At 43.2% G+C, this 72,089-nt stretch overlaps 1 long non-coding RNA gene across 1 annotated transcript; it reads left to right on the forward strand.

Moving 5' to 3' along the window:
* The first annotated feature begins 31,448 nt into the window (after nt 1–31,448).
* Nucleotides 31,449–55,762, forward strand: LOC122706644. Its single transcript, XR_006344431.1, has 3 exons — nt 31,449–31,602; nt 31,708–31,758; nt 55,690–55,762. It is a non-coding gene; the product is annotated as an uncharacterized LOC122706644 (long non-coding RNA).
* Nucleotides 55,763–72,089: the final 16,327 nt, after the last annotated feature.

Here is a 72,089-nt window from a genome sequence, read left to right on the forward strand (position 1 = left end):
TATTATTATTGCTTCTACTGTTGTTTTAGTTGCTAAGTCATGTCTGACTTCTCTGCGAATCCATGGTCTGTAGCCTGCGGGCTCCTCTGTCCATGCGATTTCCCAGGCAAGAATATTTGAGTGGGTTGCCATTTCCTTCTCCAGGGATCATTCTGACCCAGAGACTGATCCCATGTCTCCTACATTGGCAGGCAGATTCTTTACCACTAAGCCACCTGGGAAGCCCAGTTTTTAGTAATTACTAATATTGAATATAGGATATAATTTGCTTATTATATTTTGAAATATCTTCTCCGCTAGAGCATGAACTTCAGGATAACAGAGAATGTTCTCTGTTTTATGTACTACGACACCCTGTAGGCTTTACTAGTGACAGTGCGAGGGGCTCTAGAGGGCCAAAGGGGAGTTCGCTGTGCCGAGAAAGTTGTCCTGAGAGCCACGAGAGCTCAGGGTGATGCACGTCACAGGACAGTGGCAGGGGAGGTGGGCGCCCATCTGTCTGGGATACTGAGGAGGCTTTCTAAAGGAAGGGGCATCTGAGCCAACATTTCAAGGACTGATAAGAAGGTAGGAGGTGGTATTACTGGCTGAGGTTCGGGTATGTGCAAAAATTCAGGGTTTGAAAGGAGGTAGAGTTTAAAGAGGAGGCTGGAAGGATGGCAAGAGTCAAGGAAAAGGGTTCTGTGCATGGGCGGAAATCACAGCATAAAAGTCCTATACTACATGTTAGAATTTGGATTCTGTCTTATTTGTAAGATTTCCATGCAATAGAGTGATGGACCCAGGTATCATACATCCAGGTTCAAAGAGAGTCCAACTCACGGCCTTTCCAGCCTATATAGTTAGGTCTGCCCAAGTCACATCAGAGGGATTTGGACCACCAAAGTTTTCAGTAGGGAGTAGATTTTGATGTCTGTTCTCCCTGTATCTTCAGTTAATTACTCACATGCTAAGGTGTAATGAAAAATGATAATTTATTTGGTCTTAATCCTTAGTTTCTGGTGTTCTCAGCTCAGCTCCTGAAACAACTGGAATGTCCTAAGTGCTAGGGCACTATCTATCCTTCTGTCATTAGCAAGAAACCCTTCTTATCAGATTTGAACTTATGCTAATGACGTGACTGAGATTGGGGTTCCCTAGATGGTCTTTAGGGAAAGGTATTTTTTTCTTTTGACAAAAGGGACAAATGTGGCTACTCCCAGTTAGTTTTCCTTCTTTCCACTTTGAATACAGATGTGATGACTGGTTCTAAGAAAGTAGTCTTATTACCAAACTGCGGTAGTTGAAATACCTGTAATGGAATAGCAGAAAGATACAACGAATCTGAGTGTTAAGTGGTATCGTGAAGCTGCTACTATTCCAGCCTTTCACTGCTTACATCTAGAAATTTAAGGGGAAAATAGCAACTTCCTAATTGCTTCATTGAATAATTATTGGATTTTCATAATCTACAGAATCCTTTTCTGATAAAGCTTGATCACTCTTTTTGGTATATGCCTGAGGGATTTAAAATTCCCTGAATGGTTTATAGCCCCTAACACTTTTTAAAATTGTTTTGGGGCTTCCCCAGTGGTCCAGTGGTTAAGATTTCACCTTCCAATGCATGGGGTGTTCATTCAATCCCTGGTCAGAGAACTAAGATCCCGCATATCTCATGGCCAAAAAACCAAACACATAAAACAGAAGCAATATTGTAACAAATTCAGTGAAGACTTTAAAAATGTCCACATTAAAAAAAAAAAATCTTGAAAAAAATTTTAAAATGGGCAATATATTAATTGATTTGTCTATCCAACAAATATTGACTGCCTCAGTCCAATGTTTTCAGTGTTTGGGGCTTATCAGGAAACGAACTGGACCAAGATCCTTCTCCTTGTGAGGATTAAGGCCCACCTATCCCTTCCCCTCTATGTACTTGAGAGATCCTCACTGGAGCGCATCTAGCACATGAGCATTCTTCCCCACATTTCTCAGTGTCCGTGAGCCAAGATCACCGTCCATTTCCTCCAGCAGAGCCTGACCCCGGGAGTGCCACTGACACGTCATCAATCACAATTTAAAAACCACACAAGACGTACAAAGCACAAATGTTTTGCACATTCAATCACTGACGTGGCTATCTTGATATCATCCTGAAAACAGAAAAAAAACGTGGACTCACATGACCAGCTTTCCCTTCTGCATCCCCTTCTGCTCTGGACCCAAGAAGGCAAAGGTCTGTTATCACAGAGGAAGGCTAAGAAAACATCAGGTTTCATCTTCACCGCTGTGGCATTTCAACAAATTCTTTTTGGCCTTTACACATGATGTTGGGAATTCTCCTACATCTTGCCTCCTTGTCTTTCTTGGATGACAGCGTCTCCTTATTCCACTGTATTATTTTTTGTTCATTTTCTAGCAGCCTGCTGTGGATCTTAAAATATTTTTAGGATTGCGGGGAGATGCTCAAAGTTTGGATGTGTGTGAGGCAGACAGTCATATTTATTGGTGCCTTTTCTGACTTGGAAAGGAAAAAAAAAAGGTCTACATCTAAATTTAGTGAGGAGAAAATATCCTAAGTTGGGGCCTTTCCTGAAAGAGAGAGAGAGAAAAAAAAATTCTCATCTTTTAATATTATAAATATGTCTTCTCAGATGAGAATTGTTAGTGTCATTTCAAAGTAGTAAGATTCAAAGTTGCAGTAAAAGCAAAACTTTGGTAATAAGGGGGAAAAAAAAAGAGTAGAATCTATAAATGGTTTCATTCAAAGGGCTGTTTTTAATGTTGCTGTGGTAACAGATTAAGGAGGAGAAACTTGAACCAGACCTTTGACCAGTTGTGGGGTCAGGGGTTGCTTCGGTCTGTGTTCGGGCTCCTCTGACAACTTCCTGTATAATTTGACTATTATTTGCGTGTCTGGGCACTGTCTGACCCTGGAGTCTGGAAAAATGAGAAAGGCAGCCTGCATCTCCATGCCATATGGACTGCAGCGAGGGAGGGCGCGTTTAATCAGATTTGGGTGGGAAACATCGTTTGATCCCAGGTTAGAGGAAGAAGCGTGCATGGGCTTTCCAACAGACTGGGGGAGGAAGGGTCGGATGACAGACGTGGCCGTGATTTAGGGCACATGGCCCCCGCCAGACGCTGGTGTGGCTGCAACTACATTTTAAATTTGGAAGCAGATCAATTATGAGAGAAGGGAAGAGAGGTGCTGGTGGCATTTCAAACTGTAAGTGGACTTCTGCCATGAAAGTCCAGAAAAACTAAATTTTCAAAATCCAAATAAATGCGTTTCTAACACAGACTTAAATAACAAGAAAATGGGCCCTTTGGGCAGAAATAAAGAACTTTAAAAAAAAATGTAGGTATGTATATGGGCTTTCCTGGTGTCTCAGATGGTAGAGAATCTGCCTGCAACAGGAGATGTGGGTTTGATCCCTGGGTGGGAAATATCCCCTAGAGAAGGATATGGAAACCCACTCCAGTATACTTGCCTAAAGAATCCCATGGACAGAGGAGGCTGGTGGGCTACAGTGTGACTCTTTGGGTCGCAAAGTGTAGGATATGACTGAGCAACTAACATATATATATGCATATATGTATATATATATATATGCATATATGTATATATATGCATATAGTTTACTTACTAAAAATATAATAAATGCATTTCTCTACTTGGGGGACTTAATACAAGAAAACTGTATAATAGTACATCCAAGTTTCTGAGCAACATGAAATAGTTTACATGGCCATACAAAGTTCTTAAAATGTTAGCAAAGGTAAAGTCTTAACTTTCTAACCTGTAAGATTTTGTCATGTTAAACTATGTACTCATAGATTTGAGTAGCCCTGGGTTTTATTAAGAAAATTCAAAGAAAAAAAAAAAAAAGAAAATTCCCAGGACCAGTGACCTCACTTGTTATAAAGGATCAAGGGCCCTCATCTTCTTGACACCCATCACAGCCTCCTGAGATGGATGGTAATGGTGGAGAGTCCAGGGCGGGTCTCAGATGACACTCATTCATCTTTGGATCCACATAGACTCTGAACAGCAATCAGTAGCCATATCTGGGCGTTGGAGCCAAGAACTTGGGCATCGCTTCAACAAACAGAGTGAAGGTAAGATGAGTGAAGTCCCATTGGCCTTAAAAGTCTGTAAGGGTGTAGGGAGCAAGGCAGGACATAGTCCTGCTCAGGGCTCAGGGCATAGTCAAGAGGCAAAGGTCTTTTTGGAGAGTGGTTTGTAAGTACCTGAGCTGAGCCTGGAAGGATGGGAAGATTTAGGGAAGAGAGAAGAAGGGAAGATGAAGAGGAGCAAAAGGACCACGAGGTTCAGAACTAGGTCAGACTTCTCAGATATCACCACACTCGACTCTTTCCACTTTATAGACCAGGAAACAGTGGGGCTTCCCAACTGCTACTGGTGGTGAAGAATTCACCTCCCAGTGCAGAAGACTTGAGATGAGGGTTGGATCCCTGGGTCAGGAAGATCCCCTAGAGAAGGGAGTGGCATCCCACTCCAGTATTCTTGCCTTGGAAATCCCATGATCAGAGGAGCCTAGTGGGCTCCCCCAGTCCCTGGGGCCTCAAAGAGTTGGACACAACTGAGTGACTGAGCGCCTAAAACTGGGTGGTGACAAAGTTCAGTAAGTTTGCCCTAAGTTACTAATATCTGGTTAGGTAAAAGCAGACCTGCGTTCAGTCCCAAGTGATGTGACACCTGAAGTGTCAGACCCAAGGTCACCCTGAAAGCAAGGACCCCAAGTCCCATGCTTTTTCTGTTTCAAGCGCAGAAGGAGAAAACATCTAATTTCTACATGTTAAAAGATCCTCAGGCTTTAGATATATGAGTAAGTTTTAGGTTTTAGTGAGTTCATAAGAAGATAAATGAGTCACAAGAGTTGACTCATTGGAAAAGACCCTGATGCTGGGAAGGATTGGGGGCAGGAGGCAAAGGGGATGACAGAGGATGAGATGGCTGGATGGCATCACCGACTCAATGGACATGGGTTTGGGTAGACTCTGGGAGTTGGTGATGGACAGGGAGACCTGGTGTGCTGTGATTCACGGGGTCGCAGAGAGTTGGACACGACAGAGTGACTGAGCTGAACTGAAGAAGATAAAAGATCATAATCAGGGAGGTTTTGGTCTTAAGTTCCCTCTGACAAAAACTAGGATCTTAGCAAAAAAGACTTCTTTTCCTCTTCTAAGAAACATACTGCAAAACACTTCAGTTAATAGATTGGAGCTATTCTATTAAAATATATCTTCTGGCTACTGATTTTTTTCTTTTAGGCATGCATGTTCAGTCACTTCAGTCCTGCCTGACTCTTTGTGACTCTATAGACTGTGACCTGCTAGTACCCTCTGTCCCTGGGATTTCCCAGGCAAGAATACTGGAGTGGGCTGCTGTGCCCTCCTCCAGTGGATGTTCCTGACCCAGGAATGGAACCCATGTCTCCTGTGTCTCCTGCATTGCAGGCGGATTCTTTACCACTGAGCCACCTGGGAAGACCCTAGGGAGGACATTTATTATGAAACGTATGTCATAGAAACAGACACCACTTATGGAGCATCTACTGTATATTAGAGGGTGTTCAATAGTTCATAAACTCGTTTAATCACAAGACCAAAGCTGAAGATGCATATTCATCACCTTGCTTTAGAGCAGAAGAAACTGAGGCTCCCAGAATGACGAGCCAGGTGGCTGCAAGCTGCAGCCCCCACCCAGGCCTGCCTTCCTGCAAGTTCCTCCCACTGCACCCTGCTGGGCCCCTCATGGCACCCACTCCTGGAACGGCCTTTGAAGAAAGTGGTCTTATTTCCTACATGAGGGTTGCTGCACTTTGCATTTTTTTAAGTTGCTAATTTTTTAAAATTCAATATTCTAGTGTTAGTAACTCAGTCTGTAAAGAATCTGCCTGCAGTGGAGGAGACCCAGGTTCAATCCCCAGGTCGGGAAGATCCCCTGGAGAAGGAAACGACAACCCACTCCAGTATTCTTGCCTGGAAAATCCCATGGACAGAGGAGCCTGGTAAGCTACAGTCCATGAGGTCTCAGGAGTCGGCACGCCTGAGCGACTAAACCACCACCTCCAGTGTCAAAAATAGGAATTAAAGAGAGGTAGACATAGGAAAGGTCCTCGGGTCCAGGTCGAGGACAATGTCATGATCCTCTCGATCCTCTCTGGACCCGGGCCATGTCAGTTCTTCCTTCTGGATCTCAACGACTTCATCCCAAAGGGATACAAAATGTGCTGGGGACCAGGTCCTCTCTAAGGATTCTTCCACTGTAGAGAGAGAGTCTGTCTTCCCCTTTGTTTCTTGCTGGTGTCGCCAAGAGCATCAGACCCTTGCAGAGTGGGGGAGGCCGAGGACACCCTTGCTCCCTTTTCCAGAGACCTGAGCCACTCTGTCTCTCTCTGTCATGTTTAGGGACAGGGAAGCTAGGGTTCATGCCCTGGGGTGCTTTGTCATCGTGGAGGTTCTGGTGTCTGGCTTGGTTTTAAGACTCGCCTTTCCCCTCAGGCCCTGTGTCCCCTTTCATGGCATGCCGTGGGGAATGTCGAGCCCTTATTAAATATCAGGAGCCCTCCATCTGCCTCTGTCTTTCCTCTGAGACGGCCGCCAGACAGCCGAGGTCAAGGCCACATGTGCCCCGCTGATCCCATGGCAGGAGGGGTGGGGGTCGGGGGGGCTGGAGGCTGCCTGTCTGCACAGGGCAAGACACAAAAGCGCTGCTATTTAGAAGATTGGTCTGTACCGTGGGAGGATCAGGAGCTGAACACCCACAGCATACACTCCCAAAGCCACGTTTTTGTGTTGTTTTTTTTCCCCTTCACTTCATTAGGCTGTCACATTCAACTGAGACGTGAGGACTCACTTTGGAGTCAGAAGAGGCAGGTGAGGGGGACAGTTTTCCCCCTTGCTGACATCTGTATCTGATGGAGTCAAGGGATGCTCAGTTCAGCTTTTAAGCCTTACTTGAGATCTGGTGTTCAGTTTATTTGAACCAAATGCTGACTGATCCAAAGACAGAGGTGTGTGTTTGACTTCAGATAAAATTATTTCTCTAAAGAAGATGATAATGAAGCATTCGGGCAGAAGGAAAAGTTTCCCCAGCCCTGGCTTTTCACCTCCTAGCTAATGGGTCTGGATAAGTTACATCACCTCTCTCTGCTGTGAGCAATAATAAAACCTACTGCTTTGGATTTTGGTGAAGATTGAATGAATCAGTATGCAAGAGCAGGGTGTGGCCAGTGATAAATGCACCATAAATGCTGATTGCCATTCTCATTGTCAGTTTTATCACTGTCATTGTTTGGGGACTGTATCGTTGCTTAGCCTCGGTGTCCCAAATTGTAAAATCTGAATGGAAAAAAAAATAATAATAATTTCGACTTTTCTTGCAGGTCAGAGCTCCTGGTTTTGGGTTCACAAAGGAGTTCTACAACAGTACTGCAGCTGTTTGAGAAAGGAAGCCTTGATTCTCAAACTGATTCATTTCTTAGATGCCATCCCATAATCAAAGTTGGGCAAACTCCAGGAGATAGTGAGGGACAGGGAGGTCTGGCATGCTTCAGTTCATGGGATTGCAAAGAGTTGGACATGACTCAATGACCAAACAGCAACAACAAGAAAAAAAAAAAAAAAGGCAGAAATTAGAAGGCCACAAATAAGAAGGCTTACCTTGCTTTTTGTCACTTGAAGGTCCTCATTTCCAGAATTCTCCCTTGGTCCCCAGAGTTCTTGTGTCATTATCTCCTGTTGAAAGGATTCAGATGACATCATTTGCATGGAAACTCGCATACCAAAGATGCCATCTATGCCAAAAGCCTGCCTTACAATGAAGGGAAAGATGATTGTGTCATGTGGACTTGACGTTCCTAATGCCTTCAAATCAAATCAGTGCTAGCAGTTCTTAACTGCTCAAGTCTGCTGAAAATACATCACTTCTGCTATGGAAGGACTATTTTAGGGTGCTAACCTGCTTATCAAATTGTACTGACCTGTAGTGTCCCCGTTATCATTTAACCACTAAGCTGTATCCGAATCTTTGCAACCCCATGGACTGAAGACCGTCAGGCTCCTCTGTCCATGGGATTTCCCAGGCTAGAATACTGGAGTGGGTTGTCATTACCTTCTCTAGGAGATCTTCACAAGCCAGGGATCAAATCCTACATTGACGGGTGGATTCCTTACTGCTGAGCTCCTGGGGAAGCTCATAGCAGGCCAGGCAAAGATCGCTCAACTGAGGTGGGTGTAGGAGCTTTGAGTCAACGAGGCAAGCTAGGTTAACAAACTACAACCTTTCCCCAACCAACACCATCATGACTTGATGATGGTGTTTCTAATATCTTTTCAAAGAAGTTTCACTTGGAAATGTCTGCAGAAAAAAAAAAAATAGGAATGACTCTGTTGATTGCAAGAAGGTGGCAAAGATGGATGGGGAGGGTCAGCAGACCCCAGATGGCCTTCTATTGGATGGAAACAGCCCTGAAGTCTGGTCTCGAAGACAAAATATTCTCTCTCTGTGTAAACAAAATTCACAGGGTGGCCCAGGAAAAGAGCATTTAGGGCATGTGAAACAGGACAGAAGAGCCATGAGAGGTAGGAGAGCATGTCCTTATCAGAGAGTGGGAGAAAACACGTTTATCTGGAGACCCAGCGGCACAGTTAGGATTAGAGATGCCAATGGCAGGAAAAGGGAGCAAATAAGAGAGGTGTCTTCACCCTGTGAGATAAGACAGGGGAACAGAGGCCATAGACTCGTCCCGTCTTCTCTTGTGGGCTGATGCTGGGGGCGAGTCATTCTAAACCCTACAGTCCAGCAGGCAGGCTGGGCACATGAGAGTCAGCCAGCAAAGAAAAAGGGAGCTCTATGGTGAGGAAATGATCCAGAACTGTACAGCAGGAAAAGCTAAGAAAGACCTGGCTGTAACTTCAGCAGTAACAACTACAACAGCACCGATGAGAATGATAGTGATCATAACCACGCAAGCAGAGGTGATGCTATGGATACTCCCCCCTCTTCCACCTCACACTTCGCTTTCTGGCTCCTGGAATGCTTCCCTCGGACCTTCACCTTTGGAATCTCACCTCCACCTCCTGGACCTTGTGAACTGAATGCGTTAAACCTGGCCTCTCCGGCAAAGGTGAAGAAAGGCAGCCATCTCTCTGCCCGGGGCAGCCTTCACCTGCCGGAGCCTAACCCCTAGCTGTCCGCAGGAGACACAGCCCTGAAACCACACCTCTCACCTTTGGCTGATGTGACAACAGTATCCATGAGGTTTTGCTCATCCTAACTAGGGGATTGGAGAACGTGTGGTCCCAGCATGCTTAACGTGTCCCTCTAAGATAGCAACCATCACCCACTTATCTGGATGCGGGGATGTCTGTCCACACCACTGGACCCAGAGCATCCTCAGTGAATGAATGAGTCCCATCTCATCCCCACTGTGCTCACCCCGAGATCTTACATCATCATCAGGATGAGAGTAGCTGCCTGTGTGGGGCTTCACTGTGAGCCTGGCCCTGAGATCGCTGCTAATCTTATCCCTATTTTATAGCCAAGGAAGTGGAGGTATCAAAACACACCCAGCAAAGTGCCCCAAATCCCTATGAAGACAAAGCAAGGCTGGGACTGGAAGAGTCTAGCCCTGAGTCATGCTCTAACCATCACACTTACTGCCTCTCTTAGAAGGCAATCGCCAGCTGGCTTTTTAATTGAATGAAGCATGTATGATCCTGTCTTTCAGAGAAGAGTGACAAAGAAACCACAAAAGCGATTATCCCTTTGGGCAGGATATGTTTACCTGGTCTCCAGTGAACTTAAAAATTCTCATTTTCTGGCAAGCCAACTCCTCAACCTTTTGCAAACAGCACATTCAGTGACACTGTGTCATAGGAAGGTGCAAAAATCAAATGTTATAATTAAATTTTTTCTCAAGGCAGGGGGTAGTTTCCAGCCAAAGATAAGTGTCCATGATGATCAAGAGACAAAGCATTAAAGAAGGGGGTCGTTGAAAGCTCCCTTTAGCTCTTCTTTTTTAATATTATTGCTACCACTGAAATATAATTGAAACATCCTTCAAAGCAAGCTACGCCAGCCACCCTTCAGCTTTGATACCGCTTTTTAATCACGAGATATTGTTGTGGCCTCACAATGAATATGGAAAGCATTTAAACTATTTTGTGGATGGAGTGCATCGCTTCTGACCTCAGTCAAAAGACCACATTAAAAGGAGCGAAAAAGAATTCACTCTGAGTCCTCTGGGCTCCAAAACCCTGAGGGCATGTGGAACACAGTGAGGGCCGGATTCATCCAGAAGAGAGGATTCAGCACTGTGTCAATTGGAACAGGAGAGGTCAGCTTTGCCTCCAGAGGTAAAGTGTGATGTGTCAGGGCACCAGGGATGCTAAAAAGATCCTGGGCTTTGCCTTTGAGCAGTGGGCATACTTGCTTTCTTCTGGGCATGCCTTAGCTCAGGGTTTCTTAAGATGTAGCCAGTGGACTGTTGGTCCAGAAGATACTTCTCCTTCACCTGATGCTGCTCCGTCACCCGAGTCTGGGGGACGTCCCACACTGCTTCTCTTGCTGATTAACCACAAACACAAATGGATCCGAGGCTCTGGAAAGTCACCCAGAAAAGAATTCTCTGTAAGGCTTTAAAAACTTAAAAAAGAATTCTTCGGGGCCTTTGCTGTCTGTAGGACATAGTTTAGGACAAGTCACCTGACTCAGAAAGGGAAAGAGCATAATTGGTCAGGAGCAGTCTGGAGTGGCACCCTGGTTAGTCCTTGAACTTGTCTGCCACCTCCAAATCCTATTTCCCCCACGCTCACCCGATTACACGAGTGACCAGGAATAAGTCAGATGTAATTAGTTGAGGTTTTTTTTTTTTTTTTAATAACAAGACATAGTTGATCTGATCTTATTAAAACGGGAGTTGGGAGAGTATAAGACATAGAAATAAATAAGTGTAACACAAAGGGGAATGACGTCGATACCCGAGTGGGGGAAAGCCTCTCCAGATGGAGGAACTAGGGGAGGCGGAAGGGGTCTCCCCGGAGAAGGGTCCTGGGGGCAGGGTGGGAGGCAAAGTACACCTTGAAGCAGGAATACAAGGTGTGCGTGCTTCCTATTAATGAGAAAGAGTCAATAATACTCTTCTCCAGTTAAACAAAGAAAAGCATCTCATTGTAAAAAGAATTATAAAGAAGAAATGTGTCATCCATCACTCTAGCAATGAAAGATAACTGTGAGGATGTTCTTTCATATTCCTGTCAATTCTCTATAAAATACACAACTGTCTTTGCAAGACAGCTTATATATATAATATTTAGTATATATGTGTGGGCTTCCCAGGTAGCTCAATGGTAAAGAACACTCCTACCAATACAGGAGATGCAAGTTCAATCTCTGGTCTGGAAGATCCCCTGGAGGGGGAAATGGCACACCACTCCAGTATTCTTGCCTAGAGAACCCCATGGACGGAGGAGTGTGGTGGGCTACAGTCCATAGGGTTGCAAAGAATCTGACACGCTGAGCACACAACCACGTAGTATAAAGATATATATATAATATAATATGCATATTATATATAATACAATATCTGTGACTTTGTAGCATCTTTTTCTTTTTTAAAAAGATTTCTTACAATGGCAAAAGAAGCCTATATTTCTTCCAATCATTCTTTCTGATCAGTTTCTAACATTTTTCAATTTGACAAATCATTATTTGACTAAGTGATAATCTCATATCAAATAATTTTCCCCCTAATTTTTATATTTTTTAATATTTTCCATAACAGCTAAAAACATTTTTGTGCACACAAATTTTACCATATATCAAGTTTTGCTCTTAAGATAAGTGCCTTAATGATTTCATTAGTCTTTTAGGGTAGAGAGATACCTATCAATATGGCATTGATTGGGTGTATTGACATGCAAAGTGTTCATCACCCTCATGGACATATTCTTTGAATTTTCAACTTTGTTCCACAAAGAACTTCATCCAAATCCAGACAGACAGATATAAGTCACCTACCGTCTGGGGGTGGGGGCTGAGGAAGGGGGTCAGATTCAACTCCAAAATCTAATTCAAAGCTATGAAATTTTAACTTCTCATTTGAAAAAATTACTCTTCAAATGTGAGACTGAAAGTTTGGAAAAGGGATACAGATGGAAAAAGTGTCCCCTCTTCCTTGTCAAACTTCTGAAGTCCTTGGAACCAAAGGGGAAGACAGAGAAAAAGAGAGACAGCGTGTGAGTGAGGGTTTGTTGGAGGCAGGACTCTGTACCCTGCCTTCTGGGCCCCCAGCCTCCATTCCAGAAGAAGATCACAGACACCCTACTTTGAATCTGGAAGATCTAAGAGTTAGGAGGAACCACCCACATGATCCATCTCTTCTGGAATTTTCGTTGACAGCAGACCTATCATTGCTATCCCAACACAAGGGGTGAGGATGGCAGGGAAAAGGAGGACAAGGCACCCGTGAGCCGGAGAAAGTCAGCGCAGAACAGAAGAGTCATTCAGAGCCCATGACAGCGGCGCAGAGGGTTGAGGAGAGAACCAAGGTCTGAATTGATCTAGTGATTGAGTAGATGGTGCAGGGTGAATTGTGTGTATGTGGAGGTGGTGGTGGGGGGTGATCTGAAGCCTCCTCTGAGTAAGCTGACAGCCAGGGCAAGGTGGGAGGTTGGAGTGTGAGCAAGAGGCTAACATCCCTGCCCACAGCTGTTCTGACCATATAATAAGCCCCTGAGAGTTTCAGACCTACACCAAGAAGGTAAAATCCTTGAACAAACAGAGTAATTGCCTGTAGAATGTACGTGCACAAAGTTAGTTCTAATAGGGATTTCAGATTTGTCTGAACCCTCTCATTTCATCCATAAGGAGCCTACAGCTCAGTAATTAGCCAATACCTACTTGACAGTGGGAGGAAGGTCAAGAAACCAAATCTTTAAGCAACTCCTGCTGTCTCACTGGGGAAATCCCCAGCAATTGATTGACCAGAGCAGAGTTAAATCATAGCAGCATCTTCCGTGACTCGTGACCAACTGTAGGAGAATAAGGATGGAAGACAAGAGAGGTGATGACAACACCTGTGTTCAGGTATGGGTGACCCAGTGTGGTCCACGGGAAGGGGCTGGTACTCCTAGCTCATCCTAATCACAAGAGGCCACATCAAAGGGACTAGCCAGAGGAGGACACTGTGAAGCTCCCAGAAGCATAGAGCAGTGGACATAAAAACTCCTGGCATATCTGGGCTTGTTTTCACTTATCACAAACCAATTGCACTCACTTCTTTTCCCAGGGTTTTTGATAGTTGAATTTCAGGATGAGGCAGAGACATATTAAGGATTTACTATGTATCAGACCTGAGTTTAATTCCTGCCTTTTCTACTCCATAAAGACATAAACCACTCAAGGCACTTATCCTCTGTTGGTTTAGTTTCCTCATCTGTAAAAGTGGGGACGACGGCGCCTCCTCTAAACTTAGTGACGTATGTGAAACAGCATGCACAGTAGGAACTCAATTCAGGATCAGGGGCTGACACTTTTCACATGCCATGTCTCACGAGTTCTCCTGTGACAGTGGTTATCCATTTTATAGACCAGGGAGTGAAAGTTCACTAAGTTGGATAATTTACAACAGACTGGGGAATGAGTGTCTTGGCCACTGTGTATGTATGTCCCCTGTTAGGACAAACGAAGATCAAAATTCCCCAGCCCTTAGGCCACAACGACGGGTTCAAAGGATGGTCATGGTACCCAAGTCTGACACATCACTGGTCCTTCTGATTTAAAACATAAAGAAAGGTCTTCACTCTCCTGATTGTCCACCTGGCATTATCCATGGCCAGGCCTGGGCCACACAGAATGACTGGTCTGAGAGTCTGAAGGTGACATGGAGGGGAATCAAGACACAGTAAGAAGGAAGGTCCAGATCACAGACTCATTTATCCCTGAGGCCAACTCCACCCTCTCCATCTTGTGCTTTGATTTATGACTAATAACTTCCCTCTTTCAGCTTTAGCTAATTCCAGTGGGGCTTCCATCACCTTAAATCAAGAGTCCTGGTGAATATAGGATATGGACCCATCCACCTAAATCCAGAGCATCTCTGTGTTCACTCTACTCCCCTAGAAGGAAGAAAGGAAAGAGGTAGGCAAAGGAAGAAGAAACACTTTCTCCTTAACTCCCCAATCAACAAAACGGAGCTTCCCAGGGTCTCTCAAGAGATGGCCTAGGTGAGCTCGAAATGCATGCTTGCATTTTTTAAAGAGCGCCCTTTCTAAATCACCTTATTTTGATGTAACTGCAAAAGGCAGTACTATTTTGGGTTCTTGCTATGATAAAACTGAAGCTGTAAGCTAGGGACTTTCATGAGAGATTGCACCGAAATGTCAACAGATGGCTTGCTAATCATGTTAAAAAATACTCATTTCTTTTCAAAAATGGCATCCCCCTCCCAGTAAGTAGATCAGAAAGCAGTGTTTATGATATAAAACATATTAGTCACAACGCCATTTAATTATCCTACTTAATCATCAAGGTCATAATGATAATTGTTTCTAAAAATTAACACCTCTTCCCTCAGCAAGGAAGCTTATCCAGAATTTATGGTCAGAAACACAGAACTGATACATTTAGATAGGATGTGAGCATTAAGCGGAGACGAGAGGAATAAGTATGGAGATTGTGCGAGAGGATTCACGAAGCCTTTTGCCTTTGCAGTTAAAGGAATACCAAAGGATGTGTTGATTCACTTTTGCCCAGTGGTCCAATTCTTCCCCAGCAAAGAGGAGGCAATGGAGACTTAAAATCATTCAATCATGATTCATCACGGGCACCACCATATTTTCATCTAAAAACAAGTGGGTATCTTCATAAACTGTAGGACCTACTCAAACACTAAAGACCACACCACATCAAGGTGGATTCTCTTTTCTGACTTGCAACAACCTCTCTACATTGGCTCTTGGACTCTCCTCCTTGATTTTATTGTTGATCCTTTTCTAGCTTATTTTATATGGCCTCCATTACTCCAATTTTATTCTTTTTTAAGCTTTTTAACATTTAATTTTCATTTTATATCAGAGTGTACTTCATTTGCAATATTGTGTTAGATTCAAGTGTTCAGCAAAGGGATTCAGTTATACAAATACATGTATCTATTCTTTTTCAACTTGCTTTACCATAGGGCTCATGACAGAATATTGGGCAGAGCTCCCTGTGCTATACAGTAAGTCTTTATCAGTTATCTATTTAATATATGATAGTGTGTGTTAACCCAATTCTGTCATTAAATGTCACACTTTCTGGGCTGTCTCACTACTCCTTTCCAAGAGTAGGATCTCCCCTTTCTGTCTCCTCCCTTCAGGACGCAAATCCTGGATATAGTCTTTTTGGTCAGCATCCTCTAGCAGGTTGCATCCTCCACACTTCCGACACTCTTGAAGAATGCTTCAAATAACTGTGTCACCCCAGTCACTTGGAGTTTTACCCATCAAGCTGGTTTACGTACCAATGACTGAAGCTTATCTTTCTAAGAATCTTAAACAACTTGTAGCTCTTCAGCCCTAAAGTCCTTCTAAAATGAGTTTCTTGGGCAGGAAAAGAAATAAGCTTCACATTAGTTCTTCTTAATGACTACAGGTTGTTATTTGGGATTTTGATGACTCTAGGTGGCTCAGTAGTAAAGAATCTGCCCTACAATGCAGGAGACAGCACAGGAAATGCAAATTAAATCTCTGGGTTGGGAATGTCCTCTGGAGAAGGAAATGACAACCCACTCCAATGTTCTTGCCTGGGAAATCCCATGGACAGAGTAGCCTGGTGGGCTACAGTCCATGGGGTTGCAAAGATTTGGACATGACTTAGTGACTGAATATGGATGCATGTTCTATTGGGGTGATCCCATCAGAGCTACCAAGAGGAAATAGAATCATTTGATCCTACATAAAAGGACTTGGGTTTTTGAGCTTTTGAATTCTTGTGACATGCCATTAATTCTCTGCCCCTTGATCTCAGGCTGCCATCTGTTACTTCTGACCACAGCTCTTTCCTCGCAGGGTCAGACTTCTCGTCTGCAATAGCCTCAGGCATGGAGTGCCCACCTGCTTTGACTTGGTGTCTGACAGAAGCTGGAGGGGTTTTGCTGGGCTTTGTTGTAGAGCTGCCTCCTCCAGGAAGCCTCCTCTGCTCACCTTTCTTCCCTCTGAATGGTATAGGGGTTGGGAACACTCAGAATGCCCAACTTCAAATTCCTGCCTTGTCACTTATCAGCCAAGTGACCTTGGGTAACTTGCTAATTTGTTTTTTATGCCTCAGTTTCCTCTTCTGTAAAGTAGAAATGATTATTGTTTCTAATGCATGGGGTTGTTCTGGAGATTAAATCAATGAATATTTGTAAAGCACTGAAAGTGCTTTTTGGCGCTGCTGTATATTTATTAAATAAGTGGGGTTAACTCTTTTTTAGTCTCTCATTACATCATCCATACACATGAAAATAATACTTAATTTGTTCTCAAGTTTATTTTATCAGTAAAGGAAGCAAAAGACATCACATGTGGCTTATCTAATGTTTTGGGGGCACAGCTGTGCATCTTCCCTTTTTTGATTTTCTCACCACTCTTTTAGGTAAATAGCAGTCCCCTAGTCCTCCACCACATCCTGTAGCAGGGGCTCTGTACCCCTGACCACTCTGTCACAGATTATGAAATGGACTGTGATCATCTGAGTCAAGGTCAGCCCACATCTAGCTTTTCCTCTGAGGCCTGAGCACATGCTATTTGAGGATCCTCTTTATGAAAAAAAAGTATAAAGTTTGTTTATGACATCAAATATATATTTAGAATGAGAAAATACATTTCAACAGATTTTAAAAAATTAATGGATATTCAGAAGAACAAAATAGCTTGTATTCATTTACCGCCTGAAACATCTCAATAATTCTTTACCCCTGCATTTTTGGCTGCTTGTACATATAACTAAATTTTAAAATACCATTTTCTCCAGAGAGAGAAAAAAAGATAATTCATAGGTGATTTTTAAAAATTATTGTCTGAAGAAGTGCTTTGATTTACAACTCATTACTGTTCACAACTCATTATCGTTCACAGCTCATTATGGATTTTTTTTAAACAATTTTTATACAATTTTTAGGGCTTCCCTTATAGCTCAGCTGGTAAAGAATACATCTGCAATGCAGGAGACCCCAGAATCAAACTCCTGGGACGGGAAGATCCACTGGAGAAGGGATAGGCTACCCACTCCAGTATTCTTGGGCTTCCCTTGTGACTCAGCTGGTAAAGACTCTGCCTGCAATGTGGGGACCTGGGTTTAATCCCTGGGCTGGGAAAATCCCCTTAAGAAAGAAAAGGCTACCCACTCCAGTATTCTGGCCTGGAGAATTCCATGGACTATACAGTCCATGGGGTTGCAAAGAGTCAGACACAACTGAGAGACTTTCACTTCACTTCATGCAATTTTTAAAGGTTACTTTCCATTTACAGTCATCACAGAATATTGGCTAGTCATGTTGACTTTTAACATGTGACCAAGTACAAAAAATATTATTAAATTTCTTGTATAGATGTGCTGTTTCAAAACAGAGACACAGACATAGAGACTGGATGGATGGATACCAAAGGAGGAAGAGGGTGGGATGAACTGAGAGATTAGGATTGAACACTATGTATAAAACAGATAACTAATTAGAGCCTACTGGATAGCACAGAGATATTCACTCAGTGCTCTATGGTGACCTCAATGGGAAGGAATCCAAAAGAGAGTGGATATATGTATACAAATAACTGATTCACTTCACTGTCAGCAGAAACCAATACAATATTATAAAGCAACCCTACTCCAAAAAAATTTAATAAAAATAGATCTTGATATCCCACTATATATACATATATATATATATGTATGTATATATATATATATCTGCTGTTTTAACTCTAATAGGGGCTTTTGTTCTACAAACCCAATTTCACTTTTAAAAAGAACTGTGTGTTTATACCTGAATATGTTGCATAGTCTAGTACATTTGTGATAGGACAGAACTTCCATTTTTACCAAGTGTTACTGAAAACCCAATGTTCTCCTACAGTACTACACATCTGCTAAGTGGAAGAACTTTCCACAAATAGCTTCTGTCTCTGTTATGTCTCCTTCTTTACTCATCTACCTCCAAGCCCTAGCACTGAGAACACATTCACATCCCAACGCCACCTCCAGCCACACTCCTTCCTGTTATCGGGGCAGGCGACTTAGTAACACAGATAGTAAATGGTTTCCAGAAGCCAGGTTATTTACATAAGGAGAGCAACCAGAATTTAGCTTTTCTTAAAAGTACATCACTTTGTTGACAAATGTCTGTCTAGCCAAAGCTGTGGTTTTTTCCACTAGTCATGTGTGAATGTGAAAGTTGGACCATGAAGAAGCTGAGTGCTGAAGAACTGATGGTTTCAAACTACGGTGCTGGAAAAGATTCTTGAGAGTCCTTTGGATGGACATTGTGATCAAACCAGTCAATCCTGAAATAAATCAACCCTGAATATTGGAAAAGACCCTGATGCTGGGAAAGAGTGAAGGCAGGGGGAGAAGGGGATGACAGAGGATGAGATAGTTGGATGGCATCACTGACTCAATGGTCATGAGTTTGAGCAAGTTCCAGGAGTTGGTGATAGACAGGGAAGTCTGGCATGCTGTAGTCCATGGGGTTGCAAAGGGTCAGACATGAATGAGCAATTGAACTGACTGAACTGAACATTCATTGGAAGGACTGACACTGAGCCTGGCTCCAATACTTTGGCCACCTGATGCAAAGAGCCAACTCAGTGGAAAAGACCCTGATGCTGGGAAAGATTGAGGGCAGGAGGAGAAGGAGGCGACCGAGGATGAGATGGTTGGGTGGTATCATTGACTCAATCGACATGAGTTTAAGCAAACTCCGAGAGATAGTGAAGGGCAGGGAAGCCTGGAGTCCTGCATTCCATGGGGTCACAAAGATTTGCACGTGACTTAGTGACTGAACAACAACAAGAAGTAACTGTGAGTGTACAAACCCCAAACTAAATGTCTCCCCACTTTCCCCTTCTCTGGATGCCCAAAAATGTTTTGGCTGCCCCAAGATCGCCTGGGAGGAGAGAAAGAGTAGAGACAGCTGTCTTTGCTAACGTGGATAAACTTTCTTACTAGGGCAGAAGTTCCAAAGACATAAGGCTGAAGGAACACATTTCTAGGGTTCTTCTTCAAGGGACCCAAGCTAGTAAAGATATAAATCTTAAGCTTCATTAGCTTCAAGGTACGTGTGCTTTAGCCAGAGACCACAAGTCTCCTAGGATTAGTGGGAAAGATGAGATGATTCAAGGAGATCTCTTGCCAAGGGTTATAGAAGTGGAATTCTGAGCCTATTGCCAAAAAGCTATAGGGATCTGAGCTAAAAGTCCTGGGTACACACTGCCTGGGGAAACTCTCAGGGTATTATCTGAAACAAAAGAGAAAGATGCTGATCAAGAAGGAGTGAGGGGAAAAAAAAAATTAGACATGCTGCTAAAATAATGACTGGGACCTTGAGCGAGAGGTCCAGGAAATGCATAGACTTCCAAGAACTGCTAACATTATAACCTTTTCTGAGATGTCTTGTTTGTTTTTTTCTGAATCCCCAAGCCACCGCTCAGGCTTCCGTGGTGGCTCAGACAGTAAATAACTTGCTTACAATGCAGGAGACCTGGGTTTGATTCCTAGGTCAGGAAAATCCCCTGGAGAAGGGAATGGATACTCACTCCAGTATTCTTGCCTGGAGAATTTCATGGAGAGAGGAACCTGGTGGGCTACAGTCTATAGGGTCACAAAGAGTTGGACACGACAGCAACAAACACACACACACTATCACTTTGTATCTGCAGAGAAAGCCCCATTAGTTTAGCCGGTCCGAAGAGTTGCTTTATCCCTTCAACTGAAAAGTTGCGCAATATCTGCTACTTTTGCAGGACTTTTGCTAAAAACAAGGAAACCACTAGAATGAGTCCACAGCCATGAGGGCCTCAGGTATCGATTTAAGTTGCTCAGTATGGTTGTTTGTCCCTCTGTTGCCACGGGATTGTTCTGGGTAGCTGAATTGATGAATGAGAAGTTATTCTTATGTGAAGCAAGAGTGTGGACAGTGGGGTGTAATTTTAAAGGAAGATTGAAAGTTGTTTCATGTCTACCCCAAGTCTTGGGATGCTCCCAAAAGAAGTTCGTTCTTGAAAATCACAAGCACTGATACACATCTCCAGAAAGAAAGGAAAACTCTTATCTCTCAAATGCCATATTCTTTCTGATGTTTTCCTACATCTTTTTGTTAGTGAGTGTTTAGCTCAAGCTTAGGATGTATCTTGGACTGTTCTAGTCACTTTAGAAGATATAAAACCTTGGAGTCTTGTTTTAATTCCTTGATATCCTAGTAATTACTTTAGTTAGTTAGTTGTAGTTGCTCAATCGTGTCCAACTCTTTGCAACCCCGTGAACTATACCCTGCCAGGCTCCTCTGTCCTTGAAACTCTCCAGGCAAGGATACTGGAGTAGGTTGCCATTCCCTTCTCCAGGGGATCTTCCTGACCCAGGGACTGGACCCCGGATCCCCTGCATTTCAAGTGGATTCTTTCCCATCTGAGCCACCAGGGAAGCCCAGTAATTACCTTATATCCTTTCAAAACCATTTCCTATCTGCCATCATTATGAAGTTCACAAAGACATTTTCAGAAATTAACTGCACTAAACGAAACCACAAAGCCTCTCTCCTTTGAAAAGTACCATCATCTTATCATTTTGTTCTTTTGAATGAAGACTCCTTGAGAAACAGACTTATTTTTATAACCCTGCAAGAATTTTTCATGAATAAACATGCACATCAAAATATATATCTTTCTCTTGGGACCGTATACATTTCAACTTAGATTTAGAAAATATGATCACTTATTTGACAGCTAATTAGTTATTTGGTAACACTGTTAGTTTCCATTCCTTGTATTTTTGCCCTAAGTTCTCAGTTGGACTAGAGTCTCCTACAATAAACATTATGTTTAAAATACTATGGTGTTTCACTCTTGTTCTTTCTACATGTTCTACAGATGGAGGTGAATTATTTTAAAATGTTTGGATTATGGGATTTCTTCTTTGTGGGATTACACCCTTTATAATGATTTAATTATTACTTTTTGATTTTCTAATCTGGTCTATAACCTATATTTGATTTCTGAAAAATCTCTCTGTAGAATAAGAACATTTTATTACTAAGACACACGAGGAGCCTTCGCCTTAGAGAAGTTTCAGAATCTTTCAGCCGTGAATGAGGATGATGTTACGGAGAGTTTTCCTGCCACTGACTCTGTCCTCTTTCAGCTAGATCATAGTATCTCTCAGAAAGTCAATTCCCTGATAGCTGACGGTCACCAGGCACAGAAATGGAGGCCATGGACTGAGTGGATAAATGAAAGAACTAGAGATGAACCGTGTTCTAGTAACCATTGCTTGCCCACTTTCTGCACCAGATCATGTGTGGGTGTCTAACTCTTCTCCTAAGCCACCTCTGTGCTGTGCTATGCTAAGTCACTTTACTTGTGTCTGACTCTTGGAGACCCCATGGACTGTAGCCCACCAGACTCCTCTGTCCATGGGATTCTCCAGGCAGGCATACTGGAGGGGGTTGCCATGCCGTCCTCCATCAAGGTAACATGCTATGGGATCTGATTCCAGGGGTTTTGGACTATTGGGGAATTAAATGAACTGTATCCTTTCATCAATAGACTCCTAGCTTTTCCAACAACACTGTGGGGTCGAGAGAGGTCCATGCTTCCAGATGCTCTGCCTGGAGTTACGCTCAGCCTACTGTACTAATTGTCATTTACTGGACTAGCTGGGCTCCTCTGCATCAGCTGTCAAAGTTTTGGTCACTGACAACAGCCCAAAAACCTAGAGAGAAGGGAAAAGACGTGTGTTCTCAGTGTCCCCAGATGGTGACCGTAAGTCAAAACCCCACTAAAAGTTGAGTTTTTATGTTGGTGTTCTGGTAGCATGCAGGTATATGCACTAGATCTTCTGTCTTCTGTTATTTGTTTCTGGAATATTCTGAGGATTGCCAGAATCCCCAAACCCATCAGCTACAACTTGGTTGCCCAAACAGTTTGCTGTCATGTGTGACTGTCACATTGCCAAACTAACATGAGCCTGGTGTGACTGTAGGTGGGTTTTGGAGCTTTCCCCATGCCTCAGAAATGTAACAGCCAAGTGACGATAGAGACAATGAATTCAACGCGTGCTCTCTCTCTCTCTTTTTTTTTTCTTTCTGATATTGCTTTGATTTTTAAGTTAATGAAATAAACATACTTTAAAAAAAAAAAACAAACTAAGCATTGCATGCGAGAGCCTCAAACTGTCAGCTTAAACCAATCTGAAAGTTATGCCTTTTAATGCAGACATTGGACATGAAAAAGACCTCACGGGTCATAAAGCTCACCCCCTGCCAATATCAGAGGAGCCCCAGGCTGGTTTGGGGGGTGTGAGTGTCTCGAATTCCCTTCCATCCAAATCAAGGGAGGGTTGGGCTGAATCCTGACTCTTGTTAGTCACGCCCTGTGGGGTGAGCTGGAGCTCACAGCCGCCCTCCCTGGCCTAGACTCCACTCTCAGCCTCCTCTGATCAAAATACATGGGACCATTATTCCCATTACTACCTGACCTTGGACTCTGGCCAAAACCCTGGACATAGACTTTGAGTCTTAAGGATGGTCCATGGGTTGTGCAAACATCTCTAAGGGATCCCAGTCCAGGTTCCCCACTTAGTCACCAGATAGGGAGAATCACCCCATCTCTATTGCTTAATCACATTTACCCCGGTGAGGGTTTAGTTGGGGCACAGCCATCCAAGCATTTATCTCAGCTCTGACCCTACCTCCCTCCTGCCTCCTCTTTGTGTCCAGGGTGAGACAAACCCAGCGGTTGCCTTCAAGATCACTGGCCTGCATTCCAGCCAGTTCTCATTTTTCGCTTGTGTTGAGAAAAGCGTGGGAAATTTCATCCTGATTTTAAAGCAGTGTCTTCTCCTTGGAAGATACTACTCAGTGTCTATGTCCAGTGAATTACTGCAGTTTGACACACTCGGAGAAATATTTTTGTCATAACCCACCGCTTGCTGCACTGTCGATCCAATTATTTGGAACAAGCAATCTGTCATTCTATTGTTCCTTTCCAATAGTTTGACTTTGGTGGCAGTTGTAGAAAAGAAACAAGTATTTATGCTTTCAATTTAAAAAGAGAGGTGAGGGGAGCAACCCAAAAGAACATCTTAAATATGTATTTCTGTGGTTACTGGGGACCAAAGGTCCGAAGATCTGATCACATCAAAGGACAAAGAGTGGTCCTCCTGGACAAATGTCCAGGAATAAGTAAACTCAGTCACATGTTTTGGCCACTTTAGGAATAACACACTACCTCCTAAACTCTCTGCCAATGAACATAGCCTCCTGCTACTAAAAGCCACCAGCTTTCTGGAGCTGTGAATATGGGACGATCTGATTAATTCTATTAATTAAAGAGTTTCTATTTTCTCTAGCCTTGCTGGAAATCACTAGTTGCCACGTTGCAAGCATTGTAAGGTATGAAATTCTGTATTGATTTATTTGTGTGTGCTCAGTCGCGTCCAACTCTTTGCAACCCCATGGTTGTAGCCTGCTGGGCTCTTCTGTCCATGGAATGTTTCAGGCAAGAATACTGGAGCAGGTTGCTGGTTCCTACTCCAGGGGATCTTCCCAACCCAGGGATCAAACCTTTGTCTCCCGCATCTCCTGCATTGACAGGCTGATTCTTTACCACTAGCGCTGTCTGGGAAGCCCTTATTGGTTTATATGCCTACTTTTCCAGAACCACAAAATGGGACTCCTGATTCAGAAAGAGATCTCTCCTTTCTTATTTGTGAATACATTTATTTATTTAAATGTGTTTATTTAAAAATATAAAAGTGTAAGCATTGAATATAATATAATGTAATGAGAACATTATCTTTATAATGTTGAAGGAGAATCCAACATTCTGGACAAAGCAGGCATGAAACAAACAGTTATTTAAATTATAAAAAACATGACATCAATTTGTCAAAATTTGGGATTGACTACAAAAATGAATCCAGCATGTGTCATGTGTTAACTGGCCAGAGCTGCCATAACTAAGCACCACAGACCAGGTGGCTTAAACAGCTAAAATGTAGTGGCTCAGTGCCAGAGGCAGGAAGCTCAAAATCAAGGTGTCCACAGGGTTGGTTTCCTCTGAAGCCTCTTCTCTGGCTGGGACCTTCTCCTTGTGTCTTCACATCATGTTCCCTCAGCGTGCCTGTATTTAAATGTCTTCTTATTATAAGGACACCATTCATATTGGATTAGCGCCCACCTTCACGACTTCTTTTTAACATGATTATCTCTTAGAAAACACTGTGTACAAATACAGTCAGATTCTGACGTTAGGACTTCAGCATGTGAACTTGGAAAGGAAGCAATTCAACCTGTGTCAGGCCCTTCAAGCCACTACTGCCACCTCTATGTTCTTTACTACTGGCTTCCACTTAACACTGCTTTGCTGAAGATTCCACGGGCTTCATCCTAAAACCCATGGTCTTCACTAATCCACAAATTAATCCAGACCTACTCACATGAATCCACTGGATTCTCCCAATTTTTGCATCTTTACATGTGGCTTCTCCTTGCCTTACAAACCCCATAATCATTTGCCCTTCTGCTTTTCTGTCTTTGCTAACCCTTCTTCCTACCTCCTTTCCATCCCACTGGCCATTCCTTGGCTCAGAGCCTGTATCTCTTAATTTTCAAGTTTCTCTGAAGCCAGGGAATCTGAATTCATGTTAGGGAGGAACTTTCTGCACTGTATCAAAGACAGAGTGCAATGAAAAATAATCTAGCTTGCAGATTTATTTTAAATTCAGAATACTTACACTAAATTCCCAATGTTAGCATTTATACTGACCTGGTAGCTTCTGAATTTCCCAAAGTAGACATAAATTTGAATGCGCATTATGGAAGTTATATGTGTCAAAGCAATTACTCCAGTGTAAAACTAAATAGCCAACACATATTAAAACTTCAGAGAAACATTTCACCTTGCTTTTTATTCTGAGGCAAATGAGGCCCCAAAGCCACAGAGGTAAATCGTTAGACATCTGAGTATAGGCTCTAATGTTTTTCAAAACTCTATGTCTTTTGGACACATGCCCTTCAGAATGGATGCTTAGGGTTCAAGTTATTTGAAGGAAATGCACCAAGTCCAAGAAGCACAACATCCTTAGAATAAGCTTGGCAGAAAGACCTGTTAATATAGATACATTGTAATTCACAAGGATGCCTGAACAATCCTAAGGTGGCTCAGAGGGTAAAGAATCTGCCTACAGTGCAGGAGACCCAGGTTCAGATGCCCGTGTAGGGAAGACCTCCTGGAGAAGGGAATGGCAACTCGCTCCAGTATTCTTGCACAGAGAATTCCATGAACAGAGAAGCATGGTGGGCTGCAGTAGTCCATGGGGTGGCAAAGAGTTGGACACGACTGAGTGATTAACACTTCCACTTTTTCATGGCTGGTGAGAGCATCCAGCCGTGGATGCTTAACCACTGTAAGCTGCAGTGGTTAAGAAAGATTCAGAGAAAGAGAGAAATAATCCTGAAGTTTTCTTAAGTTTAGGGAGACCAAAATGAACCAGACCATGGAGGAAGAAAGCACCTAAATGCCCAAATATTTGTGGAGCCACAGGAACAAATACCACATTCAACTTCAAATACACTTGGGTTCCGATTCCAGTTCTTAACCTACTTTGGAAAGATTGTTAACTTCTTTGTGTCTCAATCATGCCATTTGTACAAGGGGGCTAATCATCTGCTTGTCAGAATGACATGAAACTTAGAGAGATGATGCCTGCAATGTACCAGGCCCAGTTTTAAGCCCACAGTGGCCATGTAACAAGGCTCTTGTTAAGGTTTTACTCCAGTGGAAATTTGACAAAATGCATAGGAGGAGATAAGATTGAGAGATTCTGCAAAAATGTAGAGGCAGACACACAAAAGAAAAAGATATCCTAGTAACTGACAATTGTGTAGAACTCAGCATAAATCATACATCTCTGCTACATATATGATGAGCATGAATCTGCTCAGTGGCAAGTCTCCAGGATTCTGCAGCCAAGGCGATGCTGGACTATAATAGTCAATGGATGTTTTGCAAGAGAAGGAATTTTCCTGTTACACTTAATCTGAGACTGTTATTTTGAATCCTTGTAAAAAAAGATTACATGATATATCTTATCTCCCCAGTATACTATGGCACTGTGGAAGGCAAGTCCTTTGCAGTGTGTTTCTGGAAAGGCAAACTTTCCTAAACTTCAGAATTATGCAAAGACGTGCATCAGAAGAACTGGAAGCAAGGAGTTGAGACTGTGGTGAGTAACTCTATAAAGTCCTAAATGCGAAATACTGTCAAAAATAGTGAAGGGGGATTCTGGTCATTCCAAGGACTTGATTCAAAGCAGGAGAACCCACAGTGGAAAATGGCCCTAGATGCACACCAATGTGGGATGCTGAAGAAAAGGAGTGAATGATACAGCGTCAGCTCAAAGAGATAAAAAAGCACCTGCTCATGACATGGTGGAGAACTGTCCTCAGTTCCTAGTGAGATGTTTGCATCAACACCAGGCCACAATTTCATGTGGTTTGTGCATACAGGTGGCTTAAATTTGTAAATGAAACCTGACTTCTTCTACTGTATAGAATTTGATTTTTTCAGCGAAGCTTCTCTCCTGCTACTATAAATCTGAATTTGAGATTCCTGATGATTTTCCCTAATGAGATGGAAAGAGATATCAAGAAGAGTGCTAGCTCTTTTATTTGCAGGGTTTTTTTGTATTGTTATAACAACCCTGAAATATGCTATTATACCCATTTATAGAAACAGCAGGACAGAGACTAGAGAGAGAGGCAAGGGAAAGGTCCACTTGCAAAATTTAAGGTGGCTCTCACTGTCAGGTTCCAACCCTACACTGGCATAGCCCTTAGGGCAAGAACTTTCTTAAATATGACACTCTAGATGGCTTTCTTTTCTTTATAGAGTTGTATTTTTTTATTTATTTCTTGACTGTGTTGGGCCTTTGTTGCTGCATGGGCTTTTTCTCTAGTTGCTGAGGGCAGGGGCTCCTCTCCAGTTCTGGGGCAAGGGCTTCTTATTGTGGTGGCTTCTCTTGTTGTGAAGCTTGGGCTCTAGAGTATAGAGCTCAATAGCTGTGACACACCAGCTTAGTTGCTCTGTGGCATGTGGGATTTTTTTGGGCCAGGGATCGAACCCATGTCCCTGGCATTGACAGGTGGATTCTTTACCCCTGAGCCAGTAGGGAAGTCCCCTAGATGGCTTTCGTGTCTTGCCCTTGGAAAACAGGTACATGGAGACCTGACTACCATTATCAAGCTGGTTCTACTTAGACCTTAAATTTCTCCCAGTTGAAACCAGTTGACATTTGTCGAGACTCTGGTGGTTCATGGGGCACTATCTTGCTGAGATGTCCCCCTGGCGGAGGGGCCCTAAACCGTCTGAACAAGCTTGATTTCTGATCAGTTGATCACACGTTACATGAAATCAAAGAGGAGCCGTAGCAGTGTTCTGCGCAGGCGCACATGTCGCGGAAGGAAGCAGGTCTGGTCTCCAGGGATACCTGGGAACACAGCCAAATGGAGGGAGATGATTTGGTGCCAGTTGCTTGACTTTCCCCCAGCAGGAAGGCAAATGGAAAAATGGAAAGAAACCCCTGTTGATCCCTTCAGTGGAATCCGGCAAGGCCAGGGTGATGGAGATGGCAGAGAGTGTTCACTGTGGAACAGGACTCGGAACAGTTTTCACTTGGAGCAAAGCTGTCCTTACACCCCAACGTGTGCGGCACACAGTGGGCAGGGTCGGTGGCTAACCAGCCTGTTCCTGGGAACAGGGGCCCAGCAACCTCCTCCCAAGAGGAGAGGCATGTGCTGTGACTGTTATCTGGGAGGGACATCTGTGATCTCAGTGCTCCAGGCACAAGCTCTGGCAGGACATCCTAGCCACCCAGGCATTCAGCTCATCCCTCCGTCTGCTTGGGGTGGTCTGCAGCCCACAGGTCCAGCCACGGCCACCTGTGAGGCCTCATGTTGGGGTGCAAGAGAGCATTCCTAGAATAAGATGTCATTTGTCTATTTATGTTTGAGCCAGATGACAGAAGGTAGAGATACAAAAGCTAGGAGTGTTTCCAACTGGAGGTCTCCTTGGTGTTCATGTAGCCTGGTGCTGCCTCTTCATTGCACAGAAGAATCTGAAGCCCAGGTAAACTAAATGATACCTGCCAAGTGCAGAACAGGAGTAGGATGCCAATGGGATAGGGCCATCATACATGGTCAATAGGACCAACATACATGGTTACAGAGCACAAAGATTATGTTCTTTTAAACCCTGAGTTAAATTTAAATATATTTTCATTCATTCAGCAGCTCTGAATCAAGGACAATACATGTATAGGAAACCCAAAGAGGAATGTCTTGCTGCCACATGCATTTGCTTTGTATGTTATTTGTTTATTTCATTTTGCTTCACCTGTCCACTTAGGTGCCTCGAATCTTGACCCTGACATAGTGTTCTGTTGAGTCTATCTCTTCCATATATGTATGTATTTAATTTTATTGGAGTATAGTTTATTTATACTGTTGTGTTAGTTTCAGGTGTACAAGGAGTGATTCAGTTATCCATATACATATATTCACTGTTTGCATGTATGCATTTGTATGATAGCTAAACATATTCTTTGCAAAATGATTTGTTGAGAATGCAGGTTGACCAGGTGGGAAGCAAACTGAGTTGCCCAAAGAAGAGAGGACACCTGTTTTGCACTAAGGTGACCGTAGTGAAGAAGGAGTGATAAGAGGATTCAGCATCTGTTTAGGAAATAGAATTTATAATATTTGCTAATGAGCTGATTTTGTGGTGAATGTTGGAATATTTGAAAATGTGGGGGAAACTTTCAGATTGCGAGGTTTTCAACACCTGTAGCAGCTGAAGGAGAAACAAGTCGATGACATCACTTCTTGTGCTCAGCAAAGCTCTCCGCCTTCACTTAGACTGAACTCACTGCTTAGGTGACTTCAGTCTGCAGTTTTTGCAGTGGTCACTAAACTCTAGGCAGCATTTGACAAGTTGTCAGGGCTCCTCTTATTTTCCACGTCAACATCCTAAAGACCGAAATGAACCTTTGGGACATATGGATACAAAGTCCTACGTTTAATGGACCTGAGATGGGGAAAAAAAAAAGAATAAGAACACATGTTCCCATTTCAGCAAGTCATACAGATGGGTCCCCACTGGCCAATGTCCTGTAATCGGGCTGTGTGGCCCAGGAGGGAGAGAGGCAGGAAAATGTACTAAAGGGTAGCTTTATGCTGAGTTTTCAAAATAGCCTCATTTCCAAGAAATCAAGGGAAAAGAAAGGTCATTTCTATTGGAGGTGTTATGGACTGATTGTATCTTCCCAAAAGTCCTATGCTGATTAGGAATGGGAGGCGATTAGGTCATGAAGGATTAGTGCCTTTATAAAAGGGACCCCGGAAAGCTTCCCTTGCCCAGTTTCTACCATGTGAGAATATAAGGAAAAGGCAACAGTATTCAACCTGTAGGAGCCACCATCTGAACCTGATCATGCTGGCACCCTGACCTTGGACTTCCAGCCTGTGAGAAATGTTTCTACTGTTTACACAGTGCTCACTCTGTGGTACTTTGCTATAGCAGCCAGTATGAACTCAGATGAGAGGGAACAGCACCAACAAAGGCAGAGAGGCAAGAGGGAGCTGGGGCCCCCTGAGTAGGGAGGGGGGAGGGAGTCGGTGGATAGAGAAGAGCTTGTAGATTTCAAGCAGGGGAGTGGCATAATTAAGTTTGCATTTTTCAAAGAGACGTTAGTTGAGATGGAAAGAAAAGATCCAAGGTTTGAGAGAGGAGATGGTTAGAAGTCACTAAATTATTCCAGGAGAGATTAGATGACAATTTGGGGTAACATAGTAGTGGTACCAAGATTTTTGAGAAAAAGTAACAGATTCACAGATTTGGTTGTCAATCCAAATGTATATATTCAAAACAATGTTGACTGATAGATATATAATGAGTGTCACATATAATTTTAAATGTTCTAGTAACCACATTGAGATTATCATACTGAGTGAAGTAAGTCAGACAGACAAATATATGATATTGCTTAACTGTGGAATCTAAAAGAAATGGTGCAAATAAACCTATTTACAAAACAGCAGAGTTACCAAAATAGAAAACAAAGCATTTTCCCTTTGTTTGGTTACCAAGGGAGGAAAAGAGGGAAGGGATAGATTGGGAGATTGGGATTAACAGAGACACACTACTATATATAAAATAAATAACTAATCAGAACCTACTGTGTAGCACAGGGATCTCTACTCAATACTCTGCAATAGCCTATGTGGGGATAGAATCTTAAAAAGTAAATATATGCATATGTATAACTGACTCACTTTGTTGTACACCTGAAACTAACACAAGATTGTAAATCAACTATCCTCCCATAAAAATTATTTTTTTATAATAAAGGACAAGAGGAAAGGTCATGGCTTCCCTTTCAAATAAATCTGTCAGTATTTAAAAAACAAACAAAACAAAAACAAACAAATTCTCTAGTAGCCACATTAAAAAAGAAAGGAATTAAAAAAACGAATAGATTTTGCTATTTTATTTGTCTCTGTCTATCCAGAAATCATCATTTTGACACATAAGTCAGCATAAAATATCAATGAGATAGTTTACATATCTTTTTTCTTCCCCACTAAATCTCGTGGTATTTTACAATCACGGCACATCTCAGTTTGATCTATCTGCATAATTTGATCTACTGTGACGTGTTTAACAGTGACACATACTATCGCCTGCTACCACGCACAGTTTTAGTCTAGAGTCTTCTAGAGATGTCACTTAAACATTGAGCCAGTGACCTCCTGTGAAGGTTCATCACTGCCATCCCATCACGAATACTGAACCTGGAGCCAGGAGTTTCCAGTTCTAGTCTCAGTCCTTCTACAAAATTTCAGTAAGATCCGAAGACAAGATAACCAATGACCTGGACTTGAGTCATCCTTTGTCTCCCTGGAAGGGCTGGCAGGGATGATCCCTTTTAGCTCTGAGGTCCAATGATTGAATAATTTTTCAGTGGTGGTAATAGGGAGAATTCTAGAAGATTCTTCTGAAGGACTGCCACAGTCTACGGTTTCCATGTGCAGACGTTTTTCCTCTGTGGAGTAATTTCACCCCAAGCCCTATTTAAATCCGATATGGTCAGATGGGTTAGCTGAGTCAGTCATTGGTCAGAAAGCCTGAGAGTGTGTCTATGGGTCTGTGGGAAATGCGCAGGGTGGTTCAGCCTCCAGGCTTGTCCCATGAGTCAAGACTAAGCCAAATGAAGTCAGGGGGCCCTGCCAGAGATAAGAGATGGCTTGGACCAGATCTCTGGATTCATCACCTGCTGTCCCAAGTTCCTTCTTGCAGAAGGTGAGGTGTTAACCTATCTGGCTGCATTTCAGCCTGAAAAAATGCATTTTCTCACCTGTATTCCCCTGAAAGCTTCAGATGGCCAAACTTTTTTCTTCCTTTCAGCTCCTCCTCTGCAATGGGTTCAGCCGGAGAAGTGCCAAGTTTCAGGAGAAGGTAGGGAGAGATGGGTATGTAAAAAAATATTTCCTCTCAACCACTAACAGCTCTGGGAGGTATTCTTTCATCCTAAGTTAAGAAAAGAGACAGAATACTTATATGCATAAACAGATTGGCAAGTGGATACATGACGAAGAGAAACAGAGAGACAGAGACCAGGAGACAAAGATGGAAACAGAAAGGTTTGTTATGAATATAAATATATGCTGACATCTGAAAAATTAACAGTTGCTCTGATGAGACCTGACAGGTGAGCAAAATATTATTTGGAAGAGCCAAAATAAAATTTACCATATACATTCTTTAAAACTCCTATACTTTTCTCATTGGAAAAAATAAAAATCATTGGCTCCTAATCAAAGCTTAATGGGTGTTTCTTTGCATGTAATTTCAACAGACCTGGCCAACAGAATAATTAGCATGGGTGTGAGTGCTGACTTATAGTGGAAATCTTTTTTTATTCCTTTTAATTGAAACTGGATTGAGCTTCACTACTCTGCCATCAGCCCCAGCTTGATTCGGCCAAGTCTCTGTGAGTTCTTTAGGCATTTGTGGGCATTTCCTATGAAGTACTTCTATGAAGTCCTTGCCTGAGCCCTCCTCTGTGAACTCCAGCCCCCTGTGTCCACTCTCTGTACCCTGTCAACTCGTCTGTCTCTGTATTATTCACTTTTTCAACTGAAAAGGATCTATAGGAGAGTTTCTGAATCTCTCCCATAAAAAAGAAAAAAAAATGGAGTCAGGGGCCAGTTTTATTACAGTTGTGCAGGGTACCACTTGAAAAAAAAAAACAAAAAAAACAAACCTGTTAGGTAGTTAGACTATGGAAAGGAGTCCAGAATGGCAGTGACTAAAAGACAAAGCAGGGAAAAACCCGCAAAAATAGAACAAAGGAAGGCCCGAGGACTGGAGTGAGGACCTCAGGTAGAACAAACAGCATTCCTGGCTAGCCCGATTTACATAGGGCAGGCTCAGGGGGAGGAGAAAAACATATAAAAAGAGGAGCCAAAATTGGGCCCCCCTGGCCCTCTCTCTTCTCTTCTGTCTTTGGGGTTGGCATGCCCTCATGCCTCGAGGATGTATTTTCCCTTATTTTCTAAATAAAACTGAGCTGTAACAGTGGTCCATCCGAGGGCTATAATGCCTGTCCAGTCGTCACTTCAAATTTTTGTTGCAACCAGCTAGAACTGAGGAAGTTACAAACTTCCCTGACAATTCTACCCCAGGACTTCTGAATTAGAATCAGCCTTTGTAACAAGGATCCACATAATTCTAAAGCTCCTTAAATGTTGAAAATGTTCTAGAAGGGCAGTGGATTTCTTGTCTTTGGTTGCATATTGGAATCACTTGGAGAGTTTTAAAAAGTACTTCCTGAGTTCCACCATCACATATTCTGATTTAATTATTAAGTGGTGTGACTTTAAAAATGCAGGATGTTTAAGAGTACTTCAGCTTCCCAGGTGGCCCTATTTGTAAAGAACCCACCTGCCAATGCAGGAGACATAAGAGATGTGGGTTCAATCCCTGGGTCGGAAAGATCCCCTGGTGGAGGACAAGGCAATTGACTCCAATATTCTTCCCTGGAGAATCCCACGGACAGAGGAACCTGACAGGCTACAGTCCATGTGGTCTCAAAGAGTTGGACACAGCTAATCAACTACCACTACAATACACTACAGCAACTTTAATATGCATGGCCAAGGTTGAGAACCATTATTTGGGTTTAGGGCAAATCCTCTGTACCGTCCTGGCAATTTGTTAAAAGGGACCAAGTGCCCTCAGTGCACGCACACACACACACACACACACGGACACACACATCACACAGACACACACACACACATGGACACACACACATTCATACCATCTGCCCTGGTATGACTCCCCAGTCTTGTCACATGTTCACCCTTCTCAACAGCCCTAGGCAAAATTTTGAAAGTCAGTCACACCCTAAACTTTGTCACCTCAAAGTTGAAACTGAATATTATGAAGCAGTCAGGAGATGATTTTTTGCATTTTCTCCAGTCTATTCACATTGCTGTAACCTTCTCTCATTAGCAAAAGAACATTCTGACACGCAGTCCTCCATGTGCAGAGTAAACATGCAGACATATCCCCCAGCCCCCTTCTGATGGCCTACCCAACTTCCAAGCCCTGGCATACTGATGCCCCCTTAATCCCCATCCCATATCCCAACAGTTATTTATATGATGATCAATCTGAACATCTTATTCCACACTGTGGTTCCATAGGAACAGAGTAGTCTTGGACCCTGGAGTGGAGGTGACCCGAGTCTTGCAACAGTGCTTAATGTTTATACTTGAGAAACGAAATGCATTTTTCCCTCGCTGGTAAATATCTCCTTCATTGATAGTCTAATTTGTTTTCCGCTAGAAAGCCTGAGGCTGTAGTTTCCTTGGGGGCTAAGAAATGAGTTTGTGGATGACCAAGGCCAAGTGGAGGGTATGCCTTCATAACAGCATGCTTACTAATATCCAGACCCAGGTGCCTGGGCTCCTTGTCTTGGTTGTGGGCACCTGAATCGAAACATAGAACATGGTCTGTTCCTCTGCGGTAGTCTCTGCTGGGTGCCCTCCTGGATGCCCACAGCATGGCAGCTGTAAATTTCCTAGGCTATTTTGTCAGAAATCTACATTTAGATAGACTATTTTATGAAGTAGAAAGCCTGACATTTTTGGTGCTTCTTCCCTCCACCCATTTTTTTTTTTTTTTTTTTGGATAGGTAAAAGAGTAATTTTGTAGCATCTTTGATAAGGAAAAATTACAGCACATATTCCAACCTATTATAAATACTGAAAATACATTAATCCTATATTCTGCAAACCCCCAAAATAAGCTGACATAGCCCCTGGGAGTCTGTTAAGTAGACAGATGGCAAGCTCTCAATTGCACACATTTTCTCTTTAATTTAAAGACAGTTAACCTCTCCTTTTTCCTGTTGAAAAGTAGGTCTGGAATTGGTGAGTTAATAACTTAGGGCTTTTTTCTTTTTACAAAATGTGCTTTTCCCTTCTGTGTCTAGGTGCTATTCTTTCTTCATTTATAACTATGAATTTTCTTACTTTTTGGTGGCTCAGATGGTAAAGAATCTGCCTACAATGTAGGAGACCTGGGCTTGATCCCTGGGTCTGGAAGATCCCCTGGAAGAGAATGGAAACCCACTCCAGTATTCTTGCTGGAGAATTCCAAGGACAGAGGAGTCTGGCATGCTACAGTCCTAGGGGTTGCAAAGAGTCAGACATGACTGAGTGACTAACACTTTCACTTTCATTAAATATATGTGTCCTACGCTCAGTTGCTCATCATGTCCAACTCTTTTCAACTCCACGGAATATATCTGCCAGGCTCCTCTGTCCATGGAATTTTCCAGGTAAGAATACTGGAGTGGGTTTCCATTTACTACTCCAGGAGATCTTCCTGATCCAGGGATTGAACCCTAGTCTCTTGTGTCTCCTGTGTTGGCAGGCAGATTCTTTACCACTGTGCCACCTGGAAGCCCATTGTACATACATATATATATGTATGTGTGTGTGTGTATATATATATATATGCATATAAGTATATATATATATAGATATATATATGTAGAATTGAGCTGTGACTCAAGACTTAATTAGTTAATTCTTTAAGTGAAAGTGTGAATTCTTTAGGGCTTAAATCAGCATTTTTTATGTCTAAAAATAAAATTAATCTTTTGGTTTGACTAGTCTTACTATGTTTAAAAAAATTATTGCAATGAACTGATCTTTTAAATTTTTTCTACTCTCAGTATTTTAATTCATGTATGATTAAGGATAAAGTTTAATCAAAATGCTTCTCATCTAATTTCCCCAGACCTCCTTGTTTCAGTGCTTAGGAACTTTGCCAGGTAAATCTCACTTGGAAATTGTGGTAGGCAGCCTCCAATGTGACTCCTAGTGAATCACCTCTCCTAATACTTACAATCTTGTATGGAATTTTTCTCCACTGAATCAGGCTGGACTTCACAGTGAGCAGAATGTGGCAGATGATTTCCAAGACTTAATTATATTAATAAAAGGCTCTGTAGCACTTTTCCTTGATCTTTTGGTCTCCCGGATGGTTAATTCCAGTGTAAGCCAGTTGTACATCATAATGACTAGAATGGCCAGCTATAGCAAATAAAAATGCAAGACTCCTAACTAAATTTGCATTTTAGAAAAATGATGGATTTTTTTTATAAGTGTGTCTCATGTACTGTTTGAGACATTCTTATACTAAAAGAAATCTGTTATTTATTTAGAAATTAAATTTAACTAAGTATTCTATATTTTATCTTGGAAGCAGCCCCTCCCTTTATGATCAAACCTTCAGATAACTACAACTTCCTGAGATAACCTACCTAGAATTCACCAGCTAAACTACTCCCAAATCTCGACTCACAGACACCTTGAGAGCTAATAAGCAATTATTATTTTGGGATATCTTATGCACTTATAGATATTAGATAACTAATAAAAAAATGTTTCTAGCTAGTAAAGAAGCTATTGACAGCTTGTTTTTATTTCTGTTTTTGTCAAAGGAGGGTTTTCAGACCATCACCACATCCACTGATTCTGGAAAAGGAAAGAACAAAGTTATATGTCTTGATTAAGACAATTTCAAGGGGACTTGTCAAGAGTTTGTCAGCTAAGGGACTTAAATTTGAACTAAGAAGGATTCCTGAAGGACCAGAAGCATTAAATCTGATCCAAATTCCTTTGAATCTCTCAAGAATTGAACTCGGGGAAATTAAACCAGTTGACAAACCTGGAAGTCAGGAGTTATCTTCAAAATAAGAGAAAAAAACTCAGGCTAGGAGCTGAAAAGAAGATGAATAGGATTAATTTCATGGGGATGAATGAGGAAGGAGGATCTTGGCCAATTTCCCAAAGTGAACCTGAGACTCTTGGCTTGCCATCATTGACCTGTGTTTTTCCTGACTTCTTTAATACGTTTTGTATGCAGCAATGGTACCTGAGTCTTTTTTTGCACTAGGGCTTAGAAGCATCCTGACAAAAAAATAATCAAAACCCTATCTCTCTCTTTTACAAGTTCGGTGTTGTTGTCAGGCATTTGATGGGTGGTGGTGTCCTTTCTAAAGTTAACCATTAGAAAAGGAGTTCACATGTAAGCTCATCTTTAAGGAAGGTGAGCTGGAACCTGATCTCATCACCAGGGCCCTTGGCTTGTGAGGAAAGCTGGCTTCTGCAGTGCTTATCTGAGCCCAGAAATCTCTCTAGACCTGCCCACCCCCCACTAACCATGGCCATCATATACCTGCAGTGGCTGAGACTGGAGTATAACCTGACCTGAAAAGTCTGGATGAGTGAGTTAATCTCTAGAGAAGAGGATAATTATCCATTGTATTATGGAGCTCCATGTCCAGTGGCGATTCCCAGTGACACATAAATCCCTCATGGCTTAGTATTAGGTATGAGAACTAACCTGTTTAGACTGAGTGTTTGGATTAGTTACAGAAAGTGAAGTATCTCTAAGAGGGAGATATTGACAAGCATGCTAAGTTGGACAAGTAGAAAATTCAGTAAATAATTATATATATGGAATAGGATCATATTGTAACTCAAATGAAGTCATTCCTGACAGTTTCGTGTTACACAAGGTAAGCCTGGAAGGTTGTTTGGACCTGTATTATGTTTTAAAACCAAATTGAGAAACTTGAGCTTAATGTCATAAGCCAGGAATTCTCCAATTTTAATGGGCATCAGAATGACCCGGAGAGCTGCTTAAAACACAGTCACTAGACCCTGTGTTGTAGAGTTTCTGATTTAGTAGGTTGGGGTGGGACTCCTGTGCTTGCATTTCTAATATGCTCCCGGGTGATGCTTCTTTTTCTGGTCCTGGGACCACCGTTGGGAACCACTGTTGTAAGCAGTAAGGTGTCAGTGCTGATTCTGAGCAGAGAAATAATGCAAACTGGAAGAAGGCTCTGGTTTAGAATTATGGGGCTAAAATGAGGTAGAAAAATAAAAAGAAGGGGCAGAGCTTCCAGACCAGGTCAAGCTGGGTTCTGCTTGTGCAGTGATTGAAATCCTTGAGAAGATGCTACAGAACAATTCGACTCCTCCTCCAGTGCCGAGAGCTTGCTATTCAGTGATAGCTCTCTCTTTCTGAGAAATCCCACCTTTTAGCGTCTTTCTTTTTTTTTTTTTTTTGGTATACCATTTTATTCAAGGAACTATAAAATGGATTTGAAAATACAAGGTGGAAATATCATTACATATTGTTTCTGGCACTCTTTTTATTAGTATATTTAGTAATCTTTAAGAGTTTTATTTACATTATCATTTACACTATCTCAAAGTTTTCTGTTTTTTTATATTATTTTGTACTCTTGATTTTTATTTAATTTTTTAAGTTTATTTATTTTAATTGTAGGCTAGTTACTTTGCAATATTGTAGTGGTTTTTGCCATACATTGACATGAGTCAGCCATGGGTGTACATGTGTTCCCCATCCTGAACCCCCCTCCCACCTCCCTCCCCATCCCATCCCTCTGGGTCATCCCAGTGCACCAGCCCTGAGCACCCTGTCTCAAGCATCGAACCTGGACTGGTGATCTGTTTCCCATATGATGATATACATGTTTCAATGCTATTCTGTCAAATCATCCCACCACCTTCTCCCACAGAGTTCAAAAGACTGTTCTATATGTCCATGTCTCTTTTGCTGTCTCGCATATAGGGTTATCGTTACCATCTTGCTAAATTCCATATATATGCATTAGTATACTGTATTGGTGTTTTTCTTTCTGACTTACTTCACTCTATATAATAGGCTCCATTTTCATCCATTTCATTAGAACTGATTCATATGTGTTCTTTTAATAGCTGAGTAATATTCCATTGTGTATATGTACCACAGATTTCTTATCCATTTGTCTGCTGATTGGACATCTAGGTTGCGTCCATGTCCTGGCTATTATAAACAGTGTTGTGATGAACACTGGGGTACATGTGTCTCTTTTAATTCTGGTTTCCTTGGTGTGTTGCCCAGCAGTGGGATTGCTGGGTCATATGGCAGTTCTATTTCCAGTTTTTTTAAGGAATCTCCACAAAGTTTTCTGTTAATTATTTTCTGACAGAGAAAAATCTTTTATTTATTTATATGTATTTTTATTAAAGTATTATTGATTTACAATATCATATTAGGTATGATATACAGGTATACAGAACACTGACTAAGTATTTTTACAGATTATCCTCCATTAAAAGTTATTACAAGATAATGGCTATAATCCTCTATGCTGTAAAATATATCCTTGTTGATTATCTATTTTATGCATAGTATTTTGTATCTCTTAATCCGCTACCCTTAATTTGCCCCTCCCCATTTCCCTCTCCTGGTTGATAACCACAGTTTTTTTCTATGTCTTTGAGTTGCTTTCTGTTTTGCATATACATTCATTTGTATTATTTCTTAGATCTCAAGTGAAATCATACAGAATTTGTCCTTCTCTCTCTGACTTATTTCACTAAGCATAATATTCCCTAGGTCCATCCATGTTTCTGCAAATGGAAGGATTTTATTCTCTTTTATGGCACACTAATATTTCAATGTGTATGTGTGTATATATATATATACATATTATATATATATATATAGCATTGTATGTGTATGTGTGTATATATATGTGTATGTATATATGTATATATACACATATGTGTATATATGTATATATACATATATAGCATTGTATGTGTATGTGTGTATGTATGTATATATACATACATGTATACACACATACACACATGTGTATGTATATATGCATATATACACATATGTGTATATATGTATATATATAGCATTGTATGTGTATGTGTGTATATATGTACATATATATATGTGTGTGTATATATATATATATAGCATTGTATGTATGTTTGTATGGCATCACTGATTCAATGGACATGAATTTGAGCAAACTCTGAGAGATGGGGAGGGGCAGGGAGGCCTGGCGTGCTGCAGTCCGTGGGGTTGCAAAAAGTCGAACACAAGTTGGTGACTGAACATCAACAATATGTATATAAATATACATTTTCTTTATCCACTCAGCTGTTGATGCAAACTTAGGTGCTTCCAAGCCTTGGCTACTGTCAATGATGCTACTATGAACATTGGGGTGCATGTATATTTTTTGAACTAGAGTGGCTATCACTGAAAATTCTACAAATGACAAATGCTGATGAGGAGGTAGAGAACCTCAGTATCCTATTGGTGAGAATGTAAATTGGTACAGCCACTTTGGAAACCAGTATGCTTCAGTCATGTCTGACCCTGTGCGACGCTATGGACCGCAGCCCACCAGGCTCCTCTGTCCACAGGCTTTTCTTGACAAGAATACTGGAGTGGGTTGCCATTTCCTTCTCCTGGAAATGAGTATGGAGGTTCTTTTAAAAAAAGAAAAACTAAAAGCAGATCTACCATATGACCCAGCAATGCTACTCATGGATTAATCCAGAAAAAAACAAAAACATTAATTAATTGGTCTCTTAGTTAAGGAAGAGCAAAGATATTTAAGGTTGTTAAGACCACACATAGGCTTTTCAGTGCAAATGCGTCTAACCCTCCAGTTTGTTAGAACAGGTGATGTCACTGATTTGGTGTAGGTGAAGTTGAGGTCAGAAGTAAAGGATGTCAGGTACTCTTACTCCAGAAAATTCTGTGCAGTTTGCTTTCAAACTGAGCTCTGAAAGTCTCCCCTGCTACTGAGGAAATTATCTACTTGAGGAAAGAAAAATGTTTCTTATGTGTGTCCGTGTGTGTGTTGGCGGGACGAAAGCTGGGATTTTTCTACCTCCTAGACCAGACTTCCAGCTCTGTGCTTGCCAGATGCAGTCAGCAGCTGGCACCAAAGACAGAAAGTAATGTTGAGCGGCTTTCTTCTTTCTTTATCCCCCTTGATTTTCTCAAAAGATTTAGACAGATGAAATAATACTCCTTCTGCTCCTTGCCCCTGCCATAATGCAGTCCATTTGTCTAAATTACAGACTTCAGCAATTATTTGTGCTTTTTTTCAGATTGAAGGAAAATTATCTCCATTCTTAGGAAGGTGGCAAAAGCAGCAGTAGAATCATCTCTTATCCTTCATCAGGGAGGAGGAGAAGTTTACTGAGTCCCTTCACTGTAGTACTTATTTTGTATATGTTATCTCCTTGGATCCTTCCTTTAGCCTCATGAGTTAGCAATCTCATTGGGCCCATTATTTTAACTCTAAAAGTTTATTTTAAGTCATGTTAGATTTGCAGAAAAGTTACAATGATGGTACAGCGTCTTTATATACTCCTTTTATAAAATTGTTGTTTAATTGCTTTACGAAATCAGGTTACTTTCTGCTGTATGGCTAAGTGAATCAGTCACAGATGTACATCTATCAGGCTTCCCTGGTAGCTCAGTGGTAAAGAATCTGCCTGCTAAGATAGGAGACGCAGGTTTGATCCTTGGGTTGGGAAGATCCCCTGGAGAAGGAAATGGCAACCTACTCTTGCCTGGGAAATCCCACGGGCAGAGAGACCTGGCAGGCTACATTACATGGTATCACAAAGAGTGGGACTTGACCTAATGATACAACAACAACAAAAACAAAATACCTATATCCCCTCTTTGTTAATACAGAGCATTGAGCCTTGCTATCTATTTTATATATAGCTATGCACATGAACCCCAATGTTCATTGCTCCACTATTTATAATAACCAGAACATGGAAGTAACCTAAATGTCCATCAACAGAGAAATGGATAAAGAAGATGTGACACACATATGTGATGGAATAGTATTCAGCCATAAAAAATGGAATTGTGTCATCTGCAGACTTGGATGGACTTGAGACTTCTAATGTGAACATCTCACGTAACCGCAGTTCAGTTCAGTTCAGTTCAGTCGCTCAGTCATGTCTGACTCTTTGCGACCCCATGAATTGCAGCACGCCAGGCCTCCCTGTCCATCACCAACTCCTGGAGTTTACTCCAACTCTTATCCATCGAGTCGGTGATGCCATCCAGGCATCTCATCCTCTGTTGTCCCCTTCTCCTCCTGCCCCCAATCCCTCCCAGCATCAGGGTCTTTTCCAATGAGTCAACTCTTCGCATGAGGTGGCCAAATTATTTGGAGTTTCAGCTTCAGCATCAGTCCTTCCAATGAACACCCAGGACTGATCTCCTGTAGCCACAGTAGCTTTTAAAATTAAGAAATTATCATGGATAGACCAATATTCATTTAATTACAAACTTTATCCAAATGTCATCAGTTTTCCCACAGATAACGTCTTCCTGTTCCAGAATTCCATTCAATAGACTGAATAGACAGTCCTGTCTCCCCCAATCTGTGACAGTATTTCAACATTTACCTGTTTTTCATGATTTGGACACTTTTGAAGAGTATTCTGTAAATGAAATAAAGTAAGATAAAAAGCTCCTCAACTTTGATTGATCTGATGTCTCCTCATGATTAGACTGAAGTTATGAATTTGGGGAAAGGAGACCACAGATGTGATGTGATTGGCTCCACTCTGCAGATGAGAAAAGTGAAATTCAAGGTGACTTAATAAATCAGTCAAGGTTATTCAATTCAAAAGCTTCGTTATCTCAAATTTCTGAGTCAATTCTTCAAAATACTTACATAGGAAGAATGAGAAAAAAGGTTTTTGACAGAGGCAAAGAGAAGAGTTTGGCTTTAAGGAGATAGGCCACTTGAGGTGGGGGGATGGCCCTCTCAGAAATTGTCTTTATTCTTGGGCATCACCTGGGACAAGCTCCAGGAGCTTTATTTTAAAGTTGAAAGCAATATCTGGGAGGACATCAGTTCAGTCATGTGTAGATTTTAGATTTTATCCGTTTCTATGGGATTTTTTTCAGTTTTGATTATCAATGCAAACAACATTCGCTCAGGCTGTCTATCATCTACTTCACAGCATGTTTATTTGCATCCCTTTCTTATTCATTACCAGCTTAGGGGAAACCATAATACTTCTTAAATGATTTGTGTGTTTTTAGAACATTTTTACAACATGAGTCTCGTTTAGCCCGAAAACAAATCATAAGACTTTTTTTTTAATTTATTTATTTATTTTTTCAGTGGGTTTTGTCATACATTGACATGAATCAGCAATAGATTTACACGTATTCCCCATCCCGATCCCCCCTCCCACCTCCCTCTCCACCCAATTCCTCTGGGTCTTCCCAGTGCACCAGGTTCGAGCACTTGTCTCATGCATCCCACCTGGGCTGGTGATCTGTTTCACCATAGATAATATACATGCTGTTCTTTCGCAACATCCCACCCTCACCTTCTCCCACAGAGTTCAAAAGTCTGTTCTGTACTTCTGTGTCTCTTTTCCTGTTTTGCATATAGGGTTGTCATTACCATCTTTCTAAATTCCATATATATGTGTTAGTATGCTGTAATGTTCTTTATCTTTCTGGCTTACTTCACTCTGTATAATGGGCTCCAGTTTCATCCATCTCGTTAGAACTGGTTCAAATGAATTCTTTTTAACGGCTGAGTAATATTCCATGGTGTATATGTACCACAGCTTCCTTATCCATCTGTCTGCTGATGGGCATCTAGGTTGCTTCCATGTCCTGGCTATTATAAACAGTGCTGCGATGAACATTGGGGTACACGTGTCTCTTTCAGATCTGGTTTCCTTGGTGTGTATGCCTAGAAGTGGGATTGCTGGGTCATATGGCAGTTCTATTTCCAGTTTTTTAAGAAATCTCCACACTGTTCTCCATAGCGGCTGTACTAGTTTGCATTCCCACCAACAGTGTAAGAGGGTTCCCTTTTCTCCACACCCTCTCCAGCATTTATTGCTTGTAGACTTTTGGATAGCAGCCATCCTGACTGGCGTGTAATGGTACCTCATTGTGGTTTTGATTTGCATTTCTCTGATAATGAGTGATGTTGAGCATCTTTTCATGTGTTTGTTAGCCATCTGTATGTCTTCTTTGGAGAAATGTCTGTTTAGTTCTTTGGCCCATTTTTTGATTGGGTCATTTATTTTTCTGGAATTGAGCTTCAAGAGTTGCTTGTATATTTTTGAGATTAATCCTTTGTCTGCTTCTTCATTTGCTATTATTTTCTCCCAATCTGAGGGCTGTCTTTTCACCTTACTTATAGTTTCCTTTGTTGTCCAAAAGCTTTTAAGTTTCATTAGGTCCCATAAGATTTTTTTTTTTGACTAGTCCAATGCCTTCACTTTAAAACTGGGAGACTGAGCCTCAGTCAGTGTATCTTGAGTTACTCATCTAAGGAACATTATTGAACCTAATCTTTAAAGTAATACTCTAAAGCAAGTTTTAAAATTTCCCTTTGAAACACAAGGTAGTGATGGGAATCATCACCCACTTCAAGGTTTTAAATGATAGAAGCAATGCTTGAATGTAGCCAGATCTGCTAAACCCCAGCCTAGAGCTTTCTCACTTGCCAATCTGCTGGCTCAAGGCATTTGCCGAACCTTGTGATGATCTCATAGTCTGACACAGTGATGAATCAGTATCCAGTGTATTGCCTCATAGTAAGGAGACGCCTAAAGGTTACCAAGCCTTGGGCACGTTTGCCACCTCCATTCCATATTTTAAAAGCAACAGGATTTGACATGGAAGATTAAACAGGATACTGAAAAGATGGCCTTAATCTGCGCCACCCCCCCAAGGTGGGTAGACACTATTGTTTTTTAATTTCCCCATTAATTAAGTAATATTTTCAATCATTCAATAGGCATGGAGAACTCTCTGTGTCTAACACATTGTCTTAGGTGCTTTGAGAAACAAAATAGATGAACTGGGTGTGTCCAGTCATCAATGAGTTGGTTGCCTTGAGTCTTTCCCTCAGGTTTGTTCATGAAAATTTCACACCAGAATCCATAGAACTCTGTACTGGTGTCTTTCCGCTGTACTGCTCTGGTAGAGAAGAGAAGACGTGGTAATATACACCATATAATGTGACCACCAAAAAATTCATGGTTAATACCAACCATAAACTTAGTTGTTCTGAGATTCTTTTTTCTTTGCACCCAGAAAATTCATCAAAGGTATATGGAGAAGTGAATATTCAATGGTGCCTCTGTGATGAATATCTTTCTTTTGTTTTGTTTGTTCAGGGCCCATATTCCACTCCCATTCTGCCCTCTATCTTGAGTCCACAGGTTTCTTAATGGAACTGACCCAACCACAGCTCTAGGGATGGGACTAAGACACCAGCCTGAGTACTCATATTTAAGATAACCATGTGACCTAAGGAGAAGGGGATGACAGAGGATGAGATGGTTGGATGGCATCACTGACTCAATGGACATGAGGTTGAGTAGGCTCCAAGAGTTGGTGATGGACAGGGAGGCCTGGTGTGCTGCAGTCCATGGGGTCGCAAAGAGTCAGACATGACCGAGTGACTGAACTGAACTGAACTGATATGACCTAAAGCATGTGGATGAGACCTGGACATGGGAGTTTTGCAGAAAAGAGGTTCTCTTCCTCTGCTATTCTTATGCCATGGTGATATAAAAGGTGACTAAGACAGAGACCAGCATAAGGGGAAAAGATTCTTACATATATCATTTGTGTGACTAGATCTAGCTATGCCTGAAACCTGACCAGTCCTGTATTTCTTAATTACTGGGAGCAATAATTAAATTTCTCTCACTTGCAACACAATGATTCCAGGTTAATGTATTCTTGTAAGGCGGTGTGGGGATGGGGAGGCAGTTAATATTGTAGTTGAGGAGAGAGAAGAACAGAAGATTTGAGGGAAATGACATCTAGTTTCCACTAGCTGAGGCCCCTGGTCTTTGAAAGGTTACTTGGAAAGGCATTCTGAGTTTAAAAGGTGTCTCCCTAAAAGCCAGACATTACACGTTCTTGAGATATCCAGAGAACAGCCTCAGAATCTTATTACAACCTCAGCATTTTGAATGGGTTTTCAATTTGGGAAAATCAATTTTGTTCTTAATTCCATTCTGGATGATTGTTAGAACTAACAGAAAAAAAATTAATAGTCACTTCAGCCCTTTAAAGGCAAGAACTGCCCTCTTGTCTTCATATCATCTACTCAGTTCCTAGTTTTCCCCTGAAGGAAGAAGAGACGGGAGAGAGAAATATATATAAGAGTGCATTTTCTTTTATCATCAAAATGTATTACAGCTCCCGAACTGTGTATGTTTTGGCTGCTGGGTATAAATGTGTGTGGTTTTATAAAAGACACGGGAAGCTTGGCAGTGCAATTCCACCCACAGTGCAGCTCTGGTGATGTTTTGAATTTCAGGCTGCACCTTAGAGGTTAACTATACCAGAACCTTTCCTGGAGGTGGCCGAGTTAACACTCCCTATGGGGCAAATGTGCCTTAATATCTGACAACAGTAATAAAGCTTCTACCTCTGAGCACTGATCTGGCCCACTCAGGCACTCATTTAGTAAATATTTATTAAATACCTCTCATCTGCCTTCAGGGATCCCATTTAATTCTCATGGCAATCAAATGAGGTGGTTGCAAGGATAGATTAAGACAATGCAAATACCACACCTGGAAAGGGATGAGGCCAAAATATAGTGGAAGCCCCAGGCAAGACCACCTAATACCTAGAGACATCTGCAAACTCTTAGTGAAACTTATTTAGAGTTTTGGTAAGTAACATCTCTGCACTGCCACCACCATCTTACAAACATATGAATGGGCTTGCCTCTCTTTCTTTGCAACTGATGTAGCTGCTTATTAGACAGGTTGGACTTCTCCAGTGGAAGATTCAGGGTAAAAAAAAACATGTTATAATTGGTGTTGCTTGCTTTCTGAGACTTTCAAAGCCCAGGAGTGGCCACAAATCTGAGTGCACATTGGAACAGGGTTTCAATGAGTAGAACTCTAATGACAGAGGTTCCCATTTTACTTGCATTATACCAGTGGAGTTTGAGGGCTAGGGGCAACCTCAGAAACTGTCAGAGCCTTCAGATTCTACTTCATACTCTCTACCCACCCTCTCTGCCTCTCTCCCTTTTGCTTAATACTTTTTCCAAAAATGCTGTAAGACCCCTTTCTTCAGACTGTAAGTTTTTGAAGTGTTCTCCTTTTTTCCCTGTAATATTTCCCTGTAATATTCATTACAGCTGAAATGTTCTGTTAAAACCAGGAAATGTGGTTCTGTTTGTGGAAAGGCATTTCATACACTGGTCCCCAAATCCTAGACAACTTCATCAGGCTACAATTCTTTCTTCATGTGATTTCAGGACAAAGCCAGTTTTGAATGGCAACTCATCAAAATCCACAGAACTATATACTTTATCTTTTTTGTGAGTTGTTTTTTGTTTTTGTTTTTTAATCCACCCCCCTCTCCTCTGGATAGATAATCCCAGTGGGGAGGGGGAATGTCTGGGGAAGGGTGCCACTTAGGCTGTCAAGACTAAAAACCCTTAATCCTCCCCTTCCCTGTAATGAATTTGAGACACCGCTGATTTGGTTTCTCTCAAGCCTTTCTGGGTGGGCTTCCCCGGTGGCTCAGCGGTAAAGAATCCGTGTACAATGCAGGAGAGGCAGGAGACTCCGGTTTGATCCCTGGATTGCGAGGATCCCCTGGAGGAGGAAATGACAACCCACTCCAGTATTCTTTCCTGGAAAATCCCATGGACAGAGGAGGCTGGCCGCCTACAGTCCACGGGGCCATAAGGAGTCAGACATGAATGAAACAACTTCGCATGCACAAGCCTTTTTGGTACGATTCAATCCAATCAGTGTTTAATTTCCCTAACTGGCTCTGGGAGAAGATCTATTTCCTTGCATTTGTCTTGTAGACAATATTTGTTCAAAACTTTGCACCAAACAAGGAGGAAATGCTGATTTTTCTATTTATTTTTTTAAGGAAGAAGTTTTTGCAGGGGTACATACTGGAAGGCCAGTTGGGGCTCAGCAAAGCAAGCAAGAGGGGAAGCCACTCAACCTGACCCTCTGGGCTCCCCCAGTCACCTTCCTGTGACAGCTCACCTTAAATAGAATGTTCCTGTTGAACTGTTTGCACTCAGCCTTGTCTTGTATCATATCAAGCTGTTCTTGTCTGTCTAAGTTTGCTTGCCTATAAACATGCTTCAAGTGTCCACTGGACACATGTTTGGGGTCTCCTTGTTCTCCAGTTTAAGTTCCATGTTCAAGGTCTTTTGCCTTCAAGGAGATGTTGCCCCCTCCCTAAACTCAAGGGCCATCACTTGGTCTGTTCTGCAGTATCATGAGTCTTCCTTTTGCTCATGCTTTCTTTCTCCTTAATTACCTGGAGGGATGGGCATTCTCTTCAGGGTAAGCCAGAGTGGCTAGTATAATGGAGGTGATTCATATCCAATAGCCAATTATTCAACTGATAACATTACCCATTCTTGGGGATCATTTCATTGTTTAATAAAAGCTGTGCATTCTCATAACATGAAAATTTCAGCAACATAAAAAAATGCAAAGACAAGATAGTTAAATTACTAAAATGCTTTCATCTAAAAAATGACTTTCAATAGTTAACATATTTTTAAACTCTTTCTAATGCATACACATAGATAAAAAGCTACATAGTTAAACTGAAACATAGGTGGAAATTATTCTGGTAAAATGTCACATTTACTATACATGTAACTTTTTAGGGTTTTAAGAAATAATTTATTTGCATGTAAAAGAAAAAAGCTGTGAAACTGAGATCATTGTTGAACTCTAGTTCAATATCTTTCAACAACTCAGATTACTACATAGTACTATATATATAAAATAGATAAACAACTCAGATTATTCCTTAATACTCAGATTCAGCTGCCAAAAAACAAAATGTGAAAAACAATTAGAAGTTAGAAATCATTGGCAGTTTATTATTTGATTCTTTCTTAAAAATGCTGTAAATATAACTTTGAGATAGTATTCATTTATTCTTTACCATGAAAAATGAAAATATTTGCACAAACACATTTACTTCTACTTTTTTATTCTGTCTTTGGAATTTTTCAAATATATTATTGTTTTTATATCAACAAGGTTTATAACATGTGTATTTTATTCTGTAACCCTAAATCCCAGAGTTGCTTATTCCTAGCTCAGTGTTCAGATTTAATTCTCAGTGCTGGCCTTTTATTTATTTATTTATTTATTTTTTCTATCTCTAAGTTCTTTATTTTGATCTTCCTTTCCTGGAAATGCTCATTTCTCACGTTCTTCACTTTTTCAGAATTTTTGTGCATGAGTCTCATACATGAAGGACATTGGATAATATTACTAAGGAGGAAGATATTTTACTGAAGGGGGATATCACTTTAGAAAATCAGAAATTTAGACATAGAATGTATTGAACCAATAAATTCAGGGAGGGACCCTGAGAGAGGCAGAGAAGATGAGCAGGAAATGTCCATAAGGCCTTGCACCAAATAATCCCATTGATGAGTTCATCCCAAGCACAGCTGGGAATTCACCTGGGTCTCCAGACCTACCAGGTTAAAGCAGTGTTTTGCAGACACTTGTTACCTGTTTTGATACCTTTCTGTCATTTAAATTTCTTTACAATGGAATGTTACAAGGAAAGGGTCTGAGATGATAGCATTCTTTTGTTCACCTGGTGAATATGTAAAGAATAAGACTGACTTGATAAAATTGACATGATTGACTGGGCCAGCTCCATCTTGGAGGATAGATGACACGGGGGAAATCTTGGACAGGACAGAGGTTGAGATCCTGAAGCTATGGAATTGGACCACATCAGTTTGTGAACTGGGAATTGCCAACATGTTTCCTAATTAAGGATATTGCTGAAGGAAAGGAAATCCCAGAACTGAGAGATGCAGAGCCTTTACAAATGTGTTTGGTACAGTGGTTGATTGTGGTGGTTCCCTAACTTGATGTCATTCCCCACAGGATGCTATACGTCCAAGGCATTAGGTGAGCAGAGATTCTTAAGACACGCATCATTGCTTCAGAACTTGGGAAACACTGCATTCCAGTCTTCTGGCATTGGTGTTTGTTACAGAGAAACCTGCAGTGAACGTAATTATTTCCTTCTTTGTTAGTAACTAGCTTATTTTTTTTCTCTTCCTTGATGCCTGTAGCTTTCAGCCTTCATCCTTTTCCAGTAAATTTTGCCTATCTTGATGTTATTCACTCCTGTCAAATTCTTCTGGGACCTTGGGACCTACTATGTACTTTTAAAATTAACTATTTTATTTTTAATTGAATTATAATTGCTCTACAATGTTGTGCTAGTTTCTGCTTTACACCAACATGAATCAGTCCTCCTTCTGGAGCCTGCCTCCCACCCCTCCAACCCATCAGGTCATCACAGAGTACCGAGCACCTTGTCCTTACCCCGATGTGTACTATACATTTTTACTCCAAATTCAAGTCTTTATCTAAGCATTAAACTTTCTTTATAGCATTGGATGTTTTCCTATGACCTTTTAAGTTGACCTCTTGATTCACCGTGCTCATTGTCTTCATTCTGAATCTCCTTCCCCGTATGTAGTAACTTCTCTGTAGTCATTTAAAATGCTTTTTCATTTAAGGGACTGTCATTTTTCTAAGAGAATTTTCTATGCCCTTGTCTCTGCTTTAGTTTGTTTATCCCCCTTTTTTTTCTGTTTTTTTTTTTTTTCTGATGTACCTTTTACTTCTTTTCATTTTTCTCTTATACCCATTTTCCTGACCTCAATTTCTTTCTATTTAATCCTACCATCTAGTCAGTAGTCGGTTGCATCTCTTTCCCGAGATGTTTTCCCAAAACACCAATTTTGAGATTGGTGTCTTCAGTGGCTCCCAACTCTTCATCTGTTTCCAGGATTTATTCTTTCCTAGATTTATGTTTCTTACTGATGTGTTCTCATTTCCCTCCTTCCATTCTTTCTCTTTTCTCAACAACTTTTGAACACCCTGATACTTGCTTTCACTTATTCATCTTCAATAAGAACAGTCCTTTCTGGGGCTAATATTTTGTTAAAAGAGTGGGAAGCTGGATTAGTCTGAGATTGTACGTGTTGTGACAGACATCTAAAATGCCAATTTCTTGCAGTCAGATGGCTTGTAAGCATCCCTTGGGACCACATGACCCACAGCTGCTTGTGCTATGTTAGTCAGTTATGGCTTCCGGTCCCTTCTGCCCCTTACCTTCTACCCCTTACCATCACTCCTTGTTGGTGAAGAGATAGAATCTCAGAAATTGGGGACAGTGCATCTGTGTTCCACCTTCACCTCTACCAACCTTGATGTTATGCAGCACAGAACTGTGTCTAGAGAGACACATCATTCTGCTGTGTCCTTTTTTTCTTCGCTCCATCTTCCCCTCTGTGTCTAATCCATAAGTCAGAGTCTAAGGATTTAAAGAATCCACCTGCAATGCAGGAGACCTGGGTTCGATCCCTGGGTTGGGAAGATCCCCTGGAGAAGGAAAAGGCTACCCACTCCAGTATTCTGGCTTGAAGAATTCCATGGACTCTATAGTCCATGGGGTCGCAAAAAGTCCTACAACTGAGCGACTTTCACTTTCACATTCTACCCAAGATCTGAGGAGATCTGTGTTGGCTCTTGCCTGCCTTCCACATTTGGATTCACATTTTATTATATCTGGCAGAAAGTCTTCATATTTTGTGGTTTGGGATTGTGGCCATTTCCTTGTCTCATTGAAAATGATGGTCTCTTCTTTACAGTGTGTGTTTCTCAGAAGAGAGAAAGACTTTCTAGCAAAAATTATATCCTCTGACCATGCTTTCTGCATTGTTACAAAAGGTACACAGAATTTTTTGAGATGCAGGAGAGAAGACAAAATTTTTAATAGTAAGGTTGAATTGTCCGATACTCTTTCTTTGTTCACAAAAGGTCTGCATGAAGAGAAAACTGATGTGGCAAAAGGGTTATGTTGATAACTTACCTCTCCAGAAGCTAGCAAATTTCCTGAAAGTCAAGGCAATTCTGAGAAAGCTGCCTTTAACAGACTTTGACTACTGGATTTCTAAGTTACTTTGCAAAATAGAGTTCTTCTTTTTGTCACTGGCCTTGGAAGCTCATACAGGCAGTAGTAGCTAAGAAGAGAAACAACGATATCTCAGATTTCTAAAACTGGCTTTTTCCTTAGCTGTATAACTTTGGTGACATTATGTAGCTTCTTTAAAGGCTCAGTTCGGTCACCTGTGAAATGAGTATTTGTGTTGATAAAGTGAAAATGAACACAAGAAAGAGCTTTTTAAACTATAGGGCCCTTTGCCTGAGAAATGATAATGGCAGGAGAACAGGTAGAAAGTCTGAGAGACATGGCTTTAAGTAAGAATTACTCTCCTGACCTTTGAGACACTTATTTTCACTGACTCTAACTTTCTTCATTAATAAAAGAGATAGTCTATGCAAGATGATTGAAAAGATTTATTGAGATGATCACATAGGTGGAGAGTCTGGAGGCAAAGATAGGGAAATTGTTGAAATTCAATTAATGACTGGTCCTCTTTAAATTCTTGCTAATTTACTTTGTCATGAAAGGTTCAAAGTATCTATGGGTGTCAGAAATTCCGAGGGACCTTTGCAGGCCCCGGACTTCCCTTGTGGCTCAGTTGGTAAAGAATCTGCCTGCAATGCGGGGGACCTGGGTTCGATTCCTGGGTTGGGAAGATCCCCTGGAGAAGGGAAAGGCTACCCACTCCAGTATTCTGGCCTGGAGAATTCCATGGACTGTATAGTCCATGGGGTCTCAAAGAGTCAGACACGAATGAGTGGCTTTCACTTTTGCAGGCTCCTCACATCCCCTGCCTGCTGCCCAATCAAGGTCCATAATATTCTTGTTTACTGAATACTTTCTATCTGCAACTACCAGTGGAGCCACTGACATCGTTGAAAAAAAAAATACTGTGGAGCGGCAGGCAGGCCTGCACCGGGACTGGGACCCACTGCAAACATGGCAGCCCAGTCCTGCTCTTTGGGATGCTCTGGCCCTTCCTCCTCACCAGGGTGGCCTTTTATGGGACTAACCCCACTTCTTTGACATCACAGGACTCTTATTCATGAATGGCTTCATTTGACAGTTCCACTTCTTACCCGCCCTCTCTGGTAGTAGAGTCTAGATTCTTCTTGCCCCTGCTAACACTCGCCATCATAGTCTCTGCTCATTCCAAAAGCATTCCCATTTCTATGAGTGCAAAATGATAGGGTTGGTCTAGATCATCTCTAGGACTGCTCTGGAATGTGGTGGTTCAGTCGCTAAGTCATGTCCGACTCCTGCGATCCCATGGACTGTAGTCTGCCAGGCCCCTCTGTCCATGGGATACTCCAGGCAAGAATCCTGGAGTGGGTTGCCATTTCCTTCTCCAGGTGATCTTCCTGACCCAGGGATCGAAGCTGGGTCTCCTGCACTGCAGGCAAATTCTTTACTGTCTGAGCTATGAAGGGGGAGAAGGCAAGAGGACAAAAGCATGGGAAAGATTCACTACTATTCCTGAGCCAATGAGGTACAACTCTGTAACCGGGCACTGCTCTATCTGGCCTGGAAGGATTTTGGAATCTCCTTCTACACCATGGTCCCGCATCAGTTGTAGGTGAATTAAAATCTCTTCGCTGTGCATGGACCAAGAAACAATGGAAGACAGTGATGATTTCCCCTGCTTCTCTAAAAGCTTGGTGCCAAGCCCTGTGTCTAGGACAGGTGGGTGCTGAATGGGTGCTGAACGAATGAATTATCTCAGCCATCAAAGCTCTCGCTTCTACATCTTTGAAGCTGGAACTGAAAAGTGATGTCATATCTCTGGGAAGGAGCATTGAACGCTCCTTTATTTATTTGAGAGAGAAGCGTCTTGGAGATGATGTAAGTTGGGCAGAGGACAGACCATTCTCCGAAGGGAAGAGACATCGTTAAGAGCAATCGCAGTTCCTGCCTTGTTGGCTTCTTCTCAGAAAGTAAAGAGCAGTTACTGTAAGGAAGCTGGCTGTCTGGGCCAGCGGCTTTATCAATGAATAATTTCCTGAAAGGAAGAGAATCTATAGAGACCGTACACTATATTTGATCTCGGTGTGTGCACCAAGCTCACAGGACTATCTTTGATTCAAAGGAAGCGAGATAATTGTTTCCCAAACAGACTCTCGCTGGAGAGCGTGCCCCCTCCCACTTGGGTGACCCGTGCACCAGCAGCCTCGGGTCTGCCCCAGACAATTATCCTGTTTTGCTAGGGAACAAATTGCTCTTTTGGGGTAATTCCGAGCAAGTTTGCCAAGTTCACAGCCATCCCAGGGGAGCCTCTGGGGGAAAAGCACTCTCCAAATCCCCTCTCCGGCCCTTTGAAAGGGAAGCAGGTCATTTTTTACAGAATTCCAAAGAAAGCAGCTAATTCTGAATTATCCATCCCACCTTGCGAGAGGCCTCGGGGGCCATCCGCTGAGTTCCTCGTGCTGGTCTGATGCTAGGGAATCAATTTCCCATGCAAGTAATTATGCATGCAATTAAGTAATTGTAGATGGAAAGGGGGAAAAAAAAGGACAATGCCAAAAAAGAAGTTGTGTGCCTTTAACTTTCAAAAGACGGCCTGTAGGGCCTGGGAGTTGAACCCAATTTGGATCTGATTCTTGCAAAGGAATGAATAAAATCCAGAGCTTGGGAAAAGAATAAAATGTTAGCTATCATGGAGTACTAAGAATATGGTCCCTGAGGCTATCCTGTGTGTGTGCAAAGCATAGATCTGTCATTTGTCTGCTCTGGGATTTGGGGCAGGTTACTTAAGCTTTCTGTGCCTCCCATCATTATTAAGTCAGGTTAATAATTGAACCAGCATCACATGGTTGCCAAAATTTAAATAGATAAATGGTGTTAAGTCACCAAGTCATGTCCAACTTTTTGTGACCTCGTGAACTGTAGTCTTCCAGACTCCTCTGTCTTGCCTGGGATTCCCAGGCAAGAATATTGGAGTGAGTTGCCATTTCCTCCTCCAGGGGATCTTCCTGACTCAGGGATCAAACCCACATTTCCTGCATTGCTAGGCTGGTTTTTTACCACTGAGCCATCTGGTAAGCTGGCTCATATATATATATGTATGAGTATATATGTACACACTCACACATATATATACACATTCATACACACACATCACCAAGTCATGTCCAACTCTTTGTGACTTTGCACTGTAGCCCACCAGGCTCTTCCATCCATGGGATTTTCCAGGCAGTAATAGTGGAATGGATTGTCATTTCTTTCTCCTAGGGATCTTTCTCTAGGGATCTTTCCCAACCAAGGGATCAAACCCATATCTCCTTCACTGGCAGACAGATTCTTTACCACTGAACCACCTGGGAAGCCCACATAAGTGTGTGTATATATATAGAGAGAGGTGTGTGTTTTTGTGTGTGTGTGTGAAGTTTAAAACAGTACCAGACATTTAAAAATTAACTATTATTGCAGTTTAACTGATGACATTTTAAGTAAATTCTGAGCAATCATTTTATAAAATAGTTAAGATACTTAGCCTCATTGGGGATTCTTTTCTTGTGACCTTTTCCCTTTAGTCGTAGAAAATCAACCCAGTAGATAAAGGGAAACAAGAACAAAATGCTTGGTTAAGAGATGACAAAAAAAGCACATGGCTTCTGAATCTGGCAGGGAAAGGGTCAAGGCCACAACCCTCCAGGACTCCCCAGAGACCTGGTGTTGTTTACAGTATATGTTTAAAATAATATTCTTGCTTAGTTGGGGCTCCCCTTGGGACAATGCAATTTCAACAGTAACAGAGGATTAATTAAAGCTGGTCTCGCTGGTGAGCCTGGTGATTTGGGAAGCAGCAAGGGGGTGCACCCCCCCTCGACGGCCCCCTCTGCCCACCAGGAAAGGGCCAGGCCTGCTGGAAGTAATTAGTGCAGCCCAGGGGCTCCTGATGCCTTTGCCCCATTTGTATGATTTTGACTAATACTTTCCTGTCACCTTCTTTGAATGCAGGAGAGGCAAGAAATGAACAAGGAAGATGGAGCCTCTGCAAACCAAAATTAATAAAGACTGAATCCCTTCTCAGGCCACCTTGGTAATCTATTTTTCAGACCTTGTAGGTAAGGGCCTCTGGATGGATCATACCTGTGCTGTGAAGGGTGGTTCCCAGAAGTTTCATTTTTGAAAACAGACACAAAGACATACACTGGGGACAGGGAATGAGCTATCTGGATGGATCATACCTGTGCTGTGAAGGGTGGTTCCCAGAAGTTTCATTTTTGAAAACAGACACAAAGACATACACTGGGGACAGGGAATGAGCTATTTTGGAGGCCCAGGGGCTGCAGAAAGGAGAAGAGACAGGCCACTTTATGTCCCAGGAAGCATCCACAGGCTGCCCATTGTCTGCTGGGCCACGTAGATGCTCTTGACTTAGGCTGCACATCTCAGGGTATCAGCCCTGCCTCACTCCAGCCATCCTTCATTGGCTCAGGGAGTGAGCTTTCCTACCCTGGTTCAGATCTTCCAAGAATGGACTTCCTGGGGTCCATGATCCTGTCTGGAAATTGTGTACCAAAGTATGGGAGCGCAGAGAGGGTCCATAACTCCCTGGCCGCTAAAGGGTTAAGAACCACGGCTCTAGGGCATCCCTATTCCCTTTAGGACAAGGGCTTCCCTGGTGGCTCAGCTGGTAAAGAATCTGCCTGTAATGCAGGAGACACAGGAGATGTGAGTTCGATCTTCTAGACTAGGAAATGGCAACCTTCTCCAATACGTGCCTAAAAAATCCAATGGAGAGAGGAGCCTGGTGTGCTACAATCTAAAGGGTGTACAAGCACGTGTGCCTTTTAGGACAAAGGCCAACCTCCTCACTATGATGAGCGAAACTCTCTAGGCTCTAGGATCACATCTCTCTGGCTGTTCCTTCCCCACACCCTCATCATCAGAGTCCACAGTCCATGCCTAGAGCCTCTTTGGAACCCAACTCTTCCCCTCTCTGCCTGAAGCTCCCTGCTCAGACCCAGATGAGGCTTTCCTTGATAACCCTTTGCCCTGCTGAGCACTCCCACCCTGTTCTATTTTCCAGATACCCCCAGATCACAAAGGTGAGCTTTGAAACACTGGACCCTGTGTGCCTATGTCTGTATATAGTTGGGAGGAGAGTCTGGTGAGGTGTTGGACTCAACTGAGTAATTAGGATTAGGACCTTGGTGCTTTCCTCGTGGCTCAATGATAAAGAACCTGCCTGCCAGTGCAGGGTTAACGAGTTCAATCCCTGGGTTGGAGAGATGCCCTGGAGAAGGAAATGGCAACCCTCTCCAGTATTATTGCCTGGGAAATGCATGGACAAAGGTGTCTGGTGGGCTGTAATCCGTGGAATCGCAAAAGAGTCGGACATGACTTAGTGACTGAGCAACAAGAGCAACAACAATAGATCTCGAGTAAGGCGAGCGGTTCCAGGCGCTGAGCTTGGAATACGAAAATGCTGATAATCAAATGAAATCGTTAGAACAGGGAAGGTTCTCTCGAACTGTGATCTTTGATGGATAGTCACTAACCATGTGTGGCCACTTAAATTAAATGAAATGAAACATTCCAGTCCTCAGTTACAGGAGCACTTCTAGGGCATGCAGTGACCCCACGTGGCTCATGGCTTCTGAACTGTCCTGCATTATGTGGTCTGTTGCAGAGTGTATATACTTGTGTAGAATGTTGCATAGGACGCATCCATCTTTGTGGACATTTCTGATGGACGGCAAGGCTCTAGGTAACTCAGCTCTACAACTGGCACATTGGAATTTTAGAAACCTCCAGATGGCTTAGCTGTTGGCCCTTTCTCCTGCTGATCCCAGGTCTTCCTTTCAAAGGGACTGGAATGACCAAGAAATGACTCCCTGCTCATCTTGTGTGCATTCCTCGCACTTGAATTTGTTCGATTGTCTTCCTTGAGGCAGGGAGAGCAGGAAATGGAGGACCTCTTCCCTTCCTCCCCCAGGAAACCCAGACAGACCCTCCTCTCTGCTGTGGGTCACCGGTGGGGAGGGATGGGGCTCCTGCGGTTCCTGTGGACCAGACACATCTCAGGGTGGGCCTGGAGGTGAGGGTGAGACCCTTCAAGTAAACGTACCACTGGCTAAGCCTTCTGGCTTATTCAAACCTGGGGCTTTGGAAATAGGTTTTGGGACAGAAAATTTCAGCCGGTGGGAGGAAAAAACAAACATTAAAAGCTGAAAGAAAGTTTGGTGAATTTTTGGAAAAAGACTCAAGTATGGAGTTTGAACAAGCTCTGTTTCCAAGCATAGGAAGCAGGGGCAAGCTCCGGCCGGGGAACTGAAGAAGCTCATTTTAGCGCCTCTTTGCCACCCACTGGCAGGCCATCTAAGGTGAGTCCCTGCTCTCTTTCTGGGCCAGCACACTCCCCGTTTGTTTACTAAAGGGACAAGCGAGAGCTCTCAGTGTCCCTTATTCCAAAGTAGGGTGCCAAAGGGTGCCAGCCTGTTTCCTTTGGTAGCTCTTAGAATGGTACACTCGGGAATTCCACTGAAGACCTTTTAGGTCTGTGGATGGAGCCTGCTCTCTTGAGGGTCCTCATGAGGCAAAGACTCAACACCAGACCCGTATTCACCACTCCAGCCTCTCTGGGTCTCTAAGCCTGAAACTGGTGGAGGAAACGAGCCAACTGGATGTTTGGAAATCACTCTGAATTACTCTAATGTGTGCTGCTGATCTGTTTCCTCCATCTCCACAGTGCCTGGGTGATGCAGGCCCATTCAGTTAGAAATGGATGACTAATAGCCCCCGGTCTCATGGTCTGCGCAGGCTTCAGGCTTTCACCTCTCCTCCCAGACACCCTCTCCTTTAACTTTCTCATCCACTCCCCCAGGAGGGCAGGCTGGAAATTGTCGGTGTGGCTGCATGACAGAGGCAGGCTTTAGAACCCTCCAGCATCTCTCAGCAGAAGTGGAAAAGCTGAGTCTCAACTCAGGGCCTCTGAGGCTGGTCCCCTGGGCAGGTTGGATTTAGAGCCTCCTCCTTTTGGAGGGAAGCAGGTGAGGGTTGGACTATAATGAAGACTTGATGCTTTTGAACTGTGGCGCTAGAGAAGGCTCTTGAGAGTCTCTTGGACAGCAAGGAGATCAAACCAGTCAATACGAAAGGAAATCAACCCTGAATGTTCACTGGAAGCACTGATACTGAAGCTGAAACTCCAATACTTGGGCCACTTGATGCGAAGAGCCAACTCGTTAGAAAAGACCCTGATGCTGGGAAAGATTGAAAGCGGGAGGAGAAGGGGACAGCAGAGGATGAGATGGTTGGATGGCATCACCAACTCAATGGGCATGAATTTGAGCAAGCTCCTGGAGATAGAGAAGGACAGGGGAGCCGGGTGTGCTGCAGCCCACAGGCTCCCAGAGAGTCTGACGCGACTTAGTGACTGAACACCACCACCAAAGTGAGTCCATGAGCTTCTGTGAAACTATGTGCCATTCCGACCAGCGGCTGGGCCCAATCACCGCTTGCTGCTGTAATCCTACAGTCATAGATCACAGGGAGGTATTGAGAGAACCTGGAGATGAAATCAGGTTCCTCTTCCTTTTTTCTTGTGAAGCCAACACTTGTGCAAATTCACCTCCTGCAGGCTCATAGTCCTCCTTTGCAACAGAGAAGGGAGTCTCTGCCCTCAGGCTGGTTTTGAGAACAGAAGCATGGTCAAGAATCTTTTTCCTTTCCTTACGACAGCTCGCAAGAATGGTTAGGCAGAAAGAAGGACAAAGCCTCTTGTTCCTGGCCGGGGAATGAGCACTGAGACTGGTAAGCAGATGCTCCTAACAGATGTGAGACTGGTTCTCCCCAGACGACTGTTTTGGATGGTGGAAGCTTCTGCAGAAAGTAGGGAGGCATGTTGACTGGGTCTATGAGAACCTGCACAGAGACCCCAGAGCCCAAGGACTGAGTCTTTCTCTTGTATCCCCATCCACCCAGGCTTCTCCGGCTTCTCTGTCCACTCCTGGCATGATACCCATCCCTTCAGCCAAGCAGGGAAGAGGTGGGGTTAGGGGAGAGGGTGGATTCCTGATTCTGAAGGAAAGAGGCCAGGCTTTGTCCCCCTGCGTGGTGGGGTGGGTGACTCAGGGCTTTTGCGTAATTTAGCAAGAACTACGTGAACTCAATCTTTCCTCTCCCCCACCCCCCCCCACCCCAGCTGGCAGTCCCACGCATCCCTCTGCATGACTTTCCCAAAGATGGTGATTGATTTCAGAGTTGGGATGGGAACGAAGCTGCCAAGTTTCCGGGATAGGGCAGGGCCTGCAGAGACCTCACTGGCCTCTCCCTCCCAGGGTGAATAAAAGCAACTGCCAGGGGACCCTGCCCTCAGGTGAAAAACTGATCTCTTGTTACCTGGCTCTTTGATTTTCTAGAAAGAAGAGAAGCAGATAAGGAGCTGACGGGGACCTGGGAGCCACGGGTTCTGCTCCAACTCCTCCCTAACTTTCGGTGTGACTGGAGATCAGGAGTGAGTGAGTGAACATCACTCAGTTGTGTCCAACTCTTTGCGACCCCATGGACTACAGCCCTCAAGGCTCCTCTGTCCAGGGGATTCTCCAGGCAAAAATACTGGAGAGGCTTGCCACTTCCTTCTCCAGGGGATCTTCCCAACCCAGGGATTGAACCCAGGTCTCCTGCACTGCAGGAAGGTTCTTTACTGTCTGAGCCACCAGAGAAGGAACTCAGGTATAAATTAGGAATTATGACCTAAGGTCAGATGCTACAAGTCACATCTAAAGCACCATTGGAGTATGCTCTTTTAAAGAAATTAGCCCGGTTTTTCCAAGTCGTTTTGCAGCAGCAAATGCACACGGGCCTATGGGGGCAAAGTCTCTGGTCTCCCCACTGAAATAGAAATGTTCTCCTTAGGGTCTGTGTACTTCCTTTTCTCTCCTTGTTCATTGTCACGTATCTTTCCTGCCAAAAAAGAATAACAAGAACAATTAATTTTATTGGGTTCTGACAATGAGTTAAGCCCTGTCTAAGCACTTTCCCTGCCCTCTGACTGACTCCTCAGCAGATCCATGAGGTCATGGCAGTGTTGGTGACCATTTACAAAGGGGGTGACCCCGGTTCAGAGGAGGGAGATGTCTGCCCAAGCCCCCATTCTCGGTCACTTGAGAGCCCAACTCTGTGGCCAGCTGCTTGCTCTCAGGGAAACTGCCTTCTCCTTTGGAGCACCCAAGCCTGGGGTCAGCCTGAGATCTTCCCCTCGGGTCATCTGGGCTCACAGACTGGGACTCCCAGTCTCCCCACATTCTTACTGGGCTCCATGCTCTCAACATCTGGGGTGCTTTGGTAAGTCCTTCTGGTCTCTGGGGACAGGACCTGTCATTCCTGCAGGGGCTACTCCCAAGAGATGCTAAGGGTAGGGGCCTGTGATAGTCTTCCCCAGAGTCCTGAAGTCACAGGAAGTTATCAAAGAAAGTGAGTGAGGAGGACGGGAAAGTGGGGGCAAGGGAAGGTGGTGTACAGTGCATCCGAAGGCAAGCATAAGTATCTAGATTTTAAATCAAAGCTAAAATGCATCCAGGGACTTCCCTGGTGGCTCAGTGGTAAAGAATTCCCTTGCCAATGAGGAGCCTCTGCAATGAGTAGCCCGTGCATCACAACTGGAAAAAAAACCTGTGGAACAATGAAGACCCAGCACAGCCAAAAATAAATAAATAAACAAAATGTATCCAGGAAGGACTGTATTTGTCCTGGCTTCCAACACGCAGTGTTACCAGAGATGCAAAGGGCTTGAGGACATTTCTATTTTGAACCTCAATTAAGTCAGTAGGTTTGATTAAAAAAAAAATCTTTGTAACTGAGTTTATTACAGAAAAAAGTTAAGGGCTATATTCACCTACAGGCAGATGCCAGAGGACTTGTAGTATTTCTTAAAGGATGGAGTGAATGGGTGAGCTAAATGTAAATGGTTTAGATTATTAATAATTACCTTTAGTTTTTGTTACATTTTTGTAAATGGCAATGATTTCAGTCCTGTGAGAGTATGGGCTGTATCTGGAGACTGAACAGAAAGGCAGCCCTTCTTTCCAGACTGGACTCTCATGATGGAAGGTCCAGGGTTGGTGGGAGGATGCACTAGATGTTGACCAAACCTGCTCTCAAAATTTGGCTCTTCTCTTTCCTAATTCTGAGTCTCCTGAAAGTCATTTACACCAGTCCAAGTTTCTTCATTTATAATATAAATTACTTTTAGAAGTTCCCTTGCCATTTTGTGAGGACTCAAGGATTCTATAGCATCCAACCCAGAGTCTGAAACACAGTCCTGTATAGAGAAAGATCAGGGAATCAAGAGCAGAGATCCTGCCTATTAGCCCACCAGCAACTGTATCACTCAACTGCCTTTGACTGTTCTGGGAACAGAACATGTTGGGTCCAAACGATTAGCAGACTCTGGTTTTTCATTCACATTGGATTCTGGGAGCCTGAGCTACTGAGATGTCGGTCAAGGGAAAGTGTTGGATGCTCAACTTGGCATACAACCTTGTCTCCATCCATCAGTTTATCTAGATTGTCCTTACCTCAGGCTGAGCCGGAAATCCAAACACCAAGGCTGTCCTGAGGCTAAAGGGATGGAGTCCATCAAGTGAGCAAAGCATTGGACCAGCTACTTAAGGACGCTGGGTCCATCCTTAACTACCTATGAGTATTCAAAAAAGTCATTAACCTCCCTGATCCCCAGTTTCCTCATCTGCAAAATGGATTTGATAAAGCTGATCTCCTAGGGCTATCTTGAGGTTAAATGAGATGAAATATTCAAAAGTCCCTATCTCATTAAGGTATCAAAAATATCCTGGCAACTCAGGTATGTTTATGAACAGATCTAAACTTTATACCTTTCATAGATGATTTTCCAATGTGAGGTCTGTGGGAGCCAGTCTATGAAATGCACCTCCATTTCTCAATTGAGCTTTCAAGACCAGGATTCCATCAGTCAGGCTCCATTGCGCAGACACAGAAGGAAGTGAGAGGGTAACAACTTGCCTTGGGCACATGAAGAAGCATTCTGAGAGTCAAGGTGAACATTCATGACTCCCAGACCCCTGCGGGCTAAGTTGCTTCAGTTGTGTCCAACTCTGTAACCTTATGGGCTGTAGACCCAGGCTTCTCTGTCCATGGGATTCTCTAGGCAACAATACTGGAATGGGTTGCCATGCCATCCTCCAAGGGATGTTCCCAACCCTGGGATACCATCTGCATCTTTTCCATCTCCTGCATTAGCAGGTGGTTTCTTTACCGCTAGCACTACCTCGGAAGCAGATTCCCCTATAAAGACCGCCTCCTGCTGACATAGAAACTCATAAGGAAAGCTTGGAGTCAGCCAGGATTTACCCTCAAGGTGGGCTCAAGTTCAACACACATAAGAAAGATCTTTACCTTTATTCTGAAATCTCTATCATCCTAGGTGATTCCTCCATCTTGGAAGGCAGCAAGTAAATAAAGGAGACATCACTCAGACTTACCTTCACTGTGAGCCCTTGAAAACCTGTATGCCCTCACACACCAGAATTTACTCTCCTGAACCTTAGCTTCTCACCTCTGAACTGGGAATAATGAAAAGTCTTTAGGGAACAAATAGGATGAAATGTGTAGAGTGCTTAATGAATGCCCCTGCCACACCTATCTCCTGAGATGGTCACATTTTTTAAAAAAATTATTGATTTTTAATTGAAGGATAATTGCCTTCCAATATTGCTTTGGTTTCTGCCATACATCAGTATGAATCAGCCATGGGTATACTTATGTCCCCTCCTTCTTGAACCTCCGTCCCACCCCATACCATGCCTCTAAGTTGTTACAGAGCCCTGGTTTGAGCTCTGAGAGTCAGATAACCAATTTTCCCCAGGATGTCTGTTTTGAATTCAGAGAACTTCTCAAAGCTTCAGAACTTCTCCAACTTGAATGAGCCTGGGAAGTAGCTGGGAAGTTTGTGGATTTGGACTCTGTGGTCTTGGGTAAGACCTGAGATTGAGACTCTGCATTTCCTACAAGCTCTCAGGATTCTAGTGGTTCATGAATTCCACTTGGAGTTTTGGTGACTTCCCAGATGAAGGAAGGTAGAACCAGGAAGCATTCAGCCAAGGATGTGATTTGTCTTCAGCTCACAGAGGCCCTCCCCTCTGTATGCACATAAGCACAGACACACTCCTGCTGACGTATACTCCTGGAGACACACGTAAGCATGCCTTGGTGCACACTCACCTATGCACAGACTCCCACCTCACTTGGCCTTCACCGAGTTGGCCGGCTCCATACCCGTCCTCAGAGTCAGAGTTCCAGCTCCTGTACCAGGCGCAGTTCCTGAGCACACGATTGATCCTGGAGCCTTTTCCGGGCGTGACAAAGCTCATTTCACAATTGAGGAATCTGAGTGCCATAGACTGAGTGCTTGTGTTTCCTCAAAATTAACATGTTGAAATCCTAATACACTGCTCCCCACCCTTCCCACTCCCTGTCTGGAGATGATATTAGGATGCAGGGCCTTTGGGAAGTGATTAGGTCATGAGGGTGGAGCCCTCATGAATGGGGTTAGTGCTCTTATAAATGGTGCGGTAGTAAAGAATCCTCCCACCAGTGCTGGAGATGCAGGAGATGGGGGTTTAATCACTGGGTCAGGAAGACACCCTGGAGGAGGAAACGTCAACCCTCCCCAGTATTCAGTCCGACACAACTGAGTGACGGAGCACACACACAGCACACACGCACACTCATAAAAGAGACACCACAGGGCTCTCCGCACACTTCTACATGCACGGTCATAGAGAGCAGACGGCTGTCAGTGAACCAGGAAGAGTGTCCTCCCCAGACACCAAATCTGCTGACACCTTGCTCTCAGACTCCCCAGCTTGCAGAACTAAGAGAGATATATATTCCTGTTGCTTATAAGTTACCCAGTCTGTAGTGTTTTGCTATAGCAACCTGAATAGATTAAAATACCAAGTCTTGGGGCCATAAGGAGAGATGACACAAGCCTCTCCATGAGTAAGTGGCAGCTCAGAAGCTGTACCTGCCGTGGTTGACACTTTTCACTGTTACCTGGTCTTTCCTCCTACACAGGAGTCACAAAGAGGAAGATAAAAATAAATTTTTAAGAAACATTCACATGTGAGAATTATAGATGGTCACAGTGAAGGGGAATTTATTTAGAAGATAAGAAATTTGGGTCCTTAGAGAAGAAAAAGCCTGACTGATACTTGGAGGTCATGGGGCCCCCCAGTGACCCTGACATCACTACACCAATCCGTGGGATCTTCTCCGGGCTGGTGCCATAGTGGACAGTGGGTTGCAGGTCCTGCTGTCATCTCTCAATCTTTTATCATGTAACACACATACAAGCACACGTACACACAATCACACACAAAACAGTGGTGGGAAGTGATGTGTTGACTTCTCTGCATCCAAACTTTGTGTGTGTTAGTCACTCAGTCATGTCCAACTCTTTGTGACCCCATGGAGAGTAGCCCACCAGGCTCCTCTGTCCATGGGATTCTCCAGGCAAGAATACTGGAGTGGGTTGCCATTTCCTTCTCAAGGGGTCTTCCTGACCCAGGGATTGAACCTGGGTCTCTTGCATTGCAGGAAGATTCTTTACCAACTGAGCCACCAGGGAAGCCTATCTAACCTTTATAAGGCTGCTATTTCAGTCTCTGATCCTCTGGTTGTCAACGGCAACCTTAATTTCACTATTTGCAGAGAACCAGGATTTGGTCTCATGCAGGTCCCACCTGGTTGCTCACAGGGGAAAGCTCATGGAGCTCAGTATTTTGGGTGCCCTGGTGTCATCTAGCTTCACGCTCACACTCTCTTGTTCAGTCAGTTCAGTTCAGTTCAGTTCAGTTCAGTCGCTCAGTCATGTCCGACTCCTTGCGACCCCATGAATCGCAGCACGCCAGGCCTCCCTGTCCATCACCAACTCCCGGAGTTCACTCAGACTCATGTCCATCGAGTCGGTGATGCCATCCAGCCATCTCATCCTCTGTCGTCCCCTTCTCCTCCTGCTCCCAATCCCTCCCAGCATCAGGGTCTTTTCCAGTGAGTCAACTCTTTGCATGAGGTGGCCAGAGTATTGGAGTTTCAGCTTCAGCATCAGTCCTTCTGTTACATTATCCTTTTCATCTCCAAGACCGATTTCTCTATGATACAGTCAGATGTGGATTTTGGACAAAGGGATTTCTGTGAAGAGTCAGGCTGCTTCGTGATGAAATGTTTATAAGGTGATATCTCTACACATGGTCCTCTCTCCAAGATTCATTGGTGTTGTGATAAAAACCACATTGATCCACACCTATTTGTCTTGTTGTCTCATCTCTTTCCCACTCCTCACCATCTTTGCTTACAAGCAGTATGACTTTCCTTGTAATTCCCTAATTCAATCCCGCTGTTTTTAGACTTCTGTGCTCTTCCTCATCTATTTGTTCTGCTTGGAACGCCATCCTTTCATTTATAAGACAACTCAGGGATCCCCTGAGAAAGGCACCTGCCCGGCCATAGCTCTTCTTTTATCCAAAGGAGTTTATCTGTGCACCTGTCCATCACTGTGCATGAGTTTCTATCTTAGCCCCTTTCTCCCTCTATTTCAGAGATTTTCTTTTCACTACATCTCCTCTGTAGGCTCAGGCATTCCTGAAGTTGATGAGTTTCCTATTCACCCCTGTAGCTCTGGATGAATGGATTGGTAAGAAGGTTAAGGAGGAACAGCTAAGCAGATGTTGAGAGAGTTGGTCCACTATAGTGAAGGTTGCTCAGTTGTGTCCGACTCTTTGTGACCCCAAAGATGATACAGTCCTGAAATTCTTCAGGCCGGAATAAGGGAGTGAGTAGCCTTTCCCTTTTCCAGGAGATCTTCCCAACCCAGGGATTGAACCCAGGTCTCCCACACTGCAGGCAGATTCTTTACCAGCTGAGCTGCCGGGGAAGCCCTTGCTCCAGGACAGCAGAAGAGTAAATCCACATGGGAGAAGTTCTCCAAAGCTGAGCAAAATTCATTTTGTTGCTGAAATTAGCAATGAAGAGTCATAGACACTGCTTGTGTAGGAAAGAGATTAGGTCAGCGCAGTCCACGGGAAGAATGACAACCCTGTAATTACAAATCTACTGTCTTCTCCTGCTCATACTCTCATTGCTTACCATACTCCAGCCACACTAGCCCTGCTGCATTCCCCGTGAGCACACGAAAACTGAGTTCCTCTTCTACCAAGCCGCTCATCAGCAGCTGCTTTAAAACCAGAGCTCCAACATTGGGCCCCGTCTTATCTCTCGGGTCCTAACCCAGACATCACTTCCTTGGAGAGGTACTTGAGCCTCTCCCTTGTATACCACCAGTCCATCCACCGCCCTCTATCATATCGCTCTGGTTTACTTCATCCACAGTACTTTTCACTACTCAAAAATATCATGTTCTTTTTTTTTCTGCTTATTTTTTCACTGAACCCCTCCAATAAGAATGTGGCTTTTCATTGACTTCAATCTGGTTTATCTTGTATCCAGCACCAGGATTGCTTGCCACAAAATAGAAGCTCACTTAACATTTCCTGAATGAATGGATGAGTGAATGAATAAAAAATGGATGAAAAGATCCAGAGAGTAGAGACAGGACATCAGTTAGGAGGCTGTGTTAGCTAATGGCCTTGGGAAGAGGGAAAAGCCTCTGAGGGGGAACAGTGGCCTCTGGATAGACTGGGTGTGGTACTATATTTCAGTCCCAAAGGCAAGGAAAAATCTGTTAACACCCCCATAACCAGTGCTTGCACTGGTGAGTGGACAGAGCCCCTAGGGGTACAGAGAAGACTCAAGGAGTCAGCTTTGTGAATGAAGGAAAAGGCGTTGTAGAAGGAGGAGCCCAGTCCTCTTTGATGGAAAAGTCATGCATTTCTGGGTGTGATTGAACTGTCAGCTGGAAATATGGGTCTGAAGTTGAGGAAAGAGATTTGAGGTTGAAAGTATCATTTGAAAGGTACTCATTTGTCCCTTTATTTATGATCTGACACTTTAGAAAATTTGACTACGAACTCAAAACTTACTGAGACAGGTATTTGAAAAGCAAAATAAATAAATAATTAAACTGTGACCCAGACCCTGTCTCCGGGGAGCTTACAGTTTCATTGGTCCTTCTGAGCTTGCACATTTTCAGATGAGATTTCTGAGGATTTGGGTAAAGCTAATAAAAGAGAAAGATTTTGTTGTCTACTCTAGGCAACAGGAGAGACGGGGTGGGGTGGGGGAGGAGGCATTAGAAAAAATGATTGAAAGAAAGAAAACAGGAGAATTTACTGTCACAGAAGATAGAGAAATCCCACTGAAGAGAGATGCTTCCTTTTGTTTGTGAATGATTGCAGTGTATTTGATGCTATGGTACCTTAAAGGTCCACAGAATAAATGCTGTTGAGTGAGGCAGCCCTACATTGGTGTCCGAGTGCTCCAGCGATCTCTCCTGCTTCTAGAATAATATCAAGACTTCTATACGCCTCCTCTGGTCCATCCTGGGACCAGAACAAGAAATAGAAAAAGGAGGGCAGCCAGGTCTTTGCCCTCACAGTGGCGGCTTTTGGTGGATCAGAAGCTCTGCCCACTTGCAGTTTCAGCTGGAATCTTGAGTCTCGTAGCCTGACAGCATCTTGGCACATTTGGCCCTATGTGACCTCACATCCTCTCTATTTAATGATGTGAATTACTTTATGAAAAGCTCTTGAAACAATGCCTGGTGTATCGTACACTCTTAAAAATAATATTACTCTTGCCCTTATTATTCCTTGTCAGTGAAATCTACAGCCATCTCTAAATTTTTTTTAAGTCTGCCAGGACCCTCAAGCAGTCAAGTCACACTGAGGAACCCCCTTGCTCAAAGGACCTCTTTGTGACCCCATGTCACGGCTCTGTTAAATCTTGATGCACAGAAAAACTCTTTCAGCCATTGTGGTCCACAACTACTTAATTTTTTTTAAGTATATAAAATGACTGTTTGCCTTTATCAGATAGGATGTTTTACATATCTGGCAATTATATTTCTCCTTTTAATCCAAGGAGGTTTTTTTTACTGAACTCTACATGGAACATCTCACATTTGTCCTTTAATGCCAGAGGTGGGAAGGGGAGCTTCATTTTATTAGCAAGAGGGACAATTAAAAGCACTCCCTGCCCAGCTTTCTAGCTCTCCTAAATACTTTCAAACACACTTGCAGTAATTACATGAGGTTAGTATTAAATGTTCCACCTCACTAGATGGAATCGTGGCTCAAAGAAGTCGTGTGATTTGCCCAAAGCCACTGAGCTAAAAAGGCTTCCCTCATAGCTCAGCTGGCAAAGAATCTGCCTGCAACGCAGGAAACCCTGGTTCGATTCTTGGGACGGGAAGACCTGCTTGAGAAGGGATGGGCTACCCACTCCAGTGTTCTTGGGCTTTCCTGGTGGCTCAGCTGGTAAAGAATCTGACTGCAATGAGGGAGACCTGGGTTTGATCCCTGGGTTGGGAAGATCCCCTGGAGAAGGGAAAGGCTACCCACTCCAGTAGTCTGGCCTGGAGAATTCCATACTCTATAGACCATGGAGGAAGGCAATGGCAACCCATTCCAGTATCCTTGCCTGGAAAATCCCATGGACGGAGGAGCCTGGTGGGCTGCAGTCCATGGGGTCGCTAGGAGTCAGACACGCCTGAGCGACTTCACTTTCACTTTTTACTTTCATGTACTGGAGCAGGAAATGGCAACCCACTCCAGTGTTCTTGCCTGGAGGATCCCAGGGACCAGGGAGCCTGGTGGGCTGCCGTCTATGGGATCGCACAGAGTCGGACACGACTGAGGGACTTAGCAGCAGCAGCATAGACCATGGCGTCTGCAAAGAGTCAGACACGACTGAGCAAGTTCCCTGAGCTAGGAAATGATTAAATGGGGGCATGCACCTTGGTTGTTTCAATTAATAAATTATGTTCTTTCAAATATTTCCAGGTGCTTCTAAAATTAGGAATTGCATGTAATTTGCAATTTATGACTCAAGTTATTCATATATATGTTTTTAAGTAGCTTCCCTGGTGGCTCAGTGATAAAGAACCCACCTGCTAAGCAGGAGACATGGGTTTGATTCCTGGGTCAGGAAGATCCCCTGGAGAAGGAAATGGAAACCCACTCCAGTGATCGCATGGACAGAGGAGCCTAATGAGCTACAGTTCATGGGGCTGTGAAAGAGTTGGACACGACTTAGAGGCTAAACAACAACAAACATATATATTTATGCATGAAAATAAATCCCTACCAATGTTCTGTGCAGTGGAAATAAACAACGGTATAGCCCACGGAGGGGGCCATGTAGGTGGTTATCTGAATGTGGGGCTGTGTTCACCAGTCCTGGGCTTCGGTGCTAAAGATTCTCCCTTGGAAAGTGAAGGAGGTGCCTGGAGCTTAAGCAGATGGGTTGCTTGCCTCTCGCCGAAAAGAACAGCACCATATCAGAGTCTGCTGGGGTTTCAAAAAGCCCAGACAGAGGCAGAGGTTGTGGCATAACCCATAGGAGAAAAATTAAGGGAACGCTGAGACCTTTGCGAGCACGGCTTCCGCCTGATGACTGCCACTTGGTTATTTGTTGGCGCGTCTCCTGTCCTCGATGGCAGGCTTCCACCCGACGCCCCAGCGCCTGCCTGCCCTTCGTCTCTGAGCCGCCCTGGTGGGGGACCGCCGCAGCACACAAGCCGACATCCCTGCGCTGCCGGCCCACGGCCCCCTAAAAATAGCTTCTTGCTCTCTGAGTCTTGAGAAGAAAATAACTTGGTTCGCTGGAGGCATTTTTGGGTTGTGCGGCTCTTTGTGGTTGTACTGTTGTGTTTTGCTCAGTGAAAAGAGAAAGTTAACATTTGTTCCTCCACACAAATCTCTTCTCCATCTGGAATCAATGGGGGGGCCCTCGGCGGATCACCCCTGAGGACTGGCTGATGTTTATAAGATCTTAATCCTGGGGGGACAGGCTGGCTGAGGAGGCTGGTAATAGGATAAGAAACCTCTCTTCTCCAGGGTACCAGCTGGAAGCCAGCCCAGCTCCTAATGTCGGGAAGTTTCCAGCTATCACGAGGCTCTTTCTGCGAAATGTGGTGGTGGGCTGAGTCCGAGGTGGCTTCTGCTCCATCCCCCACCCCATTCCTGTTTCCGGGTTCGATATCAAGGATTTCCACTCAGTGTCAAGGAGGCATTGGGACCTGAGGGCACGCTCACCATGATGAGTTTGGCATGGACACGTACAGGAGAAATGGGAACGTGTTTTCCACCAGACAAACTTTGTGCCAAATGCTCTGCAAGATCAGAGAACACACTACCCCAATTAACCCTTAGAGCCATCCTCTGCTTCCCAGATGGCGATAGTGGTAAAGAACCCACCTGCCATTGCAAGAGACTTAAGAGGTACTAGTTCAATCCCTGGGTTGGGAGATCCCCTGGAAGAGGGCATGGCAACCCAATCCAGTATTCTTGTCTGAGAATCCCCACAGTCAGAGGAGCCTGGCAGGCTACAGTCCATAGAGTCACAAAGAATCGGACACAACAAGTGATTTAGCATGTATGTCAGCTTCTGCAGATGGCAATGGTACCTTCCTTACACAGATGGGGAAACTAAGGATCAGAGAAGGGGTGTAATTTACCCAAAGCTGCACACGTAAAATGCTTTCCTGATGCCAGAATCTGTCATCTTTTCATTTCTCATTAATGGTATGAATTTAGGAGAAGGGGTGCATGTTACAAAAAAGAGATTGAAGTGAGTGAAGGCCTGGGGTACAGAGTGACTCTGGAGATAGAGGACTGGGGGTATGACCCAGAGGAAGATCAAGACCAGCTTAGGAAAAAAACTGAATGCTGGCCAGAGGTCTCTACATTTGGTCTGCAATCTCCACTGGGTTTGTAAGTATTCCAAATGCAACTGGAAAGGAGATTTGAAATTGCATCTCCAATGATTTGAAATGAATTTATGGTAAGGGAGAAGACACGCATGTGGAGCTATAGGAAAACATGTGCTTCTGGAATCAAGTGGGCCAAGAGGGCCTGGCTGTAGCCATGGGAGATGAAGGCCCAGGGGAGTGAGACATGCAGAGCAGAAAGCTGAAACATGTGCAAAATCTCAGATCAGCCCAACCTTGGTGAAAACATACACCTCTAGCTGTGTGACCTCAGTCCAGTTACTTAACCTCTCTGTTTGAGCTTCATCCTGTCCTTTGACTCTGGGTAAAGCTGCGTACCTTCCAAGGATATGCTAAAGGTGACGGGGTGGTGCAAACGACAGATGCAATCTGTGTCTGAGGTGTGTGCATGTCCGTACTCCATTGTGTCCAACTCTTGGTGACCCCCATGGACTGTAGCCCCCCAGGCTCCTCTGTCTTTGGGATT

The sequence above is a fragment of the Cervus elaphus genome, chromosome 13 (genome assembly GCF_910594005.1).
Source record: "Cervus elaphus chromosome 13, mCerEla1.1, whole genome shotgun sequence".
Taxonomy (NCBI): domain Eukaryota; kingdom Metazoa; phylum Chordata; class Mammalia; order Artiodactyla; family Cervidae; genus Cervus; species Cervus elaphus.